The sequence below is a fragment of the Lithobates pipiens genome, unplaced genomic scaffold (assembly GCF_037356315.1).
Source record: "Lithobates pipiens isolate NorthernLeopardFrog02 unplaced genomic scaffold, aLitPip1_a1.2 Scaffold_8, whole genome shotgun sequence".
Taxonomy (NCBI): Eukaryota; Metazoa; Chordata; class Amphibia; order Anura; family Ranidae; genus Lithobates; species Lithobates pipiens.
The window spans coordinates 630,293,736-630,365,824 of NW_027507903.1; the positions used below are offsets into that span (position 1 = coordinate 630,293,736).

Here is a 72,089-nt window from a genome sequence, read left to right on the forward strand (position 1 = left end):
GATAACCGTGCCCTCTAGCATAGGTGCCAGTGTCATGAAAAGCTGCTTAAAAAAGGTTGTTTGACCTTTATTGGGAGTGGAGTATAGATGGCCGTCAGTCGTGCCCTTGACTAGAATATACCTACCTTCAGGATCTTTTATATCTGATATCCAGGTGAATTTACATGATTTTGCAAATAAAATAGCCACCCCCTTGGACTTATTAGCTGCACTGGCCAAATAGAAATTGGGAAAATGCGAGTAGGGAAAGTTAGGACTGTACCGAATCGGGAAGTGGGTTTCCTGTAGCATTACTATGTCTAGGTTAGAGGATTTATATGTATTAAAAAGTTTTCTACATTTGAGGGGGGAGTTTAGGCCCTGAACATTGTGTGTAGAGACCTTTAGGGTCTGCTGCGAGTGATCAGCCATGGTTCCAGGGGTGGTGCATACTGCCATATGTACCGTCCCTTACCTTCAAAGCCTTCCGTTGCCCCCAGACTGTGGTACAAGGGCTGATACGGTTTCTCCTGCATCTTGTAGGATGGATATCCCAACACAAGAGATTTTCTGCAAGAAATAAGATAGTTAGGTGATGCTCAAAAAAGGAAAGCAAGGAGAGATAGAGAGAAAGAAAGGGAAGAGAAGAAGGAAGATTTCCCAGCAAAAGGGTAAGCGAACCCTGTGGGAGAGAAAAGATCCTCAAAAGCATCTCACGTGTAGTCGTGAGATTGTACAAACTATTCAAAAACTCCAGGATTTATACCCTGGAGATCCTATCTCTCAAAGACCAGCTGGTATTCAAGGTATAGGAGGAGGCACATGGGAACCACCCCAGACCAGGCCGCCATGTAATTGCAAACATATAAGCTCTTTGAGCAACCTGAACAAGAATACAATCGTGAACTGAGGGCAAAGATGTGGGAGGGATGATAGAGAGAACCCCCCATTCCCCGCCCCCCTCCGGAGCCCCCCCCGTCCCCCCACTCTAAGCCTTGGGGGAAGAGAGACCAATCAAACCATGTGCACATGGGATATGAACTCAAACTTTATCGTCCAAGGTAGGAGAGACCGGTATCTCCTTTGTTTACTGACTGGTCAAAATGTCCAGCCATCACTTGGGGCACCAGACGCAAAAATGTCCAACAAGACAAGAACTATCAATGGGCAGGTAAATATACCAAAGGGAACTGCTTTTTTAGAGTTTCATGGGAGTCCGTGACCGTGGAGTAGAAAAATAAAGAGGGAGAGGTGGATGCGGGAGCATCGTGCAATTCGGGGACTTAAAAAGCTCTCTGCCGGTACTCAAGGGGGGCCTTTGTGTGACGATCTTCGGGTCTTGGATTTGTTCCAGAGAGGGTCTTGCTGGCTGTTATGAGGCGGCCGTTTGTATTGGCCCGTCGATGTAGTTGACGCTTCCATTTCCATCTCCTGTGAAATAATCTTCAGGTGAAGCAGTAACTTTTCACCTGCAGCAAAGCTGGAGAACGCTTGGTTTTGGCTTTTGTAGGTGAATTTTACTGCAAAAGGAAAGGCCCATTTGTACTTATCTCTTTCTGGGTCAGAGCATTCAGTAACGGTTTCAGGGTCCGCCTGCTTTGTATGGTGGAAGGAGAGAGATCCGCAAATATCTGCAGCGGGTGTCCGTGGCAAATCACTTGTGGCATTGTGCGGGCTTGCTCCGTGACTGCTTCCTTGACCGCATAGAAGTGGGGCTTTGCAATGATGTCCCTGGGGGAACCATCTTTTCTGGGGGGATTCAGCACTCTGTGCGCCCTGTCCAGTTCCAGCCGGGGGGGCTGTATGTTGGGGATCAGAGATTTCATAAGGTCCTGTGTTGCCATCTCAACATCCTGAATTGATTCAGGCAGACCTCTAATCCTGAAGTTATACCTTCTGGACCTATTCTCCGGGTCATCTATGCAGGAGAGAGCTGTATCCAGTTGATCATGGAGGGTTTGAATGAGATCAGAGTTTTCGTGTGTTACCGCTGTTGTCTGATCTAGCTTACATTCGATAGAGTCCATCCTGGAGCCTATGTTTTGGAGATCAGCCTTAATTTCTCCTGTTATTTTGGCGGCTGTGGATGCAAGGCCTGTTTCCAGGAGGGTGGACAGCTTAAGGAATAGGTCTGCTGCATTGAATGGGTGGTCCGGGCCTGTGGCCCCATGAGGAGAAATTCCTGTGTGAGGAAAGTCAGTAGGACCAGACTAGGAGTAGGCCTGTTCCCTGAGTGTGTGGTTGAGGAGGGATTCCGTGGATGCCGGGGAGGGGGTATATGGTTGTTGGCCATAACCCTGTAGTCCAGGGGTGAATGTCAGGTGAGCGGGGGCCAGGACTTGCCTGTGTTCTGGCGTCGCTTCAGAGGCTGGGGCCTGAGGCTGAGAGGACGCTGCAGCCGTGGAGGCCACCTTGGTGCACCCAGGTGGGGTGGAGACAGCAAACTCCGGCTCCAAATTGCGCCTAGCACCCGATCGGTGCATACGGGATGGATCCGTGGTGTGTCGGGGGACGATGCCCGTTCTGCAGTAATCCGGTAGAGGCTAGGTCAGGTGCTGTAAGTGCTGCTGGTCTGGGATGGCACGGAGCACTGAGATTAAGCGGCCATCTCGGTCCCCCCGCGCATGCGTCCAGAGTGTGCATGTTTTATAATGTTTATACCTTTTTCAGCAGTCCTCAGGCCATGATGTGCTGACACTTCTTTCTCGTTGTCTCTTCTCCGGTCCAGGAGATCCTCTTCTGATGCAGAGAGTTATGCTATTGTGAGCGATGCCTCTGTTTCATTATACAATAAATAAAAGGCGCTGTAGAGAAGATACTTAGGAGGTGGAGTCATGAGCCCGATTCATTCAAAGTATGTCCTTAGACTTTTGGGTTGAATGATACTGGGTGTAATTATTTTCTGAAGACTGTGAGGAATAGCAAGCAGCTTGTTATGGGGGCACCCAGGCCTAGCCGCAGCTCCCTGTGTCTGGTTCAGCCCTGCCCTGCTAACTGACTTTGATTGACATCAACAGGAACCAATGGCCTAGTTGCTGTGTCTCAGCCAATCAGGAGGGAGTGACCATACACTCATGGACAGCGTTGTTTTTTTTGTTTTTTTTTAATCGGCAGCTACAAATCCTGCAGCTGATGACATTTAAAATAGGGACACTTACCTGTCAAGGGTGCCCGTGATGTCGGCCCCCGAAGCCGATCTGTTCCCCAGCTTACAGGTGCTGCCCCCCCCCCATCTTTGGTAAGGGAATCCTTACCATGCGGCTTCATTTCTCAGTTCCCTACTACGCATGCATGACTCACGCTGCACATTCCCTCTGTTCCCTGCTGTCTCCTGGGAACCATGTGTCTCCCAGAAGGTAGCGGGGGGTGGCGTAGATACCCGCGGGTGGCGTGGGTATCTATGCCTGGAAGTGGGAGCAAGATACCTGTATTAGACTGGTATATGCTCCTCCCTCCCCCCTAAAAGATGCCAAATGTGACACCGGAGGAGGGTTTAGAAAAGCGGAAGTTCCATTTTTTTTTAAAACAAACAGTTGTGCTTCATTGAAAAATTGTTTACAGCATATGTGGAGAGACAGCTTACTGTCAGGCACAAATTAAGCATACATAGTATATCAAGATTGCAATGTATAGATTCACCAACTATTAGTGGGAATGGTGCATACAAATAAACGTTCACAGGACAAAATAAACTAGCATGTTATTGTACCTCCCAGGGAATTCGGTGTCAACATATGGATGGAGGGACGCACCCTACATCTGGGCCCAACCCTTCACCATTGGTGGTTCAAACTAGAGTCCAGGGAGACCACACCTTTTCATATTTCCAATGACAACCTCTATTGGAGTAGGTAATTTAATACATGGGCAGGGCTGTGTTCACCATGGATTCCCTAGCGGACACCTCTGGTTGATCTGGGGAGAACCATTTCAGTAAGAACTATTTTTTGGCATAGTAGAGAAGGTAGGCTATAAGAAGTTTAGAGTGGTGTGAGCGCTGGTCATCATCTGGAATACCCAGTAGGACCAAAGAGGGAGTGGGTGTTAGGTCAAGTTGTAGTCGTAAGTTGACTTAGTCAAAAACCGCCTTCCAGTATGTCTGTATGGAGGAACATTCCCAGAACATGTGTATGTAAGACCCTGGTTGGAGTTGTCACAGAGGGCAGGCAGGGTTTAGTTCGGGAAACATTCTCTGCAGCCTTGGCCCTTGTACACACGGTCGCAAAATCTGATGGAAAATGTCCGATCGGACCGTGTTGTCGGATAATCCAACAGTGTGTGGGCTCCATCGGACTGTTTCCGTCGGAATATCCGACCAACAAAGTTTGAGAGCTGTCTATAAAATTTTACGACAACATGATCCGATGCACGTCAGTTCCGATCGCGTGTAGCCTAGTCCGACGGACAAGGTGCCACGTATGCTCAGAATAAATTCTGAGATGGAAGCTCTCGGTCAGGTAAAACTACCGCTCGTAATCGATATAACACATTCCTCACGCTGCAATGTTAAAAATTCTTTAATGCAGCGCATTCTCTTTTTCTTTACAATGCTACAGGAATGAAGTTGTTTTGCTGTTGATATTCACACACACTTCTCCAAAACGTATTTCTTTATTCTTTTTCCTAATTTCATGAACACAATATTTTAATTTGTCACATCTCCCCAATCATTTTTTTTTTGTTTTAAATCTTTTGGTTGTTTTTTTTAATCAAGATCTCCTTTTTGGACAGTTTGCTCATCTTCGGATTTTTTTTTGGTGTGTTTTGTGTGTCAACTTACCACAACACCATTATTATCTTTTTATTTTATTGTTTTCTTTTTTAATCTAGAGGAGGTTGTTTGGTGTTGGTGCCCCTTCTTATTAATTTGACTTTGTATTTTTGAAATGTACCTGCCTACTCACAAATAAACTGCCCTTTTTGAAGTAAAACATATAGGCAAGTATTTCTTGAACCAAAAAAAAACTTTATTTAGGTGTCAAACAAATAAACAGGAAGGCAACGCTGGAGAAACTGGTCAATTTGGCGAAGCCTTTGGCCCTCAGGGCAGACATGAAATAATTTGAAAATGCAAAATTGGTGGCCTGAGGAGTACATATCTCAGGGAGAGCAGTCTGGTCCAGAAGTCCAAGAGATCAGGAAGAGAAGATGCCATCTATGTCCCCAGGCTGTGGTCCTATAAGAGGCTGCTTCTTCTGTCAGACCAGACTGAACCCAGGCCATCACTCTCTAGTCTTCCTTAGGCACTTCCCTCCAGGCTTCCTTCCAGGCTGTGGCTCAGCTCCTGTAGTTGTGGCAGGAAAAGGAGGAGGAGGGTGATGGCCGAACTCCCGGCTGCCACTTGCCACAGCCTCCTCCCGGCTGACACTTGCCACAGCCTCCTCCCGGCTGACACTTGCCACAGCCTCCTCCCGGATGAGGCCTTCCTGTGTATGAAAATGGGACATAGTTTTAGTTTTTTGGTCATCAATCCCACAATGTTGTGCTCATGACTGTTACAAATTGAATGTTACCGAATAGAACAGACTATCATTCTGAGCCCAGCATTTTTCATTCTTGTCCCAATCATTTTTGGTCACTACTGTCTATTGATATGTAAACCACTTTGTTAAATCACAACTTACTAATCAATAATAGCATCTGGTTAACATCATTAAATGTACGAAAAGAAATATGTTCAACAATGCTATACCTGTCTCAAGCTGGGCCCCTCCAAATGTTGCTGCCTGGAAGGCCCAGGTTGGACATCGAAAGCCTCAGCTGGGGGTGAAGGAAGCCTTGAAGGAAGACGGTAGAGTGGTGGCCTGGGTTCCCCCTGGTCTGCCAGAAAGTGCAGCCTCTCATAGTACACCATCCTGGGGACATAAATGGCATCTGTATCTCCTGATCTCAGGGAATCCTGGAACTTCTTGCGCTCCCTGAGATATATACTCCTCAGGGCACCAATTTTGGCCTTCATATAGGTCATGTCTGCCGTGGGGACCATAATCTTCACCAAACCAAGCAGTTTCTCCAGCGCTGCCTTCCTCTTTCTTAGGTCCTCATAAAAGGGGTTGTTCATCTGCCATAGGCAGGGCAGCTCCCTGAGTAGATCAATGAATAGCCCCATAAAATGTGTTTCCTTGAAGGGATCCATTTTGTCTGCAAGACACAACACAAGACAGACCCTAATAATAATGTCAGGCTAAACTCTCCTAATCTTGTCCCAACATAGGCCTATATAGAAGCAGTATAGGCTAGTGATGTACCAAGTTAAAATTGTACCTTTGTGTGAACGATTGGCGTGTCAGCTCCTCACTCTGCTCACAGATCGTATGTACGACACACGCATGTTGCGTTTTATATACAGTGTGCATGCGTGAAACTCCGCCCACCCCTGATGTTCTTTCTAGACTATTCCCCGCCCCTTCTCTTTTGGCGCAGTGGGGGGTGCACATGGCGGAGACACAGCAGATGCGCACTAATAATTCCACTAACGAGGAGGACGATGAGGAAAGCCCTGAGCCTGAAACATCTCGATCCCGGAGGAGAAGATTTAAGGCCTCAAATATGTCTTTTGGAGAGATGTTGGAGATGGTGGAAATATTGAAGAGGAACGACTATGATGGGAAGTATGGACCTTACCCAAACCCAAATGTCAGAAAGGTCAAGATCATGACTAAAGTTGTGAAGAGTCTTCAGAAGAATTTTGGGGTATGATGATCCAAGGATCAACTGAGAAAACGCTGGTCAGACCTGAAACTGAGGGAGCACGATCAGTACAGAAGGATCAAGCGAGTTCTTCAAAAAAGTAAGTAGTTGTCATGTGTTCCTATTATTATTATTGCTTGCATACTGCACCATGTGCTTTGATTTAATGTTGTACAGTTTAAAAGGGCCACTTTCATGTTCATGGGTTCAATCGTTCGTAATAAACATTGTTCGTTAGCCCACTCCAAAAACAATGTTTTGCCAAGTTGCACTTGACTACAATTGTTCACACATCAGGTAAGTATTCCAGTTTTAGAAAGTGTCAAAAATAATGTTTTTACCTTTGAACTCTGCCAAAAAACACAATTGTATGACACTTCCAAGCAATGTTTCATATTCCTATTTCTGCCCTCAAATATCTGTGTGCTAAGTATTCCTTTTTTACATTCTCATAGGGGAGAGAAGACTCGGGACGTCTGAGGACACCAGGAACTCCACACCTCCCAAAGAGGGGGAAATACCAACACCAGAAGCAGAGGAAGAGGAGGAAGGAGAGATTGTCAAAATTGGCACCACAACAGGTGAGTGTCGGAGACCACAACTTCAGGTAAGCTAATCAATGTATGCCAGCATATTTATAATACATGGTGTGTTTTTTGTTTATTTTTAGGTGATGTGGATGTTGTGGAAGAAGAATCGCATTTTACCAGTGAAAGTGCCCAGATCCTCATTGGAGAGATAATGGGGTGCAATCGCGATTTAGAGAATATCCAGAAAGACATCAATGATGTTCAACAAAAAATGAAGAACATCATTGATGTTTTAGGGAGAATCTGAAACACCCAAAAATAGCTAGCATCCATTTTAAATTTTAAAAAACACTTTCATATTCTTCAAAAATCCACATTTGGAAGATGCACACAGTGTGTCAACATGTGCTATCTCCCATCATGGGGGATCAATGTACATGTTTTGTGGGTGCAACCCCTTCCTTGCTACTAAAGTGGCTGAGATGAAGTGGTTGCACCCTCAAAACGTGTACATTGATGCCCCATGATGGGAGATAGAATATGAGACATTAGGCATGGGATCAGGAGGAAACTGGCCACTTTATGATTCTCAATTTGTGTGCATCTTCCAAATTTGGCTTTTCCAGGGATGACACCCAATCTGATGAAGGCAATATCAGCACAGTTTGTACATACTCATGTCTCATATTGTCTTCACTTTTCAAAGTTGAACTTTGTAAGTTCCTGTGTTCTGTATGTTATGCTTTGATACATGCCTGTTTACACAAAAACGCCAAGTTCTAAAAATGTTACCCAAAATAATGTATACACCAAATATGTTGGTTTGTTGTAAAACCCTTTTCTAAATGCACATGTGAATGTGCTTTGAGTAAAAAGTTCAGTTATCAAGAATGTGTGGCTTCCTTTTTCAATGTGCAAAAGCAGTATTTGTAGTAAAGTTGTTGTTTTCTGTGGCAATGGGTGGTATTTACTAAAGACAAATCCACTTTGCACTCCATGTGCAGTTTCAGGTGTACTTTTGCCGTGCACTTGTTGTGCATAATGGATTTGCCTTTAGTAAATAACACCCACAGTGATGTTTAAATTTCCCCAATCACACCATTTTCATGACCCCACATATTTCTGCCATGGTGCTGAAAATGAGCAATATTTTTGTCAGTAATGCACTACACACATTATCAACAAAAACAAGGTGTGTATGTAGCAGACCCACAAAATAATAAGATTATCTGAAGAAGAAACTCTCACCTCATCTCGCTCTGAACTTGGGTTTGCACTGTTGTAGAAAAAGGCCCAAAAAAAAACACTAGGAGACACCTAAAACAAAGCCAAGCAGTAAATGAAAACAAAGATTATTGGAGTTTGAAAGAAAAATGTATTAAAAAAATGCCTCTCAGACATTGTCTGTAATATCAATGGCCCCCCTACACACAAAGTACTCCACATATCTGGATCTGACCTTGTGGGTGCTTTGGGGGGGCAAGCCAGGACAAGCAGCTTCAAGGGCCGTGAGTAGGGATGAGCCGAACACCCCCCGGTTTGGTTAGCAACAGAACTTTCGAACGGACCCCAAATTCGAACGAACTTTAGAACCACATTGAAGTCTATGGGACTCGAACGTTCGGAATTAAAAGTGCTAATTTTAACGGCTAATATGCAAGATACTGTCCTAAATAGTGATGGCCGAACGGTTCGCCCGGCGGTCGTTTCGCGGCGAATTTCCGACATTCGCGGTCCGCACGTTCGAACGCCTTTTTCCGTCGTTCGCCGCGGCGGACTTACGTGTTTAATGTATACAAGAACTTTAACCTTTGGTGACACGTTTATCATGTGATACAGGACAGCCAATTGAGACATGACAGCACATGGACACTTGTACATTCCCCCTAACCTATAAATACACCCGATCCGGTGGCCATTTTACATTCTTTCTTCTGTTAAGATAGGGACAGGTTCCTGTGTGGAGTAGGGAGAGATAAACCACTAGCTATTTGGTACACAAAAGTTCTTTTCAGGACTGGTATAGGTGTTAGGTGTTGATAGGTTTGCTGTGCTGCTGATTCTTGCAGCAGCCTGAGTGTCTTTTGTTAGTTTAGAGAAAGGGAAAGGACGGTGTATGCTACAGGGACAGCCAGATTAGTCTTTCATCATCATCATCATCATCATCATCATTAGCTGTTACTATCAAGGTCCACAAAAGAGCTGTTCCAGTAACCACTAATCGTTCTCTTTTTTTGCCAATTTGTATAGGGACAGGAAGGAAGCAGTGTTGTCAGGCAGTGAGGGTAATTTTAAAGACTTGCTGTTATTATTAGTTCCACAAAGGTTCTTTTCAGGACTGGTATCAGTGGTACAGTAATAGGCTTGTACATGTATAATATTCTTTCTTCCAAATATAGAAAGGATATTATACTTGACTGCTGCCCTTCTGCTGCAGTCTGCTAAACATTCACAACTCACTTGTTCCACAAAAGTTCTTATAAGGACTGGTAACTTGGTATAGGGTGCTACGGTACATAGGCTTGAGTGCGGTACAGTCTGCTGTTCTGTAAGGACCGCTATCGGTCCACAATAGATAGGGTTGACGTGCACCACTGCTGACCGCTCACCTATACTGCAGCAGTCCTTCAGCGGTATAGGGACTGACGTACAGTCTGCTAATCACTAACACACAACCTGCTTGTTCCACAAAAGTTCTTATAAGGACTGGTAACTTGGTATAGGGTGCTACGGTACATAGGCTTGAGTGCGGTACAGTCTGCTGTTCTGTAAGGACCGCTATCGGTCCACAATAGATAGGGTTGACGTGCACCACTGCTGACCGCTGCCCTATACTGCAGCAGTCCTTCAGCGGTATAGGGACTGACGTACAGTCTGCTAATCACTAACACACAACCTGCTTGTTCCACAAAAGTTCTTATAAGGACTGGTAACTTGGTATAGGGTGCTACGGTACATAGGCTTGAGTGCGGTACAGTCTGCTGTTCTGTAAGGACCGCTATCGGTCCACAATAGATAGGGTTGACGTGCACCACTGCTGACCGCTGCCCTATACTGCAGCAGTCCTTCAGCGGTATAGGGACTGACGTACAGTCTGCTAAACACTAATACACAACCTGCTTGGTCCACAAAAGTTCTTATAAGGACTGGTAACTTGGTATAGGGTGCTACGGTACATAGGCTTGAGTGCGGTACAGTCTGCTGTTCTGTAAGGACCGCTATCGGTCCACAATAGATAGGGTTGACGTGCACCACTGCTGACCGCTGCCCTATACTGCAGCAGTCCTTCAGCGGTATAGGGACTGACGTACAGTCTGCTAAACACTAATACACAACCTGCTTGGTCCACAAAAGTTCTTATAAGGACTGGTAACTTGGTATAGGGTGCTACGGTACATAGGCTTGAGTGCGGTACAGTCTGCTGTTCTGTAAGGACCGCTATCGGTCCACAATAGATAGGGTTGACGTGCACCACTGCTGACCGCTCACCTATACTGCAGCAGTCCTTCAGCGGTATAGGGACTGACGTACAGTCTGCTAATCACTAACACACAACCTGCTTGTTCCACAAAAGTTCTTATAAGGACTGGTAACTTGGTATAGGGTGCTACGGTACATAGGCTTGAGTGCGGTACAGTCTGCTGTTCTGTAAGGACCGCTATCGGTCCACAATAGATAGGGTTGACGTGCACCACTGCTGACCGCTGCCCTATACTGCAGCAGTCCTTCAGCGGTATAGGGACTGACGTACAGTCTGCTAAACACTAATACACAACCTGCTTGGTCCACAAAAGTTCTTATAAGGACTGGTAACTTGGTATAGGGTGCTACGGTACATAGGCTTGAGTGCGGTACAGTCTGCTGTTCTGTAAGGACCGCTATCGGTCCACAATAGATAGGGTTGACGTGCACCACTGCTGACCGCTCACCTATACTGCAGCAGTCCTTCAGCGGTATAGGGACTGACGTACAGTCTGCTAATCACTAACACACAACCTGCTTGTTCCACAAAAGTTCTTATAAGGACTGGTAACTTGGTATAGGGTGCTACGGTACATAGGCTTGAGTGCGGTACAGTCTGCTGTTCTGTAAGGACCGCTATCGGTCCACAATAGATAGGGTTGACGTGCACCACTGCTGACCGCTGCCCTATACTGCAGCAGTCCTTCAGCGGTATAGGGACTGACGTACAGTCTGCTAAACACTAATACACAACCTGCTTGGTCCACAAAAGTTCTTATAAGGACTGGTAACTTGGTATAGGGTGCTACGGTACATAGGCTTGAGTGCGGTACAGTCTGCTGTTCTGTAAGGACCGCTATCGGTCCACAATAGATAGGGTTGACGTGCACCACTGCTGACCGCTGCCCTATACTGCAGCAGTCCTTCAGCGGTATAGGGACTGACGTACAGTCTGCTAATCACTAACACACAACCTGCTTGTTCCACAAAAGTTCTTATAAGGACTGGTAACTTGGTATAGGGTGCTACGGTACATAGGCTTGAGTGCGGTACAGTCTGCTGTTCTGTAAGGACCGCTATAGGTCCACAATAGATAGGGTTGACGTGCACCACTGCTGACCGCTCACCTATACTGCAGCAGTCCTTCAGCGGTATAGGGACTAAGAGTTTTGTCACAGGGTCATTTAAAAAATGACATGCAGAGGAAGAGGCAGGCCCTTCCGCAGGGGTGGTAGGGGTAGGGCAGGAGCAACAGGCTTGAGCCAAAGTGGGAAGTTGCAGAAGGTGCGTTCAATTACTTTAAAGGATGCACCAGACTTGGTTGAGTGGCTCGCTCAGCCTTACTCTTCTGCACCCTCCTCATCCTCTCGATCTGCACCCTCTTCTTCACTCTCTGCTATGTGCACCCCCAAAGACACTACCACCAACAACACGACCACCACCACCACCACCACATACCTTCCGCTTGAGTCACTGGAATTATTTTCCGATCCATATCAAGAGGACATTTCTGATGCGCAGCCACTCTTGGTATTGGATCAGGAAGAGGAGGTAGCAACAAGCGCTACTCAGCAGTCTGACGCCAGTACCCAGATCAGCCCAAGGAGGAGGTTGGTCCCCGGTGTTGCTGCCTACTCCGAGATCTCTACTTATAGCGGTGGGGAAGGTGACGTTGATGATGACGTGTCTAGTGATGTCACGTGGGTGCCCACAAGAGAGGAAGAGGAGGGGAGTTCAGAGGGAGATATGGACCAGCAGATAGGGAGGAGAAGCAGCAATGACTTACATTGCACAGCAGGGACAAAGCAGACTGCAAATGTATCAGGAGCGAGTCATCGACCATGTACGGTCACATCTGGCGCTCCCAGGACACCGGCACATGGCTCCGCAGTGTGGGCTTTTTTTAACGTGTCCGCTGCTGACAATAGCGTTGCCATCTGCAATCTTTGCAGTCAACGCGTTAGTCGCGGTAAGCCCAATACTCACCTAGGGACGACCGCCTTAAGAAGGCACATGAGCAGCCATCACCGAGCCCAGTGGGAGCAACGGAACACACAAAGCCACACTGCAGGCTCTCACCGTCCAGCCTCGTCTTCTACTTCTCCTTCTCCTCTCTCCTCACAATTGTCCTCCACTCCACCTTCCATCACGCCAAGCTCACATTTTTCTGCAAAAAGGCAGGCTTCCGTGGGCCTAATGTTTGAGCGTAAAAAAATGATGATGCCGGATAACCCTCTTGCCCAACGGTTGGCGGCTGGCTTGTCAGAACTCATAGCCCGCCAACTACTGCCATATAAACTGGTGGACTCGGAGGCCTTTCGCAAATTTGTGGCCATTGGAACACCACAATGGAAGGTCCCAGGAAGGAAGTATTTCTCAGAGAAGGGCATCCCAGAGCTATATGGCCATGTTCAGCGGCAAGTGAATGTATCTCTGGCACACAGTGTCGGTGCCAAGATACATCTGACCACAGACACGTGGTCTAGCAAACACGGGCAGGGAAGGTATATCAGTTTTACTGCCCACTGGGTGAACCTTCTGACGGCCGTCAAGCATGTAACCCGTGGCACCCGTGTAGATTTGGTTTTACCGCCACGGATTGCATGCAGGCCTGACTCTTCTTCTCCTCCTCCTACTCCATCCTCCTCCCTCTCCTCCTCAGCTGCCTCCTCCTTTTCCGCTGCTAGCGTCTCTTCCACTGCACCGCCCAAGCTCCCCAGAACCTATTCCACATGCCAGGTGAGACGTTGCCATGCCGTGCTGCGTCTGTTGTGCCTGGAAGCAAAGAGCCACACTGGCCCGGCACTCCTTTCAGCTTTGCGTTCACAGGCAGATGAGTGGCTAACACCGCTCAATTTGACAGTTGGTAAAGTGGTGTGTGACAACGGTGCCAATCTGCTTAGCGCATTGAAACAGGGCAAAATCACGCACGTGCCGTGCATGGCACACGTCTTAAACTTGGTCGTGCAGCGATTCCTTGTCAAATACCCTGGGGTCCAGGACATCTTGCGGCAGGCAAGGAAAATCTCGGCCCATTTCAGAAGATCTTACACGGCCATGGCTCGCCTTGCTGACATTCAGCGGCGACACCATCTGCCGGTCAGACGTCTTATTTGCGATTGCCCGACGCGATGGAACTCAACCTTCTATATGCTTGATAGGCTGCTCCAGCAGAAACGTGCAGTTAACGTCTACCTGTATGAACTCTGCGAAAGAAACGGTTCTGGGGAGCTGGGTTTTTTTTCACCGCGCCAGTGGCTGCTCATGCGCGACACATGCAGACTTCTGCGGCCATTTGAGGAGATCACCAAACTGGTCAGTCGCAGCCATGGCGCCATCAGTGACATGGTACCTTATGCCTTCTTTCTGGAGCGTGCATTGCGTCGTGTCATTGATCAGGCTGTGGAGGAGCAGGAGCGGGAAGATGAGGAAGTCGCAATGCTGGATGAATTCCCAGGGGGGGCTACTCTATCTGAGACAAGTCAACAACAGGAGTCTGATGAGGAGTCAGAGGAGGATGGTGCCGGGGCGGATGAGCAGGAGCAAGAAGAGCATGCTTTAAACCTTTCTGGGATCCCTGTTGTGCGAGGATGGGGAGAGGAGAATGAAGAGGACGACATTATCCTGGATGATGAGCAGGAGCCAGGCCACCACACCGCTTCCACTTTAGTGCAAATGGGGGCCTTCATGCTCCAGTGTTTTAATAGGGACCCCCGTATAAAAAGCATGAGGGTCAAGGACCAGTACTGGGTGGCAACGTACTTAGACCCCCGGTACAAACACAAAATGGCGGAAATGTTACCGCCGTCGCAGAGGGCTGTCAGAATGCAGCACTTCCAGGCCTTGCTTCGAGAAATGCTGCATTCTGCTTTTGCGTGCGCTGGCAGAGGAGCAATTCCCACTCCCAGAGAAGGATTTGCGGGTACCAATCCAACAGCGCCTGCAAGAAGAGGCCGGTTTGAAGATGTGTTGGTGACTTCGGATATGAGGTCATTCTTTCAGCCGACCCATCGACAGGTGTCATCCGGATCCAGCATCAGGGAACGCCTAGACCGTCAGGTGTCCGACTACATTGGGTTAACGGCCGATGTGGACGCTCTGAGGAGTGATGAACCCCTAGACTACTGGGTGGGCAGGCTTGACCTCTGGCCAGAGCTTGCCCAATTTGCAATCGAACTGTTGGCTTGCCCCTCATCCAGTGTCCTGTCCGAAAGGACGTTCAGCGCAGCAGGGGGGATTGTGACCGATAAGCGTACTCGCCTAGCTCACCACAGTGTTAACTACCTCACATTTCTAAAAATGAATGAGGCATGGATCTCGGAGGAATTCAACACATGTGACCAGTAGACCATGTATATGTCTATAAACTATTTTTTTAATCAAGCACACAGACCTTCTTAATTCATTTGGCTCACTTCCTTGACCCAAAAAAGCACACCGTACTATATGCCCCTACCCTCCTCTTTGAAGAGGTTGAGCGGTGTCATATTTCTACTGGGGCTGCTTATGATATCCCTGTGCTGTGCTGACTTCCTCCTGGGGGTTCTTATTATGAAGGGATCACACTATCCCTGTGCTGTGCTGACTTCCTCCTGGGGGTTCTTATTATGAGGGGATCACACCATCCCTGTGCTGTGCTGACTTCCTCCTGGGGCTGCTTACGGTGCTGCTGTCAGTGCTGTATGTCACGGTGCTGCTGTCAGCGCTGTATGTCACGGTGCTGCTGTCAGCGCTGTATGTCACGGTGCTGCTGTCAGCGCTGTATGTCACGGTGCTGCTGTCAGCGCTGTATGTCACGGTGCTGCTGTCAGCGCTGTATGTCACGGTGCTGCTGTCAGCGCTGTATGTCACGGTGCTGCTGTCAGCGCTGTATGTCACGGTGCTGCTGTCAGCGCTGTATGTCACGGTGCTGCTGTCAGCGCTGTATGTCACGGTGCTGCTGTCAGCGCTGTATGTCACGGTGCTGCTGTCAGCGCTGTATGTCACGGTGCTGCTGTCAGCGCTGTATGTCACGGTGCTGCTGTCAGCGCTGTATGTCACGGTGCTGCTGTCAGTGCTCTGTATTACGGTGCTGCTGTCAGATGCCTCTATCACGGTGCATGTGTCATTCCGGTATGTCACGCTGCTGGTGATCATCTCCTGCACCCTCTTCTTTGCCTACCCTGGTCCCTGACCTTCCCTCTCCTCCATTGCCTTCATTAGCTCCATAGTCCTGAATTGTTAGAACAATTTCCCAAATAAAATAAAAATGCTTGTAGTTATCGATCCCAAATTCACCTCATACATGTATTATGTCATTGTCCAGATGGTGGGACTACGTTTTACCCCCTAATAATTACCACGTGGCCGCAAATTCGACATGAAGGTTTGCAAAGTTCGCCTCCCATTGAAGTCAATGGGGCCCGCGGCGAACGGTCGGTTTCGCGAACGTTTGGGTCCGTTCGCATTTCGCGTTCGCGAAACGTCCCGTCGGAAGTTCGTCCATCACTAGTCCTAAAAAGGGTTTGGGGACCTGGCTCCTGCCCCAGGGGACATGGGTCAATGCCTAAAATGTTTTTAAAAATGTCAGTTTTAGCGGGAGCACTGATTTTAATGACGATTAAAGTGAAAAAAAAGTGAAATATTCCTTTAAATATGGTGCCTGGGGGGTGTCTGTAGTATGCCTGTGAAGTGCCACGTGTTTCCCGTGTTTAGAACAGTCCCTGCACAAAATGACATTAAACGGAAATAACACCATTTAAAACTGCTTGCGGTTTTAATGTTATATCTGTTTCCTGCAATATGGTTGAAAATCATTGAGAAAAATGGCATGGGTAGCCCTCCCTGCCCATTACCAGCCTATTTGGGTCTTGTACGCATATTAAGGGGAACCCTGTACTCATATTAAAAAAAGGAAATGCGTGTGGCCCCCAGGCCCTATATACTCAGAACAGCAGTATACAGGCGGTGCAAACAAGACAGGGACTGTGTAGGTTTGTTGTGTTAAGTTGAATCTGTTTGTAATTTTCAACTGGTACATTTTTAAAGTGTAGCTCCAGTCAAAAAAACTATTTTTACGCTTTTTGGAAAACATAGGGAAGGGTTATCACCCCTGTATAATTTGTTTTGTCGTACATCTTTTTTCATCTCACTTGCTGTTGTCTCCTTCCGTTTGCAAGTAGGAGATGTTTGTAAGTTGGATGTTTGAAAGTAGGGGCCTGCCCTATATGCTCTGCAGAAATGGCGGAACAAGGTGTTGGTTTTGCCACAACATTGTAAGCCCTCAAAGTGACTCTTGGTGGGCGCTGGAGCGCCCTGCTGTGAACGATTATATCAAGAATTGTAATTACATGCCATTGTTGAACAGTGGTAGAAAAATTGACCTTTGGTGGTTGTGGTGCTGGTGCCACAACACTATAAGTCCTCACAGTTACTCTGGGTGGGCACAGGAACGGGCCCTCCTGTGAAATATTATATCAAGAATTGTAATTACTAGTCCCTGTTAAACAGGGGCAGAAAAATTGGGCCTTAGGCACTGGTGCTGGTGCCACAACACTGCAACCTCTTCCATATACTCTAGTTTTATTGCAGGAATTATCCCTGCTGCAAAGCATTGCATCAAAAATTGTAATTAAACGCCCCTGTTGAACAGGGGAAGAAAAATTGGGCTGATGGCATCACCCAGAGCCAGAAATGTTCTTCCAACATATCAGTGGAGGAGGAAGAGGATAGACAATCAACATAACAGGACAGTCACTCAGCATAGGCACTCTTGAAGGGATGTGATATTTCAAAAAAAATTATTCGGTTACATCAGCTTCAGGTGCTTGGTAGCTGTGGGTGATCCAAGACTGATTCATCTTGATGAAGGTCAGTAGATCAACTGATTCGGTGGACAGGCGCACCCTGTGATCGGTAACAAAGCCACCAGCAGCACTGAAGGTGCGTTCCGAAAGAACGCTGGATGCAGGACAGGCCAGTAGCTCAATTGCATACTGTGCAAGCTCTGGCCAGTGATCCATCCTCAAGACCCAGTAAGCCAGAGGATTTTTGGTGGGAAAGGTGTCCAAGTCTGACCTTGCCCCTAGGTATTCCTGCACCATGTAAATCAGACGCTGGCGATGGGTGCTGGAACCAATCATACCTTGGGGCTGCGGACTAAAAAATTGTCTGAAAGCATCAGTCAGACGGCCACATTCTCCACCGCTCCTTCTGACCGATGCCTCAGCAACACGTTGTCCAGGACCAGGAGTTTGTAACCTCCCAGTCTCTGGGAACGCGTTGCACAGAGCTTTCTGCAAGGCCTCCCGGAGATGTCTCATCCTCTGCTCCCTCTGCGATGGCAAGATAAGGTCGGCAACCTTACCCTTGTACCGTGGATCAAGGAGAGTGGCCAGCCAGTAATGGTCCCTCTCCTTGATCAGAAGAATACGAGGATCCTTCCGCAGGCTTTGCAGGATCAGGGAGGCCATGCAGCGTAAGTTAGCTGAGGCATTCGGTCCGGAGTCCTCTGGGTCACTAAGGGCAACATCATCCGCAGCTACCTCCTCCCAGCCACGTACAAGTCCACGTGTTTCTTGGGACTGTAAATCATCCCTACAAGACTGCTGCTGCTGCTGCTGCTGATGCTGAGTGCCAGCCTCCACCTCCATGCTGACACAATCATCCTCCTCCTCCTCTTCCTCCTCCTCTTCCTGTGTGATGGGTGGCACAGCAGGAACACTGTCTGGATAAAGGGGGCCTTGAGAGGCAAGGAAGTCCTCCTCTTCCTGCCTCTGTTCTGCCTCAAGTGCCCTGTCCATTATTCCACGCAGCGTATGCTCCAAGAGGTGGACAAGAGGTACAGTGTCACTGATGCATGCACTGTCACTGCTCACCATCCTTGTGACCTCCTCAAACGGTGACAGGACGGTGCATGCATCCCTGATCATGCCCCACTGGCGTGGTGAGAAAAATCCGAGCTCCCCTGACCCTGTCCTGGTGCCGTAGTCGCACAGGTACTCATTGATGGCCCTCTGCTGCGTGTGCAGCCGCTGCAGCATGGCCAACATGGAGTTCCACCTGGTGGGCATGTCACATATAAGGCGGTTCTTGGGCAGGTTCAACTCCTTTTGGAGCTCAGCCAGCCGAGCACAGGCATTAAATGATCGGCAGAAATGCACACAGACTTTCCTGGCCTGCTTCAGGACATCCTGTAAGCCGGGGTACCTGCCCAAGAACTGCTGCACCACCAGGTTAAGGACGTGAGCTACACAGGGCACATGGGTCAGTTGTCCCTGTCGGAGGGCGGAGAGGAGGTTGGTGCCATTGTCACAAACCACCATTCCTGGCTTAAGCTGGCGTGGAGTCAACCACCTCTCGGCCTGCCCCTGCAGAGCTGACAAAACATCCGCCCCAGTGTGGCTCCTGTCCCCCAAACAAACCAGCGCAGGCACGGCATGGCATCGTTTTGCCTGCGTACTTGCGTAGCCCCTGGAATGCCTACGGAGCACCGCTGGTTCTGAGGACAGAGCACTGGAAGAGGCCATGGAGGAAGAAGAAGAGGAGGGGGTGGAGGAGAGAGGTGTGTCACAACCAATAGTAGCATTTTGGAGGCGTGGTGGCGGAACAACCTCCAACACTACTGCACCGTGTCCTGCATCCTTCCCAGCTCCCAGAAGAGTGACCCAATGTGCCGTGAAAGACAGGTAACGTCCCTGTCCATGCCTGCTGGACCATGAGTCAGCGGTAATATGCACCTTACCGCTGACCGCCCTGTCCAGCGAGGCAAGGACATTGCCTTCCACATGCCGGTAGAGAGCCGGAATCGCCTTCCGTGAGAAAAAGTGGCGTTTGGGGACCTGCCACTGAGGAACCGCACATTGTACAAACTCACGGAAAGGCCGAGTCTACCAACTGAAAAGGCAGCAGTTGAAGTGCTAGCAATTTAGCCAAGCTAGCATTCAACCGCTGGGCATGTGGATGGCTGGGAGTGAACTTCTTTCGCCACTCCAGCAGCTGGGGCAGGGACATTTGCCTGCTATAATCGGACGTGGGTGTACTGCTAGCAGAGTGCCCGGAAGCACTTGGCTGTGACACACCTAATTCTACACCTTCATTCCTCTCAGAGCAGGTTTCAGAGAGGATTGAAGGTCTAGTGGGGTTGGAGATGCCAGCTGTTGAGGAGCAAGGAGAGGTCCGCTTTGTTCTTTGGTGTGGGTCTTTGAGGTACGCTTGCCAACGAGCTCCATGGCAGGTCAACATATGTCTGGTCAAGCATGTGGTGCCCAAGCGGCTGATGTTTTGGCCACGCGAGATACGCTTGAGACATATGTTGCAAATAGCAGCGGTGCGATCTGATGCACTCGTCTCAAAAAAGGCCCACACCAAAGAACTTTTAGAATAACGCGCTGAGGCAGCGCCCTGCACAGGCGGAGCTCTGCGGTGTGATTCAGTCGGTGTGCTGCCCCTAAGCTGGCCCCCGGAGGGCATCCTGCCTCGTTGAACATGTGCCTCCTCCTCCTCCTCCTCTCTCCTACCAGGCACCCACGTGGAGTCAGTGCCCTCATCATCCCCTCCCTCTTCATCGCTGTAGCAAACCTGGCAGTATGCTGCAGCTTGTGGAACATGACTGCCAGATTGCTGTCGTTCTTGAGCATCCCCTCTCTCTGCGCTCACGCTACTGCCTTCCTCTAGCTGAGTGTCATCATCAGAGCCTACAAAACACTGGGCATCCTCCTGGAGCATGTACCCAACACTGTGCTCAAAGAGTTCAAGAGACTCCTCAGGAGGACGTGGTGGGTCTAGGGAAGGAGTCACTGATTATGACATTGAGAGGAGGGAAGACGATGCGTTGGCAGCTGCTTTGCTAGTACCCTGAGACTGGGTGAGAGAGGATGAGGAGGATGAAGAGGGCTTGGTCATCCACTCTACCAAGTCATTGGCATTTTGCAGTTCAACATGTCCAGCTGCCGAAAAGAAGGACAAGCCTGTCCCATGGCCACGTGCTGATGACAATGCACCGCGTCCACGACCAGCACTGTTGTCTCTAGACAAAGAGCCTGCTTGCCCTCTTTTATCGGCTCGCGCCTGTCTGCCTCTCCTTGCTGGCCTTCCAGACATGGTAATGGCCTGAAGGGAGTTGGGTAAAACAGCAGTGTAATGGAGTAACACAACACCCACTAAGCCCTGCAGATGGCTCTATTAGAGAACAGCAATAAACTGTAGATACAGGTGTATATTGTGCTGGAGTCACACAACACCCACTAACTCCTGCAGATGCCTTTATTATAGAACACCAGAGATAAAGGGGTATACTGTAATTCAGTCACACAACACCCACTAAGCCCTGCAGATGGCTCTATTAGAGAACAGCAATAAAGGGTAGATACAGGTGTATATTGTGCTGGAGTCACACAACACCCACTAACTCCTGCAGATGCCTTTATTACAGTGGTGTGAAAAAGTGTTTGCCCCCTTCCTCATTTCCTGTTCCTTTGCATGTTTGTCACACTTAAGTGTTTCGGAACATCAAACCAATTTAAACAATAGTCAAGGACAACACAAGTAAACACAAAATGCAATTTGTAAATGAAGGTGTTTATTATTAAAGGTGAAAAAAATCCAAACCATCATGGCCCTGTGTGAAAAAGTGATTGCCCCCCTTGTTAAAACATACTATAACTGTGGTTGTCCACACCTGAGTTCAATTTCTCTAGCCACACCCAGGCCTGATTATTGCCACACCTGGTCACAATCAAGGCATCACTTAAATAGGAGCTGCTTGACACAGTAAGGTCCACCAGAAGATCCTTAAAAGCTACACATCATGCCGAGACCCAAAGAAATTCAGGAACAATTGAGAAAGAAAGTAATTGAGATCTATCAGTCTGGAAAGGGTTATAAAGCCATTTCCAAAGCTTTGGGAATCCAGCGAACCACAGTGAGAGCCATTATCCACAAATGGCGAAGACATGGAACAGTGGTGAACCTTCCCAGGAGTGGCTGGCCACCCAAAATTACCCCAAGAGCGCAGCGACGACTCATCCAAGAGGTCACAAAAGACCCCACAACAACGTCCAAGGAACTACAGGCCTCACTTGCCTCAGTTAAGGTCAGCGTTCATGCCTCCACCATCAGGAAAAGACTGGGCAAAAATGGCCTGCATGGCAGAGTTCCAAGAAGAAAACCACTGCTGAGCAAAAAGAACATCAAAGCTCGTCTCAATTTCTCCACAACACATCTTGATGATCCCCAAGACTTTTGGGACAACATTCTGTGGACCGATGAAACAAAAGTGGAACTCTTTGGAAGGTGTGTGTCCAAGTATATCTGGCGTAGAAGGAACACTGCATTTCATAAAAAGAACATTATACCAACAGTAAAATATGGTGGTGGTAGTGTGATGGTCTGGGGCTGTTTTGCTGCTTCAGGACCTGGAAGACTTGCCGTGATAAAAGGAACTATGAATTCTGCTGTCTACCAAGAGATCCTGAAGGAGAATGTCCGACCATCTGTTCGTGTACTCAAGCTGAAACGAACTTGGGTTCTGCAGCAGGACAATGATCCTAAACACACCAGCAAGTCCACCACCGAATGGCTGAAGAAAAACAAAATGAAGACTTTGGAGTGGCCTAGCCAAAGTCCTGACCTGAATCCTATTGAGATGTTGTGGTATGACCTTAAAAAGGCCGTTCATGCTCGAAAACCCTCTAATGTAACTGAATTAGGACAATTCAGCAAAGATGAGTGGGCCAAAATTCCTCCAGGACGCTGTAAAAGCCTCATTGCACGTTATCGCAAACGCTTGGTTGTTGTTGCTGCTAAGGGTGGCCCAACCAGTTATTAGGTTTAGAGGGCAATCACTTTTTCACACAGGGCCATGATGGTTTGGATTTTTTTTCACCTTTAATAATAAACACCTTCATTTACAAATTGCATTTTGTGTTTACTTGTGTTGTCCTTGACTATTGTTTAAATTGGTTTGATGTTCCGAAACACTTAAGTGTGACAAACATGCAAAGGAACAGGAAATGAGGAGGGGGGCAAACACTTTTTCACACCACTGTATAGAACACCAGAGATAAAGGGGTATACTGTAATTCAGTCACACAACACCCACTAAGCCCTGCAGATGGCTCTATTAGAGAACAGCAATAAAGGGTAGATACAGGTGTATATTGTGCTGGAGGCACAAAAAAACCATTAACTTCTGCAGATGCCTTTATTATAGAACACCAGAGATAAAGGGGTATATACAGATGCATACTGTGCTGTGCTGGAGGCACACACAACTTCCAATAACTCCTGCAGATGGCAAGTGGGCTCAAATAGAGAAGAGCTATGTAGGTGGATATAGCGGTGTGTACTGGGTACAGAGCACGCAGACAGCACGCACAAGCTCCTAACACTACTGACTGCAAGCTCTATTATAAAAGATAGATCACTAGCTATATAGGTGAGGTGAATATAGCGGTGTATACTGCGGTCAGGGCACACAGACAACAACCACTACAGAAGAGCAAGATCGAAAATTGGCCGATAACGATCGGTGTGTACTGTGTTGAAGGTACACAGAACACCCACTAACTGCTTCAGACGCCAACACACTACACTAGGCCGCCGCGCTGGCGGCCTTATATAGTGTGGGGCGTGTACTACACAGCCTGAGCTATGATTGGCCACAGGCATCCTGCCTGTGGCCAATCATGGCTCTCCTCGCTGCTGGCGCTGTGATTGGCCAAGCATGCGGGGTCACAGTGCATGCTTGGCCAATCATGAGCCAGCAATGCACTGCGATGACGCAGTGCATTGTGGGCCGTGAGCGCCACACGAATTTGGCGCGAACGGTCCATAACGTTCGGAATTCGCCGAACAGGCGAACAGCCGATGTTCGAGTCGAACGTATGTTCGACTCAAACACGAAGCTTATCCCTAGCATTGACCCATGTCCCCTGGGGCAGGAGCCAGGTCCCCAAACCCTTTTTAGGACAGTATCTTGCATATTAGCCGTTAAAATTAGCACTTTTAATTTCGAAAATTCGGGTCCCATAGACTTCAATGGGGTTCTAAAGTTCGTACGAATTTGGGGTCCATTCGAAAGTTCTGGTGCGAACCGAACCGGAGGGTGTTCGGGTGATCCCTACCTGGCATGAACCCCGTCTGGTCGACATGAATCAGGGTTTCTTTTTTTTTTTTTTTATAATTCAAACTTTATTAAACACTTTTCTTTTCCCCTTATTACATTTGTTATTTACATGATATATCTGTATAAAAAATATAGGAAGAAGAAATCAAGATTCTCAATTCTCATCTCTTAACATGTATCAACCTTGAAGATTGGCTTCCCCAGGTTCGTACGTCCATGCCCCCCCCTCCCCCCCAAGAGAAAGAGAAAAAAAAAGGGGGAAAAATGTAGGTATCCACTCCCTTTTCCATACTATCTTCTCCTCCTTGTGCCTTTATTTGTTTTCCATTTTTAATTGTGTCGTCTATACAGATTTCTTACTTTATGTGCTTGTTAGTGAAATACATCTATCTATTTAAAACTTCAATAAGTTGTGCTTTGTGTATATTATTTAAAGCGGGAGTCCGCCGTTTTCTGGGAAGCCTCTCTCTGGAGTATAGTGGTTCTTGAAATGTATGCACCCTGTCCCATGCCTTAAACGCATCCCATTTCACCGTGGGAGGCCCAGCGCCCCCATTTGTGGTCCAGTATGTATATAGAGACTCCGTAATAGGTTCCTGCAGTCTATCATTCATTGCCCAGAACCTGGACAGACGTGACAGCCTAGAACCAAGATGGGGCGAGAGAGAGAGGGTCAAGCTAAGTGGAGTGTGATCAGACACCCCTTGCGGGAGTATGCTCACATCTGCCACCCATCGTAAGGCAGTAGAGGAAGCATATGCAGATCTATGCATGACAGGGATTTGCAGGAGGCAGAATGACAGGTAAACCCCCTAGCGGCTGGATGTAGATGGCACCATACATTCACCAAGGCAAATATGGATGCCCACTGGGCAAGTGCAGAACCACCCTTCGACCCTCCCCTCAGCATATCCACGTCCGGGCAAGGGGCCATGTTAAAGTCACCCAGTAGAAACACAGCAGGAGTGTCAAAACCTAGGATCAGCAGCATTATATTGTTTAGTGTGGCGACAGGGGGGGCAAATATAGTCCCACTAAAACCACATTTTTATCATAGATATTGGCATGCACTATAACATATTTCCCCTCTGGGTCAGTACGCACGTCCAGCATTCTAAAGGGCAGTGATCTGTGGATTAAGATACTGACACCTCTGGAGTAGCTGGAGTAGGTAGCATGATAGTGTGCACCCACCGAGGGACGTCACAGACCACCAATCCTAAAGCCCTGGAGGTGAGTTTCATTTAATATGCAAATATGAGGATTATACCTCTGGAGAAACTTGAACACCAAGGACCACTTCACCGCCGAGTTAAGGCCACAGACATTCCATGTAAAAGCAGGGGTAACATGGCATAAAACATTGTCGGCAGGGGAAGGGGTCCTTGTGGCAATCTCCCACCAGTAAACATAGCCATCTGTACACTATGCAGTGAGCAATGGGTCTTCTCAGAGCCCTTGTCAGGTAAGTGTTAATAAAGCACATAAAATACAAAAGAAAAAAAATGTAACACAGAACATAACACTGCTCCCAGCCCTCCCCAACCACCATGGAGCAAACAACCCCAACCACCCACCCACCCTCCCCTCCACCCCATCCCAAACATGGAGAGCATAAACCCCAAACAACCAGTCAGTAAATGTTAACCCAAAGGGACATGAGCCAGATGGATTGGCTCGTTAGAGAAGACCACCTACAGAGTCCATCAGCACAGAAATGCACTGATAGTAGTAAGATATGTTATTTTAGGCAAAACGGTATGAAGAAATTGTATGTGTAGTAGTATTAGTATAGAGGCAACACACCAGTAGATACCAAGGTTACAGTCATCCAGATAAGAAAAAGAAGGACATTCATATGCTGAAGCAAACACCTGCAAGCAGGGACACATACTTGTTATTGTTGCAAACCAGGTTCCATAAAGTCACAACAATGCCAACGTATAAGAGTGTGAGATCCCCATAATGTCAGTGAACACAGGGAAAAGGTACAGAGGGAGACAGGTGCCCCCCCGTGTATCCAACAGAGATCAGGGATCCACTAAAATATAATGTAGGCAGGTTACTGCACCTTCCCGCTGGTCAGCAATGGAGTGGCAAGGTATCCATCCAGGCAGAGGCCTCGCGCGGGGAAGTAAAGAACCTAACCACCTCTCCGTCTTGGACCCACAGATGAGCAGGGAACATGACACTATAGCATATATTACGGGCTCTTAGAGCAGCCTTATTTGATCAAAGGATTTCCTGAGTTTCTGTGTCTCAATGGAGTAATCCGGGAAGATTAAGATTTTGCTATTTTGGTAGCGCACATCTCCTTGTATCCTGGCAGCATGGAGCACTTCATCTCTGTCCCTAAAATTTAGGAGCCGTAGGATGAATCTGTGTGGGGGTCCTCAGGGGGCCAGGCTTGGGTGCATATTTTCCACAAAAACCTTGGGATTTGTGCCCTCCACCACCTCCGCTAGCCCCACTATGCAGAGATTGTTTCTTCTATTGCGATTTTCAGCATCATCCGCTTTATGTTCCAGGGCTTTTAACTTACTTTGCAGCATGCAGAGAGCAGAAGAGTGCTCAGTACCCATGTCCTCTGTTTGGATTACCCTCTGCTCTGTCTCTGTGACGCGGGACTGGTGCTTGTCTGCGCCCTGCCTCATGATGTGCCTATGTCCAGCTGTACTGCCTCAATCTTCGCGGTGAGTATGAACTAATAGAGGCGATAGACGACATTATGTCTTCCAGAAAGCTAGGGTGAGGAGAGGCGTCAGGCTCTGGCAGCTCCCTCTGGGACACCATATTGGTCCTCCTCATGGTGTGGGCCTCCACTCGCACAGGGGGAGGAGGAATCTGTTTCTCCTCGGGCAGCAGGAATCAGAGCTTCTTTCCCCTGCCAGCTGCTGCTCTGGAAGAGCGGCGTCTCACCCGCGTAATGATCCTTCGGTCTTGGATGTGAAACAGCCCAAATGAAGGATAATAAGTAGTGCTAGCCAGCAGAGCTCAGCAATGTGCGCCCATTCAGGTGGCCATCTTGGACACGCCCCGACTTTACAACCCCTATTTTTGTTGAATGTAAAAAAATATGGTCAGGTGGCTTTTACACCCCAGAGGCTCTCCACCAGCTCCCTGGCTTTTAGTACTAAACTGGAAATTGAAGCATCACACCACTGCTACAAGGTTACAACTTTATTCCAATAAAAGTCAGGGGGAAAATACAAAAAAAGACTATAAAAAAATAGAGAGCACATATTTCCCATGCATATCAGTAAACATTTACTTTTCCAACAAATATCATAAACCTTTATTGACAATTTTCTAAATAGTAAAATCAATGATGAATTTATCTGACACCTCTGTGTCTGCCTCCTCACTACGAGTTCATCCAACATCCATGACCCATGTTTGATACTTATAAATTCAAAGGAGTATGAAGAGTCTGGATTATAATAAGTAATAAGAGCAGAAGGCTTCCCATTGGATTGACTTACACTTGGCTTAGTCAGGATAAACAGAGGTTATAATAATGCAGAGCCACAAGCAGGGCAGATGAAGGAGGGAGGACTACATGGGGAGAGAAAGGGAAGGGGGAAAGACAAAGATATTAACAGAAGGCATCGATCTGTCCTTCTCACCAATGTTCTAATACTGTCTCCATGTAGCTGGAGAAAAGACCAAGAGGGAGGAAGAAAAAAACATCCCCTTTCTATATAACAGCTGCAATTGGTAAAACTGGCCATATATGAGTCAGTTTTTTTAATTCAACCAGCGGGTTAAAGGGGAGCTTTGTGCTCCATAACCCCACTTTTTTTTAACCCCCCACTAAACTGGTTGTAGGTCCTGCACATTTAAGGTACTCACCCACCCAGCAGATCAAGCTTTGTGCTGCTGAGACCCACTTCTTCTCTGTTCCTGGTCATATGTTCATATCCTGTGACCTAAAGATCTAATGTACACGGGATGCTTTTTGACAGCTTGAAACCGGCGTTTAAAAACGCCCATTTAGCCACGTTTGCATGCCATGTTAAGTCGCGTTTAGCTGCGTTTGATTCTAGCAGTATTTATTTAAGATATCATCATAAGACCCTCCCAAAGCACAAAAAACTGTCTAATTTAACTATTTCAGCCATTCTGTGATCCCATAATGAGCATATGTGAGGAAATTAAAAAAGGCAGATATTAAATTCCATGCAACTATGTTTGATCAACTCAGGGGTCAAGCTCAATGGTGGGGTCATCTGGTTCAAATCTAACAACATATTGGTAAAATTCCAGTTCTACTTTGGCTAACAGCAATGCTAGTGGTGTATTGGATTGGATCATGGGCTCATTAGGGGTATATAAATGGTCTATGAAGCATTGCAAGCAATTACAAGTTTGTAAAAAAAAAAAATTGTGGTTTTTCATCATTTGCTATAATTTTTAAGTTTGTAACGTAAAAAAAATGGGCAACTTTAAAAATGTCTTTTAAAGTGCTTGTAGGCCCTATTTTTAAACGTTATGCTACAGGTAAGCCTATATTAAGGCTTACCTGTAGCTAACCAGGATATCTCCTAAACCTGCGTGGTTTAGACGCTATGGCACCTATGTGCCGCTGCATCAGTCCGCGTGCCGTTACCAGCATCTCCCGCGTGCATCGTGGTTCCAGCCAATCACAGCGCCTGAGCCGCGATACCCGGAAGTAGCTAGCTCATTATGCTTTTGTTTTGCAGTTTTTTTTTTTTTAACAAGAGTTTACTTCCTCTGTAATGTCGTTTTTTAGGCAGTTGAGTTTAGAGGCCTTTTTTGGAAAACAAAAAAAATTAGTTCAGACGCTGAGGTTAGAGGCATTTCAAGCGCTAAATGCTTCTAAATGCGGCTAAACATGGTAACTCGCATTTAGCCTGCGTTTCATTTACAGGCGTTTTTCATTTTTGTCTGTTTAAAAAAAAAACGCTTCTAAGCACAAACGCGGCTAAAAGCAGCTAAAAGCGGCTAAAAGAGGCTACACGCGGCATGTAAACACAGCAAAATGGACATTTTAAATGTGGGTTTCTATCTGTCAAGTTAAATCGTTCAGGAGAGGTTGTAAAAACATCACGTGTACATTAAGCCTAAATGAAACTTTGGCATATGAACAAATTTTTTTGCCTTCAAAGAAAAGCCACTAAACTCAACTGCCTAAAAACGACATTAAACAAACCTGTGTACATGCACACATAAGATAACATTGGATGAGTTCAGGGGCAGCTGAAAAAAGCAGCCAACTGCCTCTTAACATCCGTTTATCAGCAGTGTACATGAGGCTAAAGGGTGATCCAGCATCACAGACATATTACTGTACATTCCTTTTGCTAGTGGAAGGCAAGCATAGCCTTCTGGGGAAATTATGGCAGTTGGGGACCTGTCACTGTAGGCTGTATGTTTTTGAAATATAGAAGTGTCATTAGATTTATTATATGCTACTGTAAAGTACAACCTATCTATTCATGTTTCAGATATCAATAAAAAATGTGTGTTTCCTGAAGAAGCAGGCTTTGACCTGTGAAACGCGTTCAATGTAGAGACCCCATTTTCCATCACTTTGATTGTGACCAATGATTGGAATTATCTATGTACATTTTGGGTGATATCCTGGTCTGAGAGATGTATAGTGTCAACATGTGCAATGGGCATTTTTTTTTTAAGGTTTGATTTTAATTGATTGAATAAAATTTTGATATTTTTATATATAAGGAACATTAAAGTCCTAAGAGGTTTGTTTTGAGGGATTCTATTTCAATGTTTAATGTTGAGGAATGCGGTACCTAAAATTATGTAAACCTTGTTATTAGGGATGCACCGAAATTTCGGCCGCCGAAACATATCGGCCGAAAATGGCCCTTTCGGCAAAAAGCCGAAAGAGAATTTCCGCCGATACTGGTGCCAAAAATGGGGCGGGGCTTGCGGGGCTTGGCCCCGCCCCCGGTGCCGCCCATCACGGGGGGGTGTCCTTCTATCTTTAGCTCTCCTGCTCCCCTCCCTCCTCACCTATGCTGCAGTCAGCCTGTGGGGTCTCGCTCTAAAGTCCCCCTCTCCACAGCGGTGGCTGCATATGTCTCCTCAGCCGATGTGTAAATCGGCTGTGCAGGAGCTGGGCACGATGTTCACTGTGAAAGTGAAACCAAAGCAGAGGCGTCTAGCAGTGTGTGCTGTGCTCTCTGCCTCCCCCTAGAGTGCAGTACCCAGCATGGAGATTAATGAAGAGCTGCAGCTGCCAATTTTAAAAAAAGACTGTCTATATATGTTTGTATGCCTGTGTGTTGTGTGTTGTATGTATGTGTGTTATATGTGTGTATGTATGTATGTATGTATGTATGTATATGTATATGTATATATATATATATATATATATATATATATATATATGTATGTATGTGCATGTTTATATGTATGTATGTGCATGTTTATATGTATGTATGTATGTATGTATGTGCATGTTTATATGTATGTATGTTGTGTGTGCATGTTTATATGTATGTATGTTGTGTGTGCATGTTTATATGTATGTATGTTGTGTGTGCATGTTTATATGTATGTATGTTATGTGTGCATGTTTATATGTATGTGTGTTAAGTGTGTATGTGCGCATGTATGTGTTATATGTGTGTTGTATGTTTTTATATGTGTGTGTGTGTGTGTGTGTGTGTGCACGCGTTTTTATATGTGTATGTTTATATGCACTGGTGAGGCACAGGCAGGCTACATGGCGGGCACTGGTAGGCTGCTGGCACAGTGAGGCTGCATTGATCTCCTGTAGCATGTCCGCAATCTCTGACCAGCTCCTGTAGCATGCCTGCAGTCTCTGACCATCTCCTGTACCATGCCTGCAGTCTCTGACCAGCTCCTGTACCATGCCTGCAGTCTCTGACCAGCTCCTGTACCATGTCTGCAGTCTCTGACCAGCTCCTGTACCATGCCTGCAGTCTCTGACCAGCTCCTGTACCATGTCTGCAGTCTCTGACCATCTCCTGTACCATGTCTGCAGTCTCTGACCATCTCCTGTACCATGTCTGCAGTCTCTGACCATCTCCTGTACCATGTCTGCAGTCTCTGACCATCTCCTGTACCATGTCTGCAGTCTCTGACCATCTCCTGTACCATGTCTGCAGTCTCTGACCATCTCCTGTACCATGTCCGCAGTCTCTGACCATCTCCTGTACCATGCCTGCAGTCTCTGACCATCTCCTGTATCATGCCTGCAGTCTCTGACCATCTCCTGTATCATGCCTGCAGTCTCTGACCAGCTCCTGTATCATGCCTGCAGTCTCTGACCATCTCCTGTATCATGCCTGCAGTCTCTGACCATCTCCTGTACCATGTCTGCAGTCTGACCATCTCCTGTACCATGTCTGCAGTCTGACCATCTCCTGTACCATGCCTGCAGTCTCTGACCATCTCCTGTACCATGCCTGCAGTCTCTGACCATCTCCTGTACCATGCCTGCAGTCTCTGACCATCTCCTGTACCATGCCTGCAGTCTCTGACCAGCTCCTGTACCATGCCTGCAGTCTCTGACCAGCTCCTGTACCATGCCTGCAGTCTCTGACCAGCTCCTGTACCATGTCTGCAGTCTCTGACCAGCTCCTGTACCATGTCTGCAGTCTCTGACCAGCTCCTGTACCATGTCTGCAGTCTCTGACCAGCTCCTGTATCATGCCTGCAGTCTCTGACCAGCTCCTGTACCATGTCTGCAGTCTCTGACCAGCTCCTGTACCATGTCTGCAGTCTCTGACCATCTCCTGTACCATGTCCGCAGTCTCTGACCATCTCCTGTACCATGTCCGCAGTCTCTGACCATCTCCTGTACCATGCCTGCAGTCTCTGACCAGCTCCTGTACCATGCCTGCAGTCTCTGACCAGCTCCTGTATCATGCCTGCAGTCTCTGACCATCTCCTGTACCATGTCTGCAGTCTGACCAGCTCCTGTACCATGCCTGCAGTCTCTGACCAGCTCCTGTACCATGCCCGCAGTCTCTGACCATCTCCTGTAATATGTCCTCAGTCTCTGACCATCTGATGTATGAAAATATTTTTTAAAAACAGTCATTTTCGGTATCGGTGCTGTTTCGGTATCGGTTTCGGTTTTCGGCCTAGTGTATTTTTCATTTTCGGTATCGGTTTCGGCACCAAAAAACCCATTCCCCCGTATTTTCTTTGTCACTCTTTCTGTGTAATCAAGGAAAGCCGCAAGTTATATCAAATTATATCTAATCAAATTATATCTAAATACACTATATTACCAAAGGTATCGGGATACCTGCCTTTACACACACACATGAATTCTATTGGCATCCCAGTCTTAGTCCGTAGGGTTCAATATTGAGTTGGCCCACCCTTTGCAGCTATAACATGCTTCATTTCAGTTTCAGGGTCTTGGAAATCTTCTTATAGTCTAGGCCATCTTTATGTAGAGCAACAATTCTTGTTTTCCGATCCTCAGGCAGTTCTTTTTAATGAGGTGCTATGTTGAACTTCCAGTGACCAGTATGAGAGAGTGAGAGCGATAACACAAAATTTAACATACCTGCTCCCCAATCACAACTGAAACCTTGTAACACTAACAAATCACATGACATCGGGGAGGGTAAATGTCTAATTGGGCCCAATAGGGAGTGAGTAATAGGGGTGTACTCACTTTTGTTGCCAGCGGTTTAGACATTGATGGCTGTGTGTTGAGTTATTTTGAGATAACAGAAAATTTACACTCAATACTTCTTCAGTGTTGTCACATGAAAAAGATATAATAAAATATTTACAAAGATGTGAGGGGTGTACTCACTTTTGTGAGATACTGTAGGGAAGATCGGTAACCCCTTTTAAATGTAGCGGGTTTTGACCTAAAATTGTAATCAAAATAGTTGGGTGAAGCGAAAAGACATATTTTAGTTTTTCTCATGGTCCTTGTGAGAGGTGAAAAAGGTGAGGGTTAGACTGAGTAGTTTCTCCCAATCTGAGAAGAAAATTGTTGTTTGAAATACAATGGTCCACACACAAACATAAAACAGTGGATCCATGTAGGAGTCAAATTAATAGTATTTTGCACATCTAGAACATCAAACAAAGAAAAACCTAGTACACACGAGTAGTATTTTTCATTCTGGACACTTGATATTAAGGAATAATACTAAATTTCTTTCACTGTGAGCTTACTTGTTACACAAAAAAAAAATTATGTTCATAGTTACATTTTTTAGCAATATTGATTTGCATTGTTTATGGCACTATGTATGCATTTGTAAGGTTCAGTATCACATGGTGCTGCATTTTTTTTGTTTTTTGCATATATGTTTTCATGATTACGGGGTTGTGATCAATGATTACCAGCTGTGAATTTGCATTTTGTTTCACAGGAATTGTTAAACCACAGAGGCGATTCAGTTCGCATTGTGTGCTATACAAGTATTTCATTCATTCATTCATTCACAACTGACGCTAGGTTGTAACCTCGGGTTACTTTATACCTGACACTGATTGCAGTCTCAGGTTGCTCTAGAGTAACTCACAAGATTTATGTATTTTTATAAAGTTAAAAGAGATATTGGGTTCAGTAAATAGCTAAGAACCCATTCTCAGATCAAGAAATATCTAGAGGTCATAAAGCAAACATTTTAACAAAAACAAAACACAGTTTAAGGGGAGTTTTAAGAGGTGCCATGGAATAAAGGTCTGAAGGGTGTTAGCCTTTTTTAGGAGCTTAATTTGGGCAATTGAACTCTAATACCAATGTATTATTAATTATGGCTTCAGTGCGGTAGAAGTCTAATTTTTGGAGACCAGTGCACACCAAGTTCTCTAAAACTTTAAACAGATATATCTTAATAATTTAACTTTTGCCAAAGGTTTTTAATGAAAATGTTTTTGTTTATATACAACATCTTTAAATTGTCCTTGATCTCTGTATTCCTCAAGCTGTATATGAAAGGGTTTACAAAGGGAGTAAACACTGTATACAACAAGGACATCATCTTACTGATCATTTGTGATTGTCCTTCCTTTGGAATCAGATATACAGCAAGTAGGGTTCCATAAAATATAAACACAACAGTGAGATGGGAGCTACAAGTGGAAAAGGATTTCAGTCTTCCAGAAAAGGAGGATATCTTTAATATTGTTAAAACAATGTAAGTATATGAAACCACTATCACTAGGAAGGGTAATATTAGCACAGGGACACACAACAAGGTGATTTCCATTTGAACTCTGGATGTATCTGAGCAGGAAAGTTCCACAAGAGGATTGAAATCACAAAATAAATAGTCTATAACATTTGGTCCACAGAATTCTAGTTGACTTATGCCAAGTGTTGGTATTAATGCCATAGAACAGCTGAAAATCCAGGATGCAAGAACTAATTTAATGCAAAGTGATTGTTTCATAATGGAGGTATAATGCAGAGGAGAGCAGATGGCCAGATAGCGGTCATAGGACATCACTGTCAGAAGAAAACATTCAAATGTTTCTACTGATCCAAAGACATAAAATTGAGTGATGCAACCAGAAAAGGATATGGAGGTCAGCTCATATAGAACAATATTTAAGATGTTAGGAGAAATATCTGTGGTCAGCATGATGTCAGATATAGAGAGTTGGGAGAGGAAGAAGTACATGGGAGAATGAAGGGTCTTGCTGTAATATATCAGTACAATGATTAAACAGTTTCCACATATTGTCACAATGTATATAATAAAGACCAAGGTGAAGAACAGCAGATTAAATGCGGCCATGCTGGTAAATTCCAAAAAGAAGAATGTGGTGACATTACCTTTATGTGTGGTCTGTGTGAAAGCAGAAAAGATTCATATAACATGTTTATGTATTAACCATAGCAGAAAAAAAATGTATTGACTTTGCAAAATGATTCATAGCAAATAAGGAGAACCTGTGATGTTGACTACCCTTTGAACACATATCTGGTTGATTGAAGTGACCATGGCTTCATCTTGTTTAATAAGCTCAGTGAATGTTTTCTTTGCTAATTGGATAGTCTCTATTGTTTTAGTTAATTTTTAATATAAGAAAAATGACATGACCATTGAGAAGAAGTGGAACTCTGGACAAATAAAAAATAACATATATACATGAAATGTTAAAAAAAAATAAAAAAAAAGGGGGCGTGGCTTGCCTTGAAGAGAGATGGCCGCTTAACTTACCACCTCCGTCAGACTGTAGCCTTCTTTTAGCTATCACGGGACACTTACCCTCTCTTCTGAACTTCAGAGTATGGGGACGGCATCCCGCAACAACTCTGCCTCACGATCGAGATCCCCGAGAGCTAATAGAACCCGCAGCGGCCATAACATCCCGGAGCTATTCCGGACTCAGAGAGCCAATATGGCGACCGTCTCCTCAGCTGCCTCACAAGCGCAAGACGGGATCGTTCTAGCGCCGGCTACCGCACATTCGACCGACATAGCAGCGGGTCCCCCTGCTCCCCAACAACCCACTCTGCAGGACCTCCGAGCGGTGGCTTCCGACATCAAAGACACCTTCACCGCCGCGATCACGGACCTCCGCTATGAACTACAGGCAATGGCGGGAAGAGTGCAGGAGGTGGAGAAGAAAACAGCTGTCCATCAGTCTGTGCTGCGGAAGGTCACCACTGTACTGGATTCTCACACAGCCCACTTGAGAGATATGCAAAGGCATATCGAAGATCTTGATAACAGGGGGAGAAGGCACAACGTGAGAGTGAGAGGTCTGCCTGAGAGTGTGGATAACTCTCAATTAACCCCTACAGTGTCAAATCTATTCAATGCCTTATTAGAGAAACCAACCACAGACATCATTGAAATGGAACGTATCCATAGAGCCCTCAGACCACGCGGTAGGGAATCCGATCCCCCTAGGGATATAATTTGTTATATCAATGATTACAAATTAAAACAAGATATTTTAAAACAGGCAAGACTCAAAGGACCACTGGAATATGATGGATGCAAGATTACCATTTACCAAGATCTATCAACCATAACTTTGCGGCATAGAAAGGATTTGCGCCCTCTACTGGAAGTACTACAAGCTAAAGGCATACCATACCGATGGAAATTTCCATTTGCGTTATCTGCAACATACCGCGGCCGTACATCAGTGCTTAGGAACCCTGATGAATTAGATTCCTTTTGCCAAGCACTGGATATTCCATTCACTGCGGTACCGAATTGGTATGCAGAATTTCACACCTCCGCTCCGACTTCCAAGGTACTGACTGAGGATTGCATGGAAACACAGGCCTCTCACTTTAGAAGACGCCGCTCTCCATCCATCGCAAGACTGAGTCCTCATGCAACCTCACATCCACCACAACACAGCCCTACGGCTGCCCCGCTACCAAGAAGAGCTCGTAGAGATCGTTAGATCCCTTTCAAGCCATCTCTATATTCCCACCACACTAATGCGGGAAAAAGAACCTCCCCACCCCCCCCTTTTTTTTTTTTTTTTTTTTTTTCATACTTTGGGGTCTCCTGCATACTATAGACGCGCTCAACATTGTTTGCTGTCAACAGTGCTTCCGTAGGTACCGAAAACGTATGTACTATATCCAGATCACCTCGACTGCTTTACGGTCTTTATACTTTGCATCTTTTTTTGCTCTTGACCCTCGCACCTGATTTCATCTCCATGGTTGCTAACACCAGTGCCGGTTTAAGGATCCGATTAAGACTAATAAAGGTCATGCAAACTATGAAGTAACCAGCGAATGACCTACTTTACCTTACAAAACTACTTTCAACAAAAGGTAGCTGATACCTGTCTCGCCTAGACTTGCTCAACAAGCTCACTGAACTCTCACGATCTTTACAGTGCTTGTTCCAAAAGGACTTAACCTCTTATGGATGACATGCTAACTTCCTCTTATAAGGTCCCCCGTAGGTATACAGAACATACCAGGTTATCTACTATTGGGAAGCGACCCCGCCCTATCCTCCCTATCCTCTTCCCCTGTGTGCTTTCTTCCCCCCCCCTCTCTTTTTTATGTATGTCTATGTGTATGTATGTATATATATATATATATATGTATGTGTGTATGTATATATATATATATATATATATATATGTATATATTTCTTATATTGTTTTTTATATACCAATTTATTTATTTATTTTTATTTTTTATTTCTCGCTCTTCTTTTCTTTTCTTTTTCCCGCACCCTGATTATATTAGAGGAAGAAATATATATCTTGTTCTATATTATACTAACAATGATATAGAACTACCAGTAGAAGTGTTGTACTTAGCTTTATTGCTGGGTTATACCCGAGTTTTTACTGTTATAATCGTTCTATGGTTCTCTTACAGTTTGAAAATCATATGTTTCTATTTCAGACTGATATGCACCTACAGCAGTTCCTCTATGTTACACTGTTAATTATATGCTGGCTACTAAGTTGACCTCCGAGGTTTTACATTATTGTCCTAATATCCGACTTCTGAATGTACAGGCTGTACAGCCACAGACCAAGACATGCAATTCACCCAGTGCCCTTAAATATAACCGCATGGGCATTACGACCCATACATCCCCTTATCTCCCCTCCTCACATGCCAACTTACACCAGACGGTTCTTTCCCCTATACTCTATGTATCACATTTCTCCCCAAAATGCACTAACTTTCATAGCTCTGAGGCTCACACTCTGACGACCATTTTAGGAACACATCTCTTTTCAACCGAACCACCTCCCACGAAGTGGTACACTGTCTTGCTACTTTTTATCTCACCACATTTATTCTAGTCACCACTGATCTATTCCGGCTTTCACCCTTTTCCACTTGTATAGGTGAGCTGGTCCTCACCTATAGCCGGTCTCCCTATTACCTTCCACACCACCCCTATCCATTCTCCACCCCCCTGCCCCACTTACCCCTTCCTAACAAAATACTTAGGAGTGTTCTGGATTCCGATTACTTGACTATCCGCTTTGCCCCAAGTTCGGCCTTGACAATCCGAATCCCGAACTGCCTCCACCCATTTGGCCATTCCAAATAATTATATTAAGGATACTTTCCACCTTAATTCATAATGACTGCCAAATCGATACAACCTCCTATACCACAATTAAAGATTATCTCCCTGAATGTTAAGGGTTTAAACATACCCGAAAAAAGATCACAACTCCTTCTCAATATGAAACGCAATCGTGCAGATATAATATTTGTACAGGAAACCCACTTCCGCACAAACTCTATTCCAAAACTTCACAACTTTCAGTACCCCACTGTCTTCCACTCAACAAATACAGAATCGAAAACGAAAGGAGTCTCCGTACTCTTAGCCCGACATACCCCCTTCCAAATTACAGATTCATATATCGATGATCAGGGCAGATTTCTCTTCCTTAAGGGTACCTATCACGATCGGAAACTCACTCTGGTAAATTTGTACGCCCCGAATAGTGGACAAGTGCCCTTCTTTCGCGACTTAACACGACGCCTGGTAGACTTCCAAGAAGGTACACTAATACTAGGTGGTGATTTCAACACCCCACTGAATCCCTTAGTTGACACATCAAATGGTAACTCTTCTCTACCATATACCGCCCTAAAGGCCATTAAATCTGAACTACAATCGCTCCTAATCCATGATACGTGGCGCACACTTTACCCGGATGGCAAAGATTACACCTTCTTCTCTCCACCGCATGCCAAATATTCTAGAATTGATTACCTCTTTATATCCCAATCAGCCCTCCCTTATCTTCAAAAAGCATCTATAGATCCTATGTACTTATCTGACCATCACCCAATCTCGATAAGCCTAACATTTCCTGAAACACATCCCAGGCCCCAATCATGGAAACTAGATCCTTCCCTACTTACCGACATGACTATTGTCGCAGATGTCACAACAGGATTACAACATTTTTTTTCGGAAAATAACACCTCTGACGTCTCACCACAAATTACGTGGGAAGCACATAAATGTGTGATTAGGGGCATACTCATTGCTGCGGCCTCCAAAAGAAGAAAACTCAGGGAGCTACAGCAAAAAACTCTACTCCAAAAAATTAGGTCCTTAGAAAACCTCCATAAAAAGACCCTAGCCCTAGATGCCCTTGACTCATTAATATCTGCCAGGAAGGAATTGTCGCAATTATTAGGAAAACAAATTAGACGCAAATATCTTTTATCCCAAAAACGCTTCTATGAATTTGGCAATAAAGCTAGCAAACTCCTAGCTAGAGCCCTCCATTCCAAAAAAGCCACCACAACCATCCACTCTATCACAGACCCACAGGGACGTAAAGTTACGTCCAATCCAGATATAGCTCAACAATTTCTGTCATATTACTCCAAATTATATAACCTACACTCCGCAGAAAATAGACAAACATCCTCCGACCGAAAAACCATGATAAAAGACTTTCTCGCACAATACGGCCCTACTCCGATCTCGGAAACCCTTTCCCAAGATCTCAACAAACCTATAACTGTAGAAGAGGCGGATCTAGCTCTAAACATGTTAAAAGTTGGTAAAAGTCCGGGGCCCGATGGCCTGACTGTCGGCTACTATAAATCCTTTAAACAATTATTGACACCCTTTTTTACCACCACGTTTGATGCATATGCAACACCTACTACACCCCCTAGAGATTTATTAACAGCACACATTACGGTAATCCCTAAACCTGGCAAAGACCCTCTATTAGTTCACAACTACAGACCGATCTCCCTATTAAATGTGGACCTAAAATGGTACGCTAAAATACTGGCCAACAGATTGCTTCCCCTACTCCCTGACCTTATACACCTCGACCAAGTAGGTTTTATCCCGGGCAGGGAAGCGAGGGATAATACCCTCAAAGCCCTTAACATCCACCATTGGCTTAACAAAGCTGGCCAAAAGGGTTTTTTTTTGTCGTTGGATGCGGAGAAGGCGTTCGACAGAGTGGCCTGGGATTACATGTCAGAGACCTTGAAAGCCATTGGCATTCCTAACCGCATGCTCCAATACATTCTCATGCTTTACTCCAAACCCACTGCAAGAATCCGCATTAATGGCCACCTGTCGGACGCCTTTCCCATATCCAACGGCACGCGACAAGGCTGCCCTCTATCCCCACTTATATTCGTACTCACCTTAGAACCCTTCCTTCGATGTCTCAGAGCGAATCCGGATATCAAAGGAATCACAATACAAAATCACACTTACAAATTAGCTGCTTTTGCGGATGATATTCTCCTATTTCTTACAGAGCCATTGACAACACTCCCAAATCTTCTGAAAACACTGGACCTATTCAATCAAATCTCCCATCTCAAAATTAATTTCACAAAATCTCATGCATTAAACATTACTTTAACCCCTCAACAATGCTCCCAATGTCAACTCAACTTCCCATTTAAGTGGAACACCCATTCCATCACCTATCTAGGCATCCAACTACCAGCATCTCTAACCAACTTATATGATGTCAATTATCTACCCCTGTTACATAACATCCAAAATGACCTACGGAAATGGTCGTCTGGACTTTTCTCATGGTTCGGTAGAACGGCCATAATTAAGATGAACATCCTCCCGAGGATTTTATACCTTCTCCAGACGATCCCTATTAAATTACCGCCCACGTTTTTCTCAACCTATCGTACATTATGCACTAGATTCATATGGGGACCGATTCGCCCTAGAATAAACTATATCAAACTCACATCCCCTAAACTCAGTGGTGGTCTCGGCCTCCCTGATATTGAAAAATATCATCAGGCAGCACATTTGACAAGAATTCTGGACTGGAACATACACGCTTCCACTAAAGATTGGGTCCAATTAGAAAATTCATTATCCCACATCCCCCTAGCTCAGACACCATGGATACCGAATGAACACACTCCAGCTATCTATAAAACACACCCTTTGATTTACCCTACACTCTCCGTTTTTCAAAAAGCATGCTCAAAATACAAGATATCGTCGATAAACGGACCGATGACACCCCTCGCAATGAATCCAGCTTTTACACCAGGACTACACGCTCCCTTTTTGAAGATTAAATGGCCGCACATACCTGTCCGGGCTACTCACTTCTTCACAGACGACAAAATGCTCTCATACTCTACTCTCTCGAACCAGCTTAGACCAAACACATTTTCATACTGGACCTATATCCAAATTAAACATTACCTTGACACACAAGCTTCAAAATTGGAGTGGTCCCGACCTCTCACCCCATTTGAGGACATGTGCCAACACTCAGAACCCCATAGACACCTTATCTCCTTTACCTACGGATTACTGTTCCCGAACCAACAACAACGAAATTGCTGGACCACGATGAAATGGTCCACTGATTTATCTATCAACCTCACAGATAAGGATTGGGAAACAATACTTACCATCACACACAAAGGATCCTTGAACGTTTCTGCGCAAGAAAATGCATATAAACTGATTTCACGATGGTACCGCACACCTCTTAAACTCCATCACATTTACCCTTCCCTCTCACCGCAATGCTGGCGCTGTGGCACTGAAATCGGCTCACTGTTACATATATGGTGGGCCTGCCCTAAAATCCAACCGTTTTGGAAGAAAGTTCACCATTTGATACAAAAAATCACCACATACAATCTGGAATACACGCCTGCACAATTCCTATTACACTACCCTGCAAAACCACAACGTACCTACCTACGATCCCTCACTATGCACATGATAGCCGCTGCAAACATGTGCATCCCCAGGAAATGGCGAGCATCGGCCACTCCAACCATGCGTGATTGGTTTGATAGACTCCACAAAACAGCCGAAATGGAAGACTTGATACATCAAGCCAAAGACACACCTTCCAAATTCATACAGACGTGGTCCTGTTGGCAACATTTCACCACCACACAGGAATATCGAGATCTGCTTACATGATATGAAAACTTAACACAATGTTAATAACGTCTCTCACAAATCAATCTTGAATCACCTCATTTCCGTACCCCCTCTCCTTACTCAACTAGACCCCCCTTTTTTAGATTTTCTTTATCTTTTACTACTGTTTATATACAGGTTTGGTTCACATTCTCAAGAACCATTTGAATTTTCAAACCACTTAGGCCATTGGAAGCATTTTACCCATTCTCCAATATCGGAACAGGCTATATACAGAACACTCCTATCCCATTCAATGTATTTACATTGATATCCTTCCACCGCCCCTACCTTGCCCCATTTTAGAATTTACTACTCAAATACCACTTTAGTGTCGAATGTGCAATTGGAAGGCAGCTTTGACTGCATTTATTTCACACAATGTTCTGGAATATGTTTTTAGTTATTTTTAATTTGTATTTCATTCCCCAACAAATTGTTCTATTCCTTCAGTATTCGTGTAAATTAACTCTAGTCCCTTTTCCACATTGTGACATCAAACTTTTCTGAAGTGACACCAACTCCCTCCACTGAGATCTCGAGATCTAATACTCTTTCCCCTTTTTTTTTTTTTTTTTTTTTTTTTTTTTAGTAGACTAATTAGTTGAATAGACCATGCCTACAGATATTTACCTTAAAGAATGACATCATAGTATTGGTTAGAATTTCTTGCTATATGCCATTCGAGATTGTCGACTCTTATATGTACCGAATAATATTGTCACTTTTTTCACTCATACATATGTTATTGTTTTTGTTTATGATATTGTACATGTACAAATTCTTAATAAAAACTTCTTTAAAAAAAAAAAAAAAAAAAAAAAAAAAAAAAAAAAAAAAGCTTTGCAAAATCACATTTACATAGCAAGAAGGGAGTTACTATATACACTGTGTAAAATTATAAAAGTAACACTTTTGTGTTTGCCCCTATATATCATGAGCTGAACTTAAAGATCTAGGCCTATTTCTCTCAAATATATATATATATATATATATATATATATATATATATATATATATATATATATAAAGAGAGAGAAAGAGAGAGAGAGAGAGGGAGTGTGTGAGAGAGAGATATTTGACTTTAGGTATACCGTACTTTAATGCCATGACAGTAGTGGAAACTATGCTGCACAATGCAAAGAAAATAGATAGATCAAGGTATAAAATGTCTCATTTGTCATAATGATTACGATTTCACCCAATTAATGCATTATAACTTGGTGAATTTAGTCTGAAATAAAAATAAAAAAAAAGTACTTACTCTGTTTACTAATGATCTCTGATGAAAACTCATTGTTTTTGATAATTTAACTTAATTTTAAATAAACCAACAGAAAAAAAAAGTTGATTCTTATTTTATTTTTTTGCTAACATAAAATTAAAGTATCAATATTAAAAGTGTAACAATAGTACATGAATTTCTTCATAAGAGAGTTTTCTATCAGTTTTTCTATTGAGCATGGACTAAAAGCATCTTATATATCTATTGTAAGTATAAAGCATATGATGTGTATCAGGATGGATGATAAGTCCAGGATAACTCCAGTTGACTGAACAGGAAACTTTTTTTCACACAAACATTTATATGTTTCTTTGCAGATTAAAGATTCCATAGAGATTAATAAAGATCTCTTTGGGTTTATGTTTGTGACTGTACTAAAAATAAATGTATTTTTTCTTTTACAAAAGTTTTATTAAAGAATAAAATATAACAAGAATATCCAAATGATTGCTGGTTACATTAGATATCAACAAAGAAAAAGTCCCGACAGCGAAATATTACATATACAGTACTGTGTACATCAATTTGAGTGCTGAGAAACGCTGAAAAACGAAAACACACCCAAAATGAACAAATGCTTATAAATGGAACAAAAGATCGTTATATAGAAGAGGAGAAAAGATGAAAATATAGTACAATCTGTCGGGTTTGGCTATTTCCAACCTCCATAACCAACAAGACTAATTTGGGTCCTTCACAACCTAGGTCGGAGGAAGGAGTACACATGTAGAGAGAAAAACTAAAGAGTAAGTTAGTAGCAAAAGGCAGAAGGAGGGTAAAGAAAATAGATGGGAAAGGCCAGAAGAAAAAGGAGGGAGAGAGTCCGTCCCACAAGGGGAAGGGGGGTGCACACAGAGCCTTTAGATTGACAGCAAGCGACTATTAAATCTGGAGGATTGATTACAAGATATCCAGGGACTCCAGATTCTAAGAAATTTATTGTGCGTGTCGGAGGTTAGGGACGTTAGTTTCTCGTTGACCATGATGTCATTCATACGGTTTTTGACTGCCTCGAAGCTGAGTAAAGGAGTTTTCCAAGAGCGCGCAATGGTCAGTTTTGTTGCATTAAAAAGGTGTTGGGCTAGTTGGCGCTCTGGGCGAAGGAGCTCTTGGATAGGTTTACATAGTAGGGCTTCATATGGATCTCTTTTCAGGTTGGTATGAAACATATTTCGTAGCAGCGCATAGACCCTGACCCAGAGTCTACAGACTTTTGGGCATGTGCACCAAATATGTGCCATGGACCCCGTTATTGGGCAGCCCCTAAAACAGTTAGGGGAATATGAGGGGATAAATCTCGCTAGCCTGTCGGGCGTATAATACCACCTATAAAAGACTTTATATGCGTTTTCTAGAATAAGAACATTCCTTGAACTTTTCATGAGAGATAATGTCATAGTCTGCAAGTCCTCTGGGTCCAGCTGTCTCGCTAGATCCTTCTCCCATTGAAGATGATATTTATTTACGGGGGGTTTGCTAATAGAAATGATAGAAGAGTATAGTAGGGATATGGTCCCCGGGGAGTGAGGAGTAGCCCTACATATCCTTTCAAAGGGGGTCAAAGTGTACGGAGTAGGCTGGGCCCAGAGGAGTTGTTGGAGAAAGTGCTTGATTTGTAGGTAACTGTAATGTTCCCGTAAGGGGATGTCATGGGAGGAATGAAGCGTTTCAAAGGAGATTATTTTTGTAGGGGTAAGCAATGAGTGAACATCCGTAAACCCCCTATCCGCCCACCAAGAAAACTGTCCAGGATTTTCGCAACTAGGGGGGAACATTGGGCAGTGTGCAAGGCGCAGTAAAGGCAAATGAGGGGATATGAGACTTGCTGAATATTTTATCGAGTCCCTGAGGCGTAACAAATGGACCATACATGGTCCAAGTCCCTTGGACGCTTCGTAGGGGGAAGCCATGGTATGGACGAGATGGGTGTAGGGTGTGAGTCGACCAGGTCAATAGTGGCCCATGGTGGCATTTGGTAATTGTCATGGAGGCGGGTGATTGGGGCAATGTTTGCCGCCAAATAATACGCCTGAAGATTAGGGACCGACAGGCCCCCCTCAATCCGTCTGGTGTACAGTGTCTGTTTGTTGATTCGAGGACGGGAGGAACCCCATATACATTTCAAAAGTTTACGCTGATAGATTTGCAGTACGTGCGAGGCAATTGGAATGGGCAGAATCCTAAAAAAATATAATAACTTGGGAAGATAGGTCATACGGACCGCTGTAATTCTGCCAAACCAGGAGATCGGGCAGTGAGACCAGGAGGACAGCAATGTGTCAAGTTTACGGAAAAGAGAAGGAAAATTGGCCTGGTACAAACCTTCGTACCTAGGGGTGATATGAATTCCCAGATAGGGTAATGAAGGAAACCATTGAAAAGGGACATTTTCTTTTATAGAGGATAATTCTAGAGGTGAGAGATTTACCGACATAGCTTTGGACTTGGTAGGGTTAACTCGTAGGCCCGAAAGGGATGCCAAAGTCTCCAAGAGAGAAAACAGGCTGGGTAGTGAGAGTCTGGGTGAAGTCAAAGTCAACAGAATATCATCCGCAAATAGCGAAATCTTATGTGGAAAACCCGCCACTTCGATGCCCTTGATGTCAGGATGTGAACGGATCGACTCTGCTAGAGGTTCCATAGCCAAAACAAATAATAGGGGCAAACGTGGGCAGCCCTGATGAGTGCCCCTTCGGATAGGGAACTTGGGTGATTCAAACCCATAGTATTTAACTTTGGCTTGAGGGGCGTCGTACAGTGCTGCCAACCAATGCAGAAACGAAGCTCCAAAGCCATAGTGGCGGAGTATGGTCATAAGATACAGCCAGGATAGCGTGTCAAAAGGTTTGTTCACATCCAGCGACAAAAGCATGGATTCTACTTCAAAAAGTTTTTTATTAACACAGGAAACATACAGCGCATAGAAAACTGCATTTCGTCTTGTACACAATGAAAGAAATAATGACAAAATGTACTCAAGACCACGTCAGGTTACAATGAGGTTGACAAAGTAACAACGTGATTTGGGTCAGCCTGAAACCTAACTTATATTCGGCCTAGACACTAGAACACATAGCAAATGCATGCAACTTACGCACAGGCTAGGACATTATCATATAGAAAAGTGTAGAATATCTAGTTCTGTGTAGACGAAGAGCTGCAGAACACTCAAACCATAACTAGTTTTGCCCAAGGTCACCGCTAGGGTGAGCGTCTATTGCAATTGGGTACATCAAAAGGGCAGAAATTAAAGTACAAGGCAAAAAGAGTAGGAGGAAGAGAAAAGAGAAAAAAAAAAAAAGGGGGGGGGGGAAGAAGAGAGAAAATGAAAAGAGAGAGAGAGAGAGAAAGGGAAGGGATTAGAGGAGAAATAGAGGAAGGAGAGGTCGGAGAGGCAGGAACAGTGGTCGGCCGGCTCCCACTAAACATTTGAAGGCCAGCAGTAGGCTGCTGACCGAGGGAGGTTGGTTGCTATGGTTCAAGTAGATGGTGATCAAAGTGTGGGGGTAGATAATGGTCAACCCATGGTTGCCAGATTTTAGAATGTCGGGGGATAGCATTCTGAACCGTTGCTTCGATTTTACTGTGTATCATTGCCTGCGTAACCCTATTCTTGACTTCAGTCAGACGCAGGGTTGAAGTCTTCCAGGCTTTAGCTATTGTTTGTTTGGCCGCAGTGGTGACCTGCAGAGCAAGACGCATCTGAGCCCTGGTGAAAAAATGTGGGTAAAAATTGAGGAGGGCCAAAGCCGGGTCAGGGTCTAATGACTTGGTGATCAGTGTGGATAAAATCAGAAATACTTCAGTCCAGAAGCGTTGAACCACTGGACAGGTCCACCAAATATGCAAGTGTGTACCACTCTCGTCACAGCCACGGAAACAGTTTGAAGAGTAAGGCTCCGTTCACACAGGGGGCGACGCGAGGCGACACGACTTGCCGTGCCGCGACCTGACAAGTCGCCCCCGTTCTGTACTACGGAACCATTCTAAGAGGTCGCTCCGACTTAGAAAAAAGGTTCCTGTACTACTTTTGGGCGACCTCGGGGTGACTTGCATTGACTTCTATACAGAAGTCATTTGCAAGTCGCCGCTGAGGTCGCGGCAGGTCGCGGCGAGGCAAGTTGTGTCGCCTCGTATCGCCCCCTGTGTGAACCGAGCCTTAGAGGGTAAAAATTTTGCAATTCTATCTGGCACTAAGTACCAACGCATGAGAACGTTGTAGCTCGCTTCCAGGGCCACAATGTTTTGCGAGGAGAGTTTAGTATGTAGCCAAACATCAGACCAGTCGTGTTCATCCAAATTTAAATTCAGGTCCCTGGACCAACATTGCGCATATGTCGGAAGTGTCGACAGCTGGGAGGTGAGGTGTGCATACAGCTGTGATATGCTTCCCGGGGCGTGTGGATCAGAGTTGCATATTTTTTCAAATATCGTGTACGTGTTCGTTCCCCTGGTCAAGCCTACAGTCTGCTGCACGAAATGTGATATTTGGAGATAGCGGAAATATTCATTATTTGGTAGTTGTGTTTGGGCTTGCAGGGAAGAGAACGGTTTAACTGTACCACCAGCCACCAGGTCACATATACGGGTTAAGTCTGCATGTTCCCATGCTCGGAATAAAGAAGGAGAAGTGTAGGCAGGATAGAACTTAGGGTGACCAATATAGGATAGTAAAGGGGAGTGTGGGGAGATCAAATTAAATGACTTACAAAGCTTATCCCAAAGTTTGACAGAGTTAGAGGTCAAGGGGTTGGGAATGGTTGGGAATGGGGCCTCGGGCTGCAGGAGGGAGCCAGAGAAGATTAGTTAGGGGTATAGGGTGGAGATCCACCGCTTCCAGACTCACCCAAATGGGAACTTCAACTTTGGCATGATAGAGCGTTATTTGGGCAAGCTGGGCCGCGTGATAGTAATGTTGGAAATTGGGTACACCTAGACCACCGGCCCTGTGGTGACGAAGTAAGGTGGATCTAGAAATTCTGGGTTTCACGAGACCCCATATATAATTAAAGATCCGGCCTTGTATTATACGGTGGAAATAAGGGGGCACTGGGATGGGAAGGACTCTGTATAGGTAAAGAAGCTTAGGGAGTAGGGACATCTTGACGGCGGCAATGCGCCCCATCCAAGAGATGCAGAGGGGATGCCAATCTTGGAGTAAGGATGAGAGATGCTTCAGCATTGGGAGATAGTTCGCTCGGAACAAGTCTGCAGGATCACTGGTAAGTTTTATGCCTAAATACGGGATAGAAGAACTAGACCATTGGAATGGGAAATTAGTCCTAAGAAGTGCTAAGGTGTCATCTGGCAGTGATACATTCAGGGCTTTGGATTTTGTCTGATTAACTTCTAGGCCAGAAATTTTAGAGAATTTGTCAAGGAGATTGATTAGATTAGGGATGGTAATGTGTGGGAAGGTAATGAACAGTAGAGCGTCATCGGCAAATAGGCATAGCTTATGAGTAGTAGAGGCAACCTCCAGTCCCCTGATGTCCGGGTGTGCTATAATCAGCGCGGCCAGGGGTTCTATTGCTAAAGCGAAGAGTTGCGGCGACAGGGGACACCCCTGCCGCGTCCCTCTTCGTATTGGGAAACTTTGAGAACCGAACCCAGAGTATTTCACTGACGCCTGGGGGTCGGCATACAGTGACATAATCCACTGAAGGAAGTGAGGGCCGAAACCCCAACGTTTCAAGATGAAATGGAGATAAGACCACGAGACCGTATCGAATGCTTTCCTGATGTCTAAGGATAGGAGGTGCATGGGGATTGAACGCGCTTTCGCAAGGTGTTGCAACAAGACGACTCGGCGAATGTTGTCGCTAGCCTGCCTACGGGGAATAAACCCTACCTGGTCTTTGTGGATCAATTTTCCTATAATCGGATTGAGGCGTAGTGCGAGGATTTTGGATAACATTTTTATATCTACATTAAGTAGGGATATGGGGCGAAAATTAGACCACAGGGTATTATCAGAATTGGGTTTGGGAATCATAGCTATCGTGGCCATTAGAGAATCTCTACCAAGGGCATGCTGCCTTAACAGGGCGTTAAACGAATTCGCTAATAAGGGAGCTAGTATATCCGAAAATTTCTTATAGTAGTTACTGGGTAAACCGTCAGGACCAGGGCGTTTATGAGGTTTGAGGGATTTTATAGCTACAAGTACTTCCTCCGCAGTGATCAGGGCATCGATGGAATCTCTAGTTGTGCGGGATAATTCAGGTATAGACAGATTCTGAAATAGGGATTCTGCATGCTGTTGAGAGAACTGGGTTTTGTCTGAGTATAAGTCAGCCAACTTCTCACAGAATTCAGCTAGTACATTGATGGGGTTGCTAGTGTGGGAGTTCTTAGCAATTTTAAGTCTAATTGGTTTACGGGTCTTGTCAGGCTGGAGAAACTGGAGAAACTGGAGAAACTGGAGAAAATGTGAGTGGTAATCTTCCTCTAGCTTTTGCTGTCTGGCCTGTCGATCTTTCTTAATATGTGTGGCTAGAGAGATGCAGCTGCCCCGAATTACCGGCTTATGAGCTTCCCAGAGATGAACCGGGGAAATGTCTGCGGTGATATTATGGCGTAAGTAGTCTGTAAGAGCAAAACGAATGTCAAAGCAGTAGGTTTGATTGGTAAGATGTGCTTCGTTCATGCACCAAGACCTTTCTTTAGCTCTGGGGATCAATGAGGTAATAGTGGTGATAACAGCGCAGTGGTCAGACCAGGGAACCGGACATATGCTGGACTGGAGCACGACTGGGAAGGAGGCCACTGGTGTCAGAATATGATCAATCCTCGAAAATGATTTATGAGGATATGAATAGAACGTGTAGTTTTTTTTCAAGGGATTACATTCCCTCCAGGTGTCTAGGAGGGATGCCGAGTGGATCTGTTTCCGAAGCTGCGCCGAAAGGGAATGACTTTCAGGCGTGTATGGTGATTTGTCTAAGTGAGGATGTAAAGTTAGATTAGAGTCCCCACAAACAAAAAGTGTACCCTTGCAGTGAGTTTTGATAACCTGCAGGAGGTGTGAAAAAAAGGGTTACCGTTCGGGGCATAATAAGAAACCAGGGTGGTTTCAGTATCCTGGAGTAGGCCTACCAGAACGATATAGTGACCCGCCGGGTCTTTGATTTCTGCAGTGGGTGTGAAAGGTAGGGAATGATGGAACGCAATGTGTTTCCTGCAAAGCCACTATCCCAGCTTTTCAGGGAGTGGAAATTTCGGAAGGCCTTAACCCTCTTATTGGGGGAGTTAAGGCCCTTAACGTTAAGAGATAGTATATTCAGGGGGACCATCTATAGGCAGGGGGGGAAATATTATAGAGTAATGCATGAGGAGTAGGAACCGACCGACCGAAAAAAGACAAGGGAAATGAAAGAGAGGGAGCAAAGAAGGGATAGAGAGAGAAGAAGAAGAAGAAAAGAGGAAGTTCGTCTGCAGGGCAAACCATGAGATGGCAGAAACAGTCAGACACCAGGATGGTTTGCTCGGCCAAGTGATGCTCAGTCCCCAGGGTCCGAAACAGGCGACCCAGGAGAGCGTGCATTAAGAGGGGGGGGGGCAGTGACTGCTCTCCGCCGCCGCCGGGACAACAATTGTACATAAACAATGCATTTTGCTAAACCAATAAGAAACCAAAACAAAAAAAAGAAAGAAAACAGAAAGAGAACCTTAGAACCTGGTCCACTTAACAGGACCACCTGAGGTATTGGACATGTAATTAGACTGGTATATAACACCCCACTATAACAGTATTACAGGGGCCTTCGAATATTCAGGAGGACGGGGATAGGGGAGAAAGGGAAGAGGGAGAGGGCATGTCAGGGTAGAGAAAAGTAGGGTGGGGAGGGGGAGACAAAAGAGGGGGAGAGAGGGAAAAGAGTGGGAGGGGGGGGTATCAGAAATGGTGGGAAGGGGTGGGAGCCAGGGAAAGAAAAGGAAGGGGAGGGAGGGGTGATGGGGGACAGGTTGGAATATATTAGGCCATTAAAAAAAAACTATCATCATTTGTAATCGCTACGATGGAAACGTGAAGACACGATAATTATAGATATAGCCAGACATCACTGAACAGTTGTAACGCAAGTGTGAGGTGCCAGTGGCACATCGCAAAAAAGTAAATCACAATGTGAAGATTAGGTATGGGAGTCAGGCTATAGAAAGGCTTAGAGCCCACGGTCAAAAAATAAAACGTTTCAAGTTAAGAGCCATCATAGCTGAAAAACCTGGGAAAATAAAAAAATAGTAAAAAAGAGGAAAAAACAGAATAAAGTACATACGGAACAGCAGGTAGAGAGGATTCGGTGGAAGATGTCCTCCGGGATAGAGGACATTATTCGTCTTCCGCACGGATGTCCGAATCCTAGAAACCTCACAAGGAAATATAATAGTTTAGAGAAAAAAATAAAAAAGGATGAAAACACCCGAGCAGTCAGTTCAGCACGGCGGGCGAGACTTGGGAGTAGAAACAATTCCATCCGACAGTCTGGCGGGGGTTCCCTTGCGGACAGACACTGGGCCCGGCTGGTTACGATGCGGTGTAGCCGAGTAAGGATGGGCCGCCGAACGAGCTGGTGTGCGAGGCAAGGTGGTCTCAGAGTGTGAATCAGGATGAGCAAGATGGAGGCCTTCCAGCAGGCGCTGCAATGATTCCGGAGACTAACAGGTGTGCTGCTGTCCTTGGTAGGAAAACTGTATGGCAAACGGGAATCTCCAGGTGTACTTCAGTTGGTGATGAAGTAAGATCTGCAGCTGTGGCTTCATGGCTTGGTGATGGTAAGGGGAGCCAAGTCTGAAAAAAGCTGGTAAACGTGACCCTGGAATTGCAGGGATTCCTTATTGCGGGCTGCAAGTTGTTCTTTCGTACGAAAAAAGTGCAGCCTAACGATGATGTCCCTGGGAGGGCCGTCCGCTTGTCTGCGAGTCAGGGCTCTGTGGACTCTATCAAATTCTAAGCGTTCAATAGGTATGCCCGGGGCCAGTTCCTGAAACATGGCCGTTACAAAAGACTGAACATCGTCTACTGACTCGGGAATGCCTCTTATTCTCAAGTTGGCTCTACGGGAGCGATTCTCGGCATCTTCCCATCATGAGAGAAGGGTAACATTCTCCTCTCGGAGGGCAGTTTGTTCCTGGGCTTGCTCCTGTAAGGCGATTTGGATGTCGTCCACTCTGGACTCCAAGGCAGCAGTGCGCTGCCCAATGTTGCGTATCTCCCTCGAGAGTCTGTCAGTGATCTGCTCCGAGGTGACTTTCAGGGCTTTCTGTAGCATGGTTTCCATGTGTTTGAGGAAGTCACTGGGGATCATTCCCGATGGTAATGAGGATGTATCTGCGGGATCGTGCATGCTATCCTCACGGTCATCATCGCTGTCCGAGGTTTCTCGGCTGGGGGCGGAGGACGCTCGCTGGATAGCAAGGGCCTTTGCCACCATTTTAGACGAGGCGCGGGCGAGGGCCTCCTTGATGGGTTTAGGTTTGTTCTTACCTCTGTGACCCGTGAGCACCATACCGTTAGATGCCAGGGCTCGTGAGGTTGAGATACAGTCCAATACGGGGGCTGTGTCAGGTTTGGTTCAGCAGTTAAGTCCCGAAGCGGCGGCGGAGAGTGCGGAGCCTTAGCAGGATGCGTCCGCCATGCTAGACCTCGCGCATGCGCCCCCCAAAAGCATGGATTCTAAAGATCGGCTATGGGCAATGTTCTGCAATTGAATGATTCTCCGGATAGTGTCCCCAGCCTGTCTCATCGGAACGAAGCCTGCTTGATCTTTTTTAATTAGTCGGGGGAGGAAAGAATTCAGGCGATTAGCCAGTATTTTTGTGAGAATTTTCATGTCTATATTAATTAGGGATATAGGACAGAAGTTCGCCCAGGAGGTATGGTCACGATCGGGCTTCGGTATCATCACTATATTGGCTGTTAGCAATTCAGGTGAAAGGTTCTGCCATTCTTAATGGAGTTATACACAGCCGTCAAAGGGGCTGCTACCACGTCTGCTAGCTTCCTATTGTAAAGATAAATGTATTTTTTCAAAATACAATACTCCCTACAATACTAGTAAATAATTGCTCAGAAATTATTTAAAGTTAAAGGAAAGCTAGGGTTAGGCTTTAACGTCTAACTTCAACTTTCCTTTCACTTTAAATAACTTCAGCTTTCCTTTACATGCACATGAATTTTAATGGCATCCTAGTCTTAGCCTGTAGAGTTCAATATTGAGTTGGCCCACCCTTTGCAGCTATAACAGCTTCAACTCTTCTGGGAAGGCTGTCCACTAGGTTTAGGAGTGTGTCTATGGGAATGTTTCACTATTCTTCCAGAGGGACATTTGTGAGGTAAGGCACTGATGTTGGGTCTGATCGTTAAGAAATGTGGAAGGGGACTTGTGAGGGCAATACAGTATGGGTAGTACTCACTGTGGAAGCCGTTAGTGCTTTTGAAATAAGTTGCATGCCTGTTCAGAAGTTCTGATGCTGAGAGGTCTGGGAGCCCAATGGAGAGCTGTTCCTTGCCAATGTGTGGAGTGGTGAGCTGCTGACCCTCTCCCCAGGGCTGCAGGGAGATGTAAGGGAGAGTGAGCAGGTTAGGCAAGGAGAGAGGTCACTTGGTGGGGAAAACAGTGACATGTTGTTCCCGTGATCATACCTCTCTATTTCCCCTTCAGGTGCAGGCAGGCTGAGCTCCACCCTCACAACATGGGCTGACGCCATCTTGGCCAGGTTGCGGGGTAGAGGTGGCCGGGTGCACCGGGATCAGGAACTGCTCCATGGAGGCAGAGGGATCAAGACAGTTGTGGTATTGCTTCGCTGTCTTGCACAGCGACTTGGGGAGAAGGAAATGTGGGGTAAGTCTGATCAATGAAGCTGCAGGAGGGCCACGGGTCGGGATCTTAGAGATGACATGACTTCATGCCTCCATGACGAGACCACACCCGATCCATTCAGGGATTCCTTTTTCATAGAGTGTGGAACAGGCCCAGATTGCAACAAAAAAAGACTCGGTCATTTTAGACTGAGCAGCCAACTTTTCCAGGGACCAGGGAAAGGAATGAAAGACATTTGCGGGGGTGACTGTTGTCGGTCCTCCACACTGTAATGTGCAGAGACACAGTTATATAAAGGGAACTGCACTATAAAGGGGCATTGCAATGATTACAGTGCCCCTTTACAGTGCAGTCCCCTTTATATTACAGTGTTCCAGCCCTATTGTGGCCATATAATGCTAGTACTGCCTGTCTCCTAATGTGCCCACACTCCCCAGTGACACTGACCTGCTCTCTTTCTGGTGGTGTGGTACAGCGTGGCTCTCTCTCTGTCTGGTGGTGTGGGTACAGCATGGCTCTCTCTCTCCCTCTGGTGATGCGGTACAGCATGGCTCTCTCTCTCTGGTGGTGTTGGTTCAGCATGGCTTTCTCTCTCTCTCTGGTGGTGCGGTACAGCGTGGCTCTATCTCTCTTTAGTGGTGTGGGTACAGTGTGGCTCTCTCTCTGGTGGTGCGGTACAACGTGACTCTCTCTCTCTGGTGGTGCGATACAGCATGGCTCTCTCTGGTGGTGTGGTATAGCATGGCTCTCTCTGGTAGTGTGGTATAGCATAACCAGTGCAATTGCGATGTTCACATATAGCAATCATGTATGGGGAATAAATTAAAGGTTCCCATAGCATAATATGTTAAAAACGAATACAATCTTTATTAAGAGTGGCAAATGGACACTTACAATGTAAAAATGAATAGAGTGGCAGATATATAAAAAAGTGTGGCATAGCAGGCGCCTCTTACATTACTTCCGGTCTTACTATGTTGGTAACTTTCCATGCATCACGACACCCCATGTGTCTTCATCCTGTATTTTTTTGCACACAACAGATGAAAAAATAAAGTACTTAACAGCGCAGCTTTTATACAATTTTTGGAAAGGCTTAATTAGACTGTATTTTTGCAGAATTACCGTATATACTCGAGTATAAGCCGAGATTTTCAGCCTCTTTTTTGAGGCTGAAAGTGCCCCCTCGGCTTATACTCGAGTCACCGCTGTCTGACTGCTCGATCAGCGTATCGAGCAGACAGACGGCGGACATTAAAATTCAAAAGCCGCGCCTCCTTCTCCGCCTCCGCCTGTGATAGGCGGAACACTGAATTTCCCAGCAGTCAGTGTTCCGCCTATCACGGACATCCGTTCATTCTCATACTACGGACGAGTATGAGAGGATGTCCGTGATAGGCGGAACACAGGCTGCTGGGAAATTGAGTGTTCCGCCTATCACAGGCGGAGGACGGAGGCGCGGCTTTTGAATTGTAGAATGGCCGCCGAGAAGAGCGGCGATCCTGGAGCGGCGATCCATCGGCACGACACGGGACGGAGGAGGCACGGGACGGAGGAGGCACGGGACAGAGGAGGCACGGGACAGAGGAGGCACGGGACAGAGGAGGCACGGGACAGAGGAGGCACGGGACAGAGGAGGCACGGGACGACGGCGGCTCGGGACGGAGGCTTGGGACACAGGTAGGCTGGACACACACACAAGGCTGCACGGACACACACACACACACACACACACACACACACACACACACACACACACACACACACACACGGATGGATGGATGGATGGATACACACACACACACACACACACACACACACACAGGGATGGATGGATGGATGGATGGATACACACACACACACACACACACACAGGGATGGATGGATGGATAAATACACACACACACACACACACACAGGGATGGATGGATGGATGGATACACACACAGGGATGGATGGACGGACACACACACAGGGATGGATGGATGGATGGATGGATGGACACACACACAGGGATGGATGGACGGACACACACACAGGGATGGACGGACACACAGGGATGGACAGCCATGTCTCACCCTCGGCTTATACACGAGTCAATAAGTTTTCCAGTTTTTTGGGGGTAAATTGGGGGCCTCGGCTTATATTCGGGTCGGCCTATACTCGAGTATATACGGTATGCTGTAAATATTGTACCTATTTAGGCAAAAACTCTCATGCTTATTAATGGGAGGCAGACCGTTCTGCCACGTACACACGATAGGAAATTCCGCCAGCAAAAGTCCGATGTGAGCTTTTGTTTAGAAAATGAAACCGTGTGTATGCTCCATCGGAGTTTTTCTGTCGGAATTCCCACCAGCAAAGGAATGATAGCAGGTTCTCAATTTTTCGGACGGAAAAAGTTCCGATCGGAAATTCCAATAGTCTGTAGCAATTCCAACGCGCAAAATTCCTATGCATGCTCGGAAACAATTTGACGCATGCTCTGAAGCATTGAACTTAATTTTCTCAGCCCGTGTTGTATGCCACTGTGTTCTTGATGGTCGAAAGTTCAGAAAAAATTTGTGTGACTGTGTGTATGCAAGCCAATCTTTAGCGGAATTCCATCGGAAAAAACATCCATGTTTTTTACCAATGGAAAATCCGTGTGTATGGGGCATTATTTTTCTGACACATAATCTAGAAATAACATAGATTTTTTGCACATACCATAAATAGTGCTCACCAGAGTCAATTCAAGAAAGGCAAAGCAGGCAGGCTCCATCCGTAAATGCAAAAAAAAAATAAAAAATGTATTCTTTCTGGGACAAAGGGGAGAAATGTTTTGCGTAATTAGCTGCACATACTTCAGATCATGCTTCAGAGGCTGTAATTATGGAAGGTAAAGAGGGAGACCAGACAATCTTCATGTAAGATATCACTATTAGGTCACACTATTTGGAGACTGCGTATTCCAAATTTTAATTTAATTTTCATTTGAATTAATTTTTTATTTAATATTCCAAATAATCCAATACAAAAATTATTGCAGAGAAAAAGATAGACCCTGGGCAAACATTCATGTTTTGTGCTACCGGCAGATGGCAAAAATATTGGATGATGGGTGTTGGTGGGGACCAAACACTGTGAACCCAACAGAAGAAATACCTGCAGAGCCCCGTATGGATCTTGCTTTAGCAAACATTCACTATATCTGCAATTTTGACACGGCAGTGAAAAAAATTGGGTTTTGGGTGCTGGTGGTGCCCAAATACCATAAGCCCACAGAATAATTCCTGCAGGGCATATGATGGACCCTGCGTTAACAAACATTCAGGTAGGTGCAGCTGTGACACGGCTGTAAAAAAAAAAGTTTTTTAGGCGCGGATGGTGCCCAAACACCATAGGCCGATAGAACAATTCTTGCAGAGCACAGGATGAACCTTTTTAAACAAAATTCATGGCATTTGCAATTGTGAAAAAGCTGCTAAAAATTGTGGATACCACATTAAAGTTGCTTTTGCAAATACAGTAAGAGCAGCTATTTCCCTATTTCTGTACTATAATTGTAGCAGGCAGTGGCAGGAGATGTTAACATTGGCAGGTAGTGGGATGTACTAACAGTGGCTGGGAACTGGACATTGACAGACATTGTAGCAACGTGTGATATATGTGTGTGGCCTGGGACAAGGAAAGGTGCGGCTTTGAATAAAGCAAAAAATAAATAATAATAATAATATTTGAGGGTGGCAGAATCTCCAAATATTTAATCAGAGGTTTTATCAGCAGGAGCTGCTGCTGATCCAAGACTAGTTAATTTGTACGAACGTCAGTCATTCAACAATGTCTGTGGACAGAATCACTGTGGGGTTTTGTCTGTCGCGAAACCCCACACTTATAGCACATTCAGAGAGATACCCAATCTTCTGGTAGAATATAAAAGTTAGAGTTGCATTGAGTAAATGGCTACCAAACATGTTAAGCCTTACAACTGCGTGCACTCCTGATATTGCAAAAACGATGGTACTCAAAAATCTCCATATGTTACACTTTAAATGTCCTCAATGCTCATGAGCTTAGTGTTAATTGTGGGCTATGGTTCTATTAATTAATTTCTATAAATATTAGTTCATGTGCATTCCTTTTCGTCCAAATGCATTTCCATCCGAATTTCGGCTATTTTTGTTATTTTAACAAACGATAATGGACGCGCAGAATCTGAAAACCTAAAGATCCGCCATAAACAAATGCTTTATTTTCGTTTTCGTTGTGACAACAGTTCGATATAGATAAGAGATTCGACATGACCCTGACAATAGCGATCTGTGTCCATCGAACCTGTGGTTAAATGTGCCTAACCTTAGCTCTGTTAGTCCAAGATTATTCTACATAGAGAGAAAAGATTTGACATAGAGAGAAAAGATTCAACATTATAGAGACAATAGCAAAAAAGGTTAAATGTGCCTAACCTAACTCTATTAGTCCAAGATTATTCAACAATGAAGAAAAGATTCAACATGAAGATTCTATGAAGCAGCTGCCGCGAGCGGACATTCATGGTCAGCCCATAGGCTATAGAAGAATTCTAATGTTGGTTGACTAGTAATAATAATTAATATATATATATATATATATATATATATATATATTTATGGTCAAAGCCCTATGGCCGATACGGATATGAACAAGTAGCCTCTACCATAAGATTAACCACATGAAATGGACCTGAAGTGTGCCCTGGTCTGATGGTCGGTATACCAAAATAAGGGGGCATACCCTAGATTAGAAATTAATATATGTGAAGAGAAATGAATTTGAGAAATGCCCTGAAAAGGGGAAGGGAGGGTGGGTGCCGCGCACCGGAAACCGACAAAGACCACAGGCGAGCGGGCTGGTTAAATACCCTCCGGGCTCCTCCCATAAATTCAGGCCACCACACTGGCCTTCTTACTTATGGTCAAAGCCCTATGGCCGATACGGATATGAACAAGTAGCCTCTACCATAAGATTAACCACATGAAATGGACCTGAAGTGTGCCCTGGTCTGATGGTCGGTATACCAAAATAAGGGGGCAAAACATTCAGGTAGGGGTGCAGTTTTATTAGTTTTAGCTTAATTAGTTGAGCGAGTTTGGTGAACGCTTGTGCCATTTCCACCCGAGGATTGGGAATGTACCGGGCGAGGTAGGCAGGGTCCCAACTGCTTAGTCTTTCAATGATGTGACTTGGGACCCACGCCAACATGCTGCCAAGGGTGCTCAAATACTAAAGAGTGTCCACGGTATGGACCGGGGACGAGGTGTAGGCTGTGTAGAAGAACCCCATGTGTTTGGGAAACTGGCAGGTACACAAGTGTTGGCACGAAAGCAATAGGGAACTAGAGTCTACGCGTTCCGGTAGGAGTGACAGTAGGTAGTCAAGTACGGTTACTTGATACCAAGCCCTGCTTCTCTATAGAAATGGACGTCCATCCTGGAGTCAGATTTCTGGGTTTTAGACACTGCAAGGAGGAGGATGAAATGAAGTTGGTAGCGAGCCAAGTAACGACTATGCAGAACTTGGCCTGCGGGATTGCTGAAGGCCTGGAATGAACATACAATGGACATTAAACTGGTGCCACCGGGCTAACTGCAGCGGTCTGCGCAGGAAGGACACAACCGAGAGCGGTCCAGACCTGGCTTCAATAACAAGATGAGCCTCGGCCCAGTTGTCGGTGGTGAAAGCCACAGCCTGTCCTGTCCTGACATGACCCCAGATACGAGAGGCTGTCATGACCGGGTATAGCCTGAAGAGGGAGGAAGTCCAGGTAAACCGGGGTTTAGGAGTATCCCTGATGCCATGGTCCTGTAAACCAGTGGTGGCCAAAAATTTCCGCGAAGCCTGTGTAGGCTGTGGCATCTGTCACTACCAGGGGCGACAGGGGCATCGTAGACGGTCTAAACACCGATACATCAATCCATGCAGTAAGGAACCTTCCGACATTGACAGGTCTGCTATTGCCACGGCATCCAAATTAAGGATCTAAGAAGGGTCCTGTGTCCGTGAGAGGAGGACTAGGAGGCGTGACATAAAGATCGATCCTGGGGAATGGCCCGTATTGCAGATTTGAACATTCGTCAGGTAGTGTCTGTGTAGAACCTGGCTGCCAGTGCTACCAACAATAAATTGGCTAGGCCATGGAAAACCACAAAGGGCCAGGTAGATGGCCGCTTGGATGACTAGACTGGAGAATATGCGAGGATTTCATGTCCCTAAAGATGGCAGTTGTGATGGGCGAGCGTTTTCCGTTGGCTATGGGTGATGCCTCTGGATGCCTCGAAGTGGGGATCTTGCTGTATAAGCCATAAAGACAGGTGGCTCTCCGGGCCCTGTAAGGATGAGAAATGCTGAGCGCTGGCTAGGTATAGCCTGAGCGTGTTACAGGAAGAAGCCAGTTGCGTGTGTCAACACGATCCAGGTGCTGGATGGAAGTTGAACTCAACTATCCTAAGGGAGAGACCGACAGACAGGAAACGGTGAGTGGCTTGTAAGAAAAGCCACAGGAGACAAGTGGCCAACTAAGTGCTGCTGAAAACGACGTGTAGCCAGTTTGTGTGCCACTGAGAATGTGTGCTTGCAAAAGAATGATTGCAAGACGTTATGCTAAGTCGCGAGCCTTGGCACGATTGCAAAAGTAGTGTTTAAACGTGTGCTTGCGACAATTGCGTGGGAGTTTGTCACTGGAAATGTGTTCATAGTGACTGTGAGAAATTCGTGTTATCGCATGTGCTTTGCGAAGACTGCAGGAGTTGTGCTTGAACATGTGTTTGGGTGCGTGCTTGCAACGATTGCAAGATGTTATGCCAAGATGCGTGCTTGCAACGATTGCAAGATGTTATGCTAGGATGCGTGCCTGCAACGATTGCAAGGAGTTACACCAGGATGCGTGCTTGCCATGATTGCAAGATGTTATGCTAGGATGCGTGTGTGCAATGATTGCAAGAAGTTATGCCAGGATGCGTGCCTGCAACGATTTCAAGGAGTTATGCCAGGATGCGTGCCTGCAACGATTGCAAGAAGTTATGGTAAGATACATGGGTAGCCAGGTCGGAAAAGACAGAAGTCCATCCAGTCCTAACCACAAATCAAACAAATAAATATCGCACAACCCGACACACCCAATTCTACACCCACAGCTGATCCAGAGGAAGGCAAAAAACCCCAGCAGAGCATGGCCCAATTTGCTACAGCAGGGAAAAAATTCCTTCCTGATCCCCCGAGAGGCAATCGGATTTTCCCTGGATCAACTTTACCTATAAAATAAGTACCCCGTTACAATGTACATTTAGGAAGGTATCCAGGTTTTTCCCAAAGCAATCTATTGAGCCAGCCGGAACTGCCTGCTAGCAATGATTGCAACAAGTTTGTGCCTGGACATCTGCTCGCAATGATTGCAAGAGGTCTTATGCTCGAATGCGTGCTAGCAATGATTTGCCAGAGGTCTATGCCTGAATGTGTGCTTGCAATGATTGCAAGAAGTCTATGTTTGGATGCGTGCCTGCAACGATTGCAAGAAATCTACGCTTGGATGCATGCTTGCAATGACTGCAAGAAGTCTACGCATGGATGCGTGTTTGCAATGATTGCAAGAAGTCTATTCTTGTATGCGTGCTTGCAACGACTGCCAGATTTCCATGCTTGAATGCGTGCTCGCAACGATTGCACGAAGATTATGCTTGATGCATGCTTGCAATGATTTGCAAGAAGTCTATGCTTGGATTCGTGCTTGCAACGATTGCAAAAAGTCTACGCTTGAATGCGAACTTGCAACGACTGTACGACGTCCATGCTTGAATGCGTGCTCGCAACGGTTGCAAGAAGTCTACACTTGAATGCGAGCTTGCAACGCTTGCGAGAAGTCCAGGCTTGTATGCGTACTCGCACCAACCGCAAGACGTCCATGCTTGACTGCGTACTAGCAACGATTGCAAGAGGTCTATGCTAGGATGCGTGCTTGCAACGATTGCTAGAAGTCTACGCTTGGATGCGTGTTTGCAACGATCGCAAGAAGTCTACGCTTGTGTGCGTCCATGCTTGGATGCGTGTATGCAAAGATTGCAAGAAGTCTATGCTTGAATGCGTGCTTGCAACGATTGCCAGAAGTCTGTGCCTGGGGATGTGTTTGCATGTCAGATGCGACCGACTCGAAACGGGGCACTGTATACTACGGTCCATTTAATGAAAACCTGTTATGACAGAGGCATAAGCCGGTCATGCCGTGACTGTGACTGATGATGAACCGGACTCTGGAGCATGCACTGAAATGAGGCTAAAGCACTGGGGCACACCGTAACGAATCGGTGCATGTATGCAACTGGATTCGAAACGGAGCGCGGTACGTGGCGGTGAAATTTATTTGATTGCCATGACAGAGGCATGAGTCGGTCGTGCCGCTGTTGCGACTATCCGTTAATCGTGCATGCTGTAAAGCAAGTACTGGAATGTGGCTGAAATACCTGGGGCGCCGGGACGAATCGGTGCGTCGTAGATGCGACTGGATTCGTATCGGACGTCCTACGTGACAGTGAAATTGATTTCCCATGACAGAGTCATGAATCAGAGAACCGAAACCTGCAACCAACAATGAATCCTGACTCTGGAGCATGTACTGAAATGAGGCCGTAACCAACTGGGGCACACCGAAACGAATCGGTGCATCACAGATGCGACTAGATTCGAATCGGAGCGCGGTAAGTGACAGTGAAATGAGTGACAAAAGTATGCCATGACAGAGGCCCGAATCGGTCGTGCCGCGATTGCGACTGACAACGAACGGGACTCCGGAGCATGTACAGAAATGAGGCCGAAAATACCTGGGGCACGCCGGGACGAATTGGTGCATCGTAGACGCGACTGGATTCGTATCGGAACGTGATATGTGACAGTGAAATGATCCCATGACAGAGACCCGATCGCTTAGCAACGAGCGGGCTCTGGAGCATGTACCGAAATGAGGCCAACACAACTGGGACACGTCGATCGAACCTGTGCGTTTTCCTGAGAAATGCGACTGGTTTCGACTCGAACGTACTAGGTGACAGTGAAATGATTCCCATGACAGAGACCCGATCGATTAGCCACGAGCGAGCTCTGGAGCATGTACCGAAATGAGGCCAACGTAACTGGGACACGTCGATCGAACCTGTGCGTTTTCTTGAGAAATGTGACTGGTTTCGACTCGAACGTACTAGGTGACAGTGAAATGATTCCCATGACAGAGACCCGATCGATTAGCCACGAACGAGCTCTGGAGCATGTACCGAAATGAGGCCAACGTAACTGGGACACGTCGATCGAACCTGTGCGTTCGAGAACTGCGACTGGTTTCGATTCGAACGTACTAGGTGACAGTGAAATGAATTCCCATGACAGAGACCCGATCGATTAGCCACGAACGAGCTCTGGAGCATGTACTGAAATGTGGCCAAGCAGTTAGGGGCACACCGGAATGAATCTGCGCATTTAGCGGATGCGACTGGATTCGAATCGGAGCGCCGTGCGTAACAAAATGAGTGAAATGATGAAATGACCTACGTGAGCCAGCCATGGCAGAGGTAGGAGTCGTTGTGCCGTGAGACGCGACTGGCAACGATTTTGACTGTGGAACACGGTAACGAGACTATAACAAGTACTAAAACAGTGCAATTTTTCCTACCAGCAATATCTACCGAAATGACGCCCGTGAAATGAAGGGCGCTGCGAAATTGGAGCGTATTGAGTGATAACAACCGGTATCACAACGAACGATTCGATATTTCAGGTTTTAACGACACTAAAAATAGTACAGGAAGGTCAATCGAGACCCTTACCTGCGGCAGTCGAGCTGGCGACATTGTACAGAGCCGGCGATGTTGTACAAACGAACGGGAAAGAAAACCACGAGAGAGACGTTTTGTCCGAATGGAAACGAAACACGAGCCGTCGGCCTAGTGACGTAGTGCCGCGCACCGGAAACCGACAAAGACCACAGGCGAGCGGGCTGGTTAAATACCCTCCGGGCTCCTCCCATAAATTTAGGCCACCACACTGGCCTTCTTACATATATATATATGTCTGGGAAAGTAGGGACTCCAAAGACCTCCTAAGACCCTGGATGGGAAGCACTACACCTTAAAGCCACAGTGGGCGAATGAAGTGCAGCCCATCTTACCAGGTGATCCTGGGGATCAGTCGAAAATGGAGTATTGGCCCCACTAATGATTTTCTTTAGATCAAGAACAATAATGCACAACAATACCAGTCCCGTATAGTTAGGTAAAGGTGAGTGTCTGTAAGACCTGGTTATGGAAATATATGGCACTGAGAGAATTCCATATATCCGGTAATCTGCTATGATGGTAGATGTTATGTATTCCTTCAAGAGTTAGAAAATTCCACTGCTCCCTCCACTTATAGGATGTAATAAGGTGAAGAAAAGGCACAGGCATCAATCACACATCTGGGCACAAACCTTGAACAATATGAGCATAATGATGTATGTGTACATAAACACACTGAGCATTTGATCCAGCCATTAGTAGATCACGGGTGACATAGGATATGGGTAACCCGTGAATACTGCCGATATGATCAATCTGCCTATATTCCATTTACTCACTGTACCATATTCTTCCAACAACCCCTTATGTGATATTGAGATCGTCAGACATTGATACAGCCTCACAGCCTCATAGTGGGTAGGTTCATGAAAAAATAGTGATTTTTTTTTTTTTTAAATAAGATTTTATTGAAAGATATTACATACAGAGTAAAATTTCAATAGTATCAGTATTTTCGTACAGGGAAAAGCAGTTATAAATAGAATACCAGTACATACCAGTTACAATGTATCTCGTGGGACATATTAACCACTTAAGGACCGCCTCACGCCGATGTACGTCGGCAGAATGGCACAGCTGGACACAAGCACGTACCTGTACGTTGCTCTTTAAGTGCCTAGCCGTGGGTCGGGAGCTCCATGACCGCGGGCCAGTGGACCCGATCGCTGCTGGTGTCCCACGATCGGGTCACAGAGCTGAAGAACGAGGAGAGGTCTGTGTAAACAAACCTTTCCCTGTGCTTCCTACTTTGGCTGTCACCGATCGTCTCTTCCCTTTTATAGGGAAAGACGATCAGTGACGTTACATGCCAGGCCACGCCCCCTACAATAAAAAAACACATAACATCATACAGAACACTTATACTGCCCCCTAGTGGTTAACTCCTTCACTGCCAGTGTCATTTAGACAGGAATCAGAGCATTTAAATAGCACTGATTGCTGTATAAATGACAATGGTCCCAAAAAAAATAATAAAAATGCTATAAAACTATCCCCTATTTTGTAAACGATATAACTTTTGCGCAAACCAATCAATAGTTGCTAATTGCGTTTTTTTTCCCCAAAAATATGTAGAAGACTACGAATCGGCCTAAACTGAGGAAAAATTGTTTTTTATATATTTTTGGGGGATATTTATTATAGCAAAAAGTAAAAAATATTTTTTTTCAAAATTGTCACTCTATTTTTGTTTATAGCGCAAAAAATAAAAAACGCAGAGGTGATAAAATACCACCAAAAGAAAGCTCTATTTGTGGGGAAAAAACTACACCAATTTTGTTTGGGAGCCACGTCACACGTTTGCGCAATTGTCAGTTAAAGCGACGCAGTGCTGAATTGCAAAAAGGGGCTTGGTCCTTTGGCTGCAAATTGGTCTGGGGCTTAAGTGGTTAAGTAGTAAAGTTCACTGTAAAAAAAGGGGGGGTAACTGGCTGGATCTGGGGTGGAGGGTTCCTATATTTGCCAAAGGAATACCAATAAATGAACTAGGAAGTATGGTGAGGGGGAGGGGGAATAAGGTGGAAAGAGGATGTGGGGGTGAGGGATGAGCACCAAGTTCTTGTTGGAGAGGTATCTTGGGGGTAGCTTCGTAGAGACATTGAAATAGGAGGAAGGGTTGGTTTGGGAGAGATGATCTCCTACGAGGGATTGAGTCTCTTCGCATAGCAATGTCTTTATGTTGTCGTAGGACCTTCAATTGTAGGAGAGGGGAGAAGAGGGCTGCTGCACTTGTGGTGTTGATGATGATGATGAAGGCCGTGGTATAATAATGAAAGTTCCTGGAATTTCGTCTGATCCATAGGAGTGAGTGTTGAGATCATAAAAGGTCGCCATCTGTGGTAGAAGTGTAGTTTGGTCTTTTTATGTGACAGATTTGTGTTGAGTTTGTCCCTGAATAGAAGTTGTAAGAGGTCTCTTTTAACTTGTGAGATGTTTGGCTGTATGTTGGAGATCCAATTGGTCAGGATGGCTCTTCTGGCACGTAGGAAGCAAATCAGGGACCGGTCTTTGCCGGGAGGGGTGGGATTGGGTGACCAGGGCAGCAGCTGGGGTCCTGGTGAACAAAGATAAGTAACAGGGAATCTTTGGGTGAAAAAATAGTGATTAAGGATGGACGAACGGTTCGGACCGAGCATGAGTTTGGGTCGTACATTGGCTGTTTGGGAGTTCTCCGATCAACCAAATTAAAGGGTTGTTTGGCCGTTTGTTCGGCTTGCCAAACGACCACAATGCACTGCACCGCCGCATTGAAAGCCCTGATTGGCTGAGGCAATGAAAGCTTCACCCAATCAGGGCAGAGAGCACTGTCAGAGCCATGATTGGATGCTGCCATGATGACTATATCCAATCATGGCTCATTACTCCTGCCCCACACTATAAAAGTATTCTTTCTAAAGTGGCCATTTGTAGTGTGATAGGGGCACATGGCCCCCCCACCCCAAAGCACCTTGTCCCCATGTTAAAAGAAGAAAGCCGGACTCCTCCGCTAGTAAAAGAGCTAGTAAAAGAGCAGAAGATAGCGGAGGAGTCCGGCGAGAAGACCCCCCAAGACGGAAGACCCCCGGAGCAGTGCTTCCCCAAAGCACCCCCCCATGTTGAGGGCACGCAGCCTGGTATGGCTCAGAGGGGGTGGGCGCTCGCTTGTCCCCACCCCCTTTCCTTGCTTGGATAAGGGTCTGATATGGACCTGTGGGGGACCCCCACGCCGTTTTTTCTGGGTAGGGATTCCCCTTTAAGTCCATACCAGGTGACAGGACCAGCAACGCCTCCTTCGCTGGTCCCGGCTACCTGGAGCCGTGCTCAAAATGAGCGGATTTTTCTCCGGGCGGGAAAAGTCCTTTCATTTCAAAAGTATGGCGGACTAGCACACAGACGGCCGTATTGTCCGCCGAAATGCGAGTCCGGTGGACAGATTGATGTGCAAAACTACGCCGGACTTTTGGACCACACACGGGCGGATTGTCCGGCGGACTTGAGTCCGCCGGACTTTTCCACCGGATTGTTTGATCGTGTGTACGCGGCTTAAGACGTGCTACGGAATGTTCCATGAGCAGCAAATTGTCAGATAAGCTGTCACTGTTATGCCCTGGACCCTTAGATTAGCCAAGGGTGGGGCTGACACCTTTGTGAATACTCAAGACCAAAAGGCCACAAATTGAAAGTGGCAATGAACCACCAAAAACCCTAGAAACCCTTAGTGAGCGGGAGTATTGGCAGATGTAAATATGCATCTCTGATGTCTATTGTCTATTGATGCTAAGAATTCTTCCCCTTGAAGGGTGGAATCCTATATAATTAAAGGAGGCTAAATTGACATGCCTCGCTATGCAACCATGCCAAATCTAGGCAATCATGCATTGTTATGTGATTCAGCATATTTTATGTGACTAAACATTCTGCGCATTATAAGCACTATTGTGCGGACAAGTACCCTTGTGAGAACAAGGATCCTCATGAAATGAAGCACCTTTGTGTGATCCAGCATCTTTATGAAGTCAAGCATCTCACTGCGTTTTTTTTTTGGGCATTTCTGTAAAACAAGCCTCTCCGGGGGACCAAGTATCCTTGGGTAATCAAAGACTCCTAAGATCAAACACCCTTGTGTGACCCTGGAACATTATGCATCCAAGCATTTTTATGCAATTTAGACATTGTGAAAAAAAACTTTCTGCGTTAGCAGGTATCTCTGGGAAAGGACTCTTGTGAGGTTAAGCACTCTTGTGTGACCCCATATCATTATAAAAATGGGTTATTGTGTGTTTTTTAGGCAATTATGCAATCTTAGGCATTCCTGCAATTTTTAGGCATATTCTTATGCGTCTATGTAAGTTCACCATAACCAGCAAAAAACATGTATCTCTATTGTGTTACATATTTACACTTTCTGCCACATGCACTTTATATCTTCCAATTCTCAGGTAATTTGTGCAAAATGGACTGATACAAAGAAGTTTGTCCTCCGCTTAACGTGTGCTTTTTTGTGATAGCAACAATGTTCACAAAATTGTGTACAGTACCTGGTAACCCAGGTGATCTCCTATACAGGTATTAACCAGGCCTGACCCTGCTTAGCTTCTGAGATCAGATGAAATCGGGCTCTTTCATGATGATGTGGCTGTAGGCATCTCAGCAGTTGTGCGTTTTGGCTAGTTTATAAGCAAACACCTGCATAAGGATTTTGTAATGATGATGGACTTAGACAGGTACAAGAAGCTTATGGGAATTTTAAGAAAAAAAACAAAGCAAGGAGGCAGAGGCTCCGGTTGTCTAGGCTGAGGGTAAGTTATACGCAGCCTGAATCTCTGTAAAAGATTGCAGCTACCACTTCCGAGCCTGCGAGGCCTCTAATAACTCCACTTCGTCAGATTGCACCTGTTCCCTGATGATGATCTTTCATCATCAGATTGAAGATCCTCTTGATTGAGGATCTAGGGCAGGGAGAGGGGAAGTATCTCCATCTTTTTTAGACATGTGCAGTCTGAAATATTTCGTTTCGGAATTTCGTATTCGTCCAAAAAATAAATTTATTTTGTTACTCCCGAACTTTCGTTTTTTATTTAGTTTGTTTTTCGTAAAAAAATTGCATTTGTCCAAAAATCCAAATGAATTACGGTCGAATCTGTCATTGAAGGCTTATGGTGTCTGTCGGAATGTTTAAAGAAGATTTGACGGAGCAGCGAAACTCACTTATGATGCTGCAATCATACATTCCCAGTCGAATATTTTGACTACAAGCTATAGTAGGATTCTAATGTTGTACGTCTTCTATGGTTTTTTTTTAAGGCTATTTGCATTGCACACAGGTCATGTTAGCATTAGCATTAAGAAAAAAAAAATTAAGAAAAAAAAATGCTTGGGGGTCCCCGAAATTCCATACCAGGCCCTTCGGGTCTGGTATGGATATTAAGGGAAACTCCGTGCCAACAACAAAGAAAAATGACGCGGGGGTCCCCTTCAAAATCCATACCAGGCCCTTCATATCTGATTTTAACCCCGTGCCAAAAAAAAGTGCATCAGAGGAGACGGAGTCACTGGGTGGCCCCGCCCTTCATTATTAAAGAACTGTCAGAAGAAGAGAAGCGTCACACAGCAGGAGCCTCCCATTGCGTGGACCGGCCCGTGAACCAAGAAGAGATGCCGTGGAGGAAGATGCCGGATGAGAACACCAGACCAAGAAGAAGAGGATTGGAGGAAGAAGAGGATCGGAGGAAGAAGAAGATGGAGGAAGAAACTGAAGGATGAAAAAGGATGAAGACCAGAAGAAAGAAGATGAAAGAAGAAGACTTTAATAAAGGAATTGTCAAAGACCGTCTCCTGTCATTTTTAACACTTTGTCACTTTTTTGGTGAAATGATAAGGGTACTTGTGTACCCCCTTACCATTTCACACAGGGGGGTAGGCCGGGATCTGGGGGTCCCCTTGTTAAAGGGGGCTTCCAGATTCCGATAAGCCCCCCTGCCCACAGACCCCCACAACCACCGGCCAGGGTTGTGGGGATGAGGCCCTTGTCCTCATCAACATGGGGACAAGGTGCTTTGAGGGGCTACCTTAAAGCACCCTCCCAATGTTGAGGGCATGTGGCCTGGTACGGTTCAGGAGGGGGGGCGCTCTCTCGTCCCCACTCTCTTTTCCTGCACCCCGATGCGTGCTCGGATAAGGGTCTAGTATGGATTTTGAGGGGGACCCCCACGTCATTTTTTTTGGCACGGAGTTTCCCTTAAAATCCATGCCAGACCTGAAGGGCCTGGTATGGATTTTGAGGGGGACACCCATGCCATTTTTTTTTACATTAAAGTCGTGTTGTAAGTTGCGCTGTGATTCACACTCAAGTCGTGTCCAAGTTGCCTCCCAAAGTCGTGCTGGAAGTCGTGCTGCCTCTGTGTGAATGAATGGACTGTTATGATACAAGTTCAATAGACACAGATTGTTATTGTTAGAGTTACGTCGAATCTCCTATCTGTATCGAACTGTGTCAAAACGAAAACAAAAATGAAGCATTTATTTATGTCGATATCTTTCGTTTTTCGGACTCTGTGCTTTCGTTATCGTTTGTCAATGTTTGTGCAAAAACTTCATTTTTAAATGAGCAGTGATTTTTAGATTTTTAACGTGAAAGCCTAAAAATGAAAAATTCCTTCCAATATAGTGCCTGGAGGGTCCTCTTAGTCTACCTGTAAAATTGCAGATCTGTACCATGTCTAGAATATGCTGTAGTAATAATGGTATTTATAAAGCCCAAAAAAATGAAATTTTCCATGCAAGCTGCCTTTATTTTTCTCAGCAACAGCCGGGGAGCAAGTGTGTATGATGAGGCCACAACATAGTGCAATGGGAATAAGATGAGAGATTTTTTGGATATATTCTGGTGTCACTTTGACTTTGGATAGAAGTAACGGGTGTGGAAAAATTGGTCTTTGGGTGTTGGTGGCGCCTTCCCACCGTAACCCTATAGAGGTAACCTTGATAAAAGAATAATTGGCCTTGTTGTAAAAAATTGCAATGATATGCACCTGTCCCCCTCTCTCTGTCCCCCTCCCTCTCTCTCCCTGTGCCCCCTCCCTCTGCCCCCTCACCCGTATTCTTCTCTCTGCCCCCTCCCTGTCCCTGTCTCTCTGTCCTCCATTTCTCTCCCTTCCCCCTCTCTCTGCTCCCATTCCCCCTCTCTTCATCCCCCTCTATCTCCCTGGCCCCCTCTCTCTGCCCCCTCCCCCTTCTATCTCTCCGTGTCCCTTCTCTCTCTGCACCCCTCCCCCTCTCTCTCTCCCTGCCCTCTCTCTGGCAGCAGGTGAGCATGGCAAGTTATGCACTGCATCTGGTGGCAGGCGGCGTGGCAAGTGACGTGCTGCATCTGGTGGCAGGCAATGGTGGCAAGTGACATGCTGCATCTGGTGGCAGGCAGTGGTAGCAAGTGACAAACTGCATCTGCTGGCAGGCAATGGTGGCAAATGACACGTTGCATCTGGTAGCAGGCAGTGGTGGCAAGTGACACACTGCATCTGGTGGCAGGTGACGGTGACAAGTGACATGCTGTATCTGGTGGCAGGCAGTGGTGGAAGGTGGCATGCTGCATCTGGTGGCAGGCGATGGTGGAAAGTGACACGCTGCATCTGGTAGCAAAGGGGTGGTGGAAAGTGACACGCCTGGCCGTTGGTTGTCGGGGTCTGCAGGCGGGGGGCTTATCGTAATCCGGGAGCCCCATTTAATAAAGGGGCCCCCTGATACCGGCCCCCCACCCTATGTGAATGAGTATGGAGTACAATGTACCCCTACCCATTCATCTGTGAAAAATGTAAATAAAACACAACACACAAGGGTTAAAAATAATGTATTGCACAGCTCCGGGGGTCTTCTTCCGTCTTGGGGGGTCTTCTCGCCGGACTCCTCCACTATCTTCTGCTAGCTCTTTTACTAGCAGAGGAGCCCGGCTTTCTTCTTCGTCGCCACTCTCTTCTTCCGACTTCGGGGGTCTTGTCCCCCTCTTTGGGGGTCTTGTCCCCCTCTTTGGTTCTTCTTGCCGGGCCTCTGTGCCTTCTTCCAGCTTTTTTACAAGCGGTGGCCCGGTCTTCTATCGCTGCTGCCGCCGCCTTCTGTTCTTCTGTTCTTGAGATGTTGATGTGTCGCTGTCTCTGGCCTTAATGACAGGGACGTGTTGCGCAGCGACTTATATAGGGACAATGGGCGGGGTCACCGGGTGATGTCCCCTGCCCATTATGATGTCACAGTCCCGGCATCCTCTGGGACTGTGACATCATAATGGACGGGGACATTGCCCGGCGATGCCCCTATATAAATCACCGCATGCCGCGACCCAGTCATTGCGGCCAGAGACAGCGACGAGTCAACACCTCAAGGAAGAAGAAGAAACATTGACTTCCTTCGTTAGTCCCAGCTACCTGGAGCCGCGCTCAAAATTAACTGACTTTTCTCCAATGCGGAAAAAGTCCATTCATTTCAAAAGTACGGCGGACTAGCACACACACGGCCGTATTGCCCGCCAGACTGCAAG

At 45.8% G+C, this 72,089-nt stretch overlaps 1 pseudogene across 1 annotated transcript; it reads right to left on the reverse strand.

Moving 5' to 3' along the window:
• Positions 1 to 33,601: 33,601 nt before the first annotated feature.
• On the reverse strand, positions 33,602 to 43,192 carry LOC143964056 (olfactory receptor 5P68-like; annotated as a pseudogene). The gene is made up of 2 exons (XR_013271068.1): positions 42,904 to 43,192; positions 33,602 to 34,553 (listed from the first exon to the last, which is right to left on the reverse strand). The product of XR_013271068.1 is annotated as an olfactory receptor 5P68-like (transcript).
• Between the last annotated feature and the right edge of the window lie 28,897 nt (positions 43,193 to 72,089).